Source organism: Apium graveolens, chromosome 9 (assembly GCF_009905375.1).
Source record: "Apium graveolens cultivar Ventura chromosome 9, ASM990537v1, whole genome shotgun sequence".
Classification (NCBI taxonomy): Eukaryota; Viridiplantae; Streptophyta; class Magnoliopsida; order Apiales; family Apiaceae; genus Apium; species Apium graveolens.
In genome coordinates, this window is record NC_133655.1 from 1,467,498 (window position 1) to 1,539,586 (window position 72,089).

Here is a 72,089-nt window from a genome sequence, read left to right on the forward strand (position 1 = left end):
ACACAACAGACCTTAAAAACTTTTCTGGTGGATTTGTTGTTCCACCAGAGATGGTATATTAGAAAATCTGTGTTCAACAATGTTGATCACAGCTGCATCCTAGTACAAACTAGATGAATTTTCTCTCAAGATATTTCTTAACAGCTCTGGAAAAATCTCTCTAATTACTAGCTTCTTCTTGGTTCATATATATTACCAAGTGTACAAGTGAAAAACAATATAAAATTACAATAGTAAAATAAGTTCTTCACTTGCTTCTTTTCCTGTTCACTCAAGTACTTTGTTGACTATTGCAACTTTGTACAAAAGAAGAACGGCTGCTTTTTCTGTTGATCCTGAAATTCGGCTACCACATCTCAGTTTTCTCTGTCAACCCACGTGCCTCTGCTTGTAGGTACAACTACCACTTATCAACGGCTGATTAGCAGAACATCCGTTGAAGCTTTCATCCGTTGATGACTTCATCCGTTGAAGGATGTTATCCGTTGAAGCTTTCATCCGTTGATGCTCTCATCCGTTGAAGGATGTTATCCGTTGAAGCTTTCATCCGTTGATGCTCTCATCCGTTGAAGGATGTTATCCGTTGAAGCTTTCATCCGTTGATGCTCTCATCCGTTGAAGGATGTTATCCGTTGAAGCTTTAGAGACATCCGTTGAAGCTTAGCTTCTCATCCGTTGAAGGTCTTTTAAGTCATCCGTTGATACCACTTCATTTATACAAAATTACAAGGCATGAAATATTTACAATTGGCCTTCCTATCTGCATATCATCTAGTAGTCAACATGACTCATAGTTTCTCTCAACTTCTAAGAATTACAATTTTAAATACAGAGACTGAAATATGCTACAATACTAGACTTATTTCTAAGTAAAGCTACACCATCAACGGATAGCCAAAGTGGTCTTATCCGTTGAGGCTACAGACACTAAATTTCTACTTAAGTGTTTTGTTAAACATATCATCAAACTAATGCACATATATTCCTAACAACATCTATTATGCTAGATTCTTTATGTTATTGGCTAACCATGTTGCTGAAGGTTTGGTCATAATCAATGAGAATAATAAACTCAAGTGCTGGGCACAAGAGAAAAGAGTTCTTGCAGATTTATTGAGAATGGATCTCAACAGCAGTGTGCCATTGGTATATTTACCAATCATGAATGCACCCCAGGTAGGTAAGGTAATTGCTTCTACAACTCCTACTTCTTCCAACCCCTCTATTTCTTTATCGTCTAGTGTGGCCATGAAATCTGTGACAATGCCCCAACAGATTTTTACCAAGGTCACCAAAACTAAACTTTCAAAATCAAAGACAAAGAAATCCACCTCTGTTGTTTCTCAAAAGACAACAGTTGTAACACCAACTATTAACCCTGAGGTGAGTGAACAGGGTGTGAGTGGTGAGGGGAGGGGTGAACATCAAAGAAACCCCCAGGATAAGGAAGAAAAGTTGAGTGCTTCCTAAGCTAGCCAAGCCACAGTTTCTCAAAAAGCTGTGGTGGTTGAAAAGGTATCTAGCACATCCCTAGTAGCATCCTCCCAAAAGGATGTTACTATTGAAAATAGTTCCCAACCAGGAACACAGAACAAACGAGGGAGGGACACTGAAGCCAAACACTCACCAACAAAAGCCTTTATTAGAAGAAAGAAGGCTAGAACCCAATCTTCTACACAGGGTGCACACACTGCACAGATACATCCATCTGTATCTATGCCTTCTCAAACTCAGTTTGATGTGACTCCAATAAATGTGGAGTCACAACCCCATTCTCTCACAATAATCACACATCAATCACCAAACACTTTATCACCATCTCTGGATGTGGATATGTTATTCCCATCAATTCCCGATTCTCCCTCTTTACAACTCAGGGAGAAGCCCCACTCAAATACAGGTGATCATCATCTCTTAGATGATTTGTTGGATCACCCGCAAATTCTTTCAGATATAATTGAAGGATCTGTGTCACCACATCTCAAATCAATCTACACAGATTCAACAGTTATATCACTTTCAATTTCAACTTCTTTTCCTTCTTCAACGGATATCACTCATCCGTTGACAAGTGGTTGTTCTTCAACGGATAAGCTTAACAACAGTTATCCGTTGATAACATCAGTTTCACCTTCAACGGATATTCCACATCCGTTGATAGTCTCTACACAAATAACTGAATCAATTCCAAGTGTAGAAGACATGAATACTGTGCAATCACTCTTAGGATTGAGGGAAGGGAGTGACAATTTGAGTGAGAGGCTGGGTTGCTCCCAGGCAAAAGGAGAGATTGAGAGCTCAAAAATGCATGCTATTTCTTCCAGCATGGCAAAAGTAAGTGAGTGGAGTACCACCTTAGTAGGTGAAGGTGAGGGAGTGAGTTGTGTGAGCCAGGGGGAGCCCCTGATGCAAGAAAATAGAGAAAAAGAGAGAAAATCAGGTACAGTAGATACAAAGGTGGAACCAGCCATTGCTAATGAGTCAATGATTGTGGATGATGCTGAAAAGGAAAGACAATTTCAGCAACATTACAAAGCTGTAATTGATAATATTTCCTTGGATGCTGACACTTTTACTCATCCTGTGACAGCCTATCAAATGTTGGCTGCTCAGGGCAATGAGGAGGCAGAAAGGACACTACATCTAGTGCACACAACAGAATCTCTTCAAAGGGATAAAGCTGCCATTAACAAAATGCCTTCTACAGCTGATGAGCCATCTGAGGAATTTGGAGTAAATTCTGATGATGATGACTCTGTTTCTTTTGATGGAAGCATGAACTTAGGGGGAGATGAAGGCCCTAGTTCAATTCCAAATCTACCTGAATGGGCCTTGACAAAGGAGTATAGATCAGGGGAATTCAATATCTCTTTAGTCAAACAAATCAACACTATTCAACAGGCCATTCAGAACACTTCACATGCAAGTATCAAGGCTATCCTTCAAGCTCACCTGGACTCACTGCATCTCATGAAGCTGCAACAAGTGAAGCAGAATCTGAGTATGGATGATCTCAGGAAGGATATTGCTGGCTTGAAAGCCTACAGTTCAGAAAAATTGGATTCAGTCATGCCCTATGGTACATTGCAGGACTTGGTTTTGAGATTGAAGAAGGAATCTGTTACTGAAAAACGGTTGGCCAAGTTAGAAGACAGAGTTCAAGTTATTGAAGATTCTGTGGCCACCATTCTTCACAATCAACAATCTCAAACCAGTCTCCTAATGCAGCTGGCAAAAGCACAAGGCTTGACCCCTCTCCTTGATGATAACAAAAAGGGGGAGAGTAAAAGGGAAGGGGAAGGAGAGCCATATACAAAAGTCAAAATATCTAAAGTGCTAGTTCCTGCCATCACTACTTCTCCAATCATTCAAATCAAAGGCAAGCCTGATGGAATTGATTTGATTCAGCTAGCAGCAGCTGAAATTCAAGTGAAAGAGCAAAGGAGGAGAATTGATGAAAGGTTGCAACTGTTGTTTGGTTCTACACAAGATAAATCAACATCTGTGAAATACAACACAAAGATTGAACCAATCAACATGGAGCTCAATCCAGTAGGGAGTCATAAGGATGGATAAGCTTCTTCCAAAGAACTACAAGCTATAATTCTCAAGCCCAATGAAAGATCCAATAAGGACTCAACAAAGAATCCTTTAAAAGAAGTGGACTTTCCTCCTCCAAAAGCTGATGAGAACAAGCTTTTAGGCAGGAGTATTGCTTATCTTAAAAAGACCATGGATGAGGCTGTAAGGAGAAATAGAGCTATTATCATTAGAGAGGGAAAGAGCATATGTGTGATGCAAGGACATCCCAAATTCTCAATAGCCAAGAAGGAAGAAGCCAAGCAATTAAAGGCTGACAAAATAGCACAAGCAAAGCTTGAACAACAGCTAAAGTCAAGTCTAGTTGAAAAAGAAAAAGGGATTGAAGTCAGGGGTGAAGACAAGATTGCAGACCTAGATGAGGTTTTAGGGAGTATATTTGGTGAGAGTATGGAAGAAAGAGAGGAATGGCAGAAGGGAAACAGAAGAAAGGCCAAGGCACATAGAAGGAGTGAAGATAACACTGAAGTAACCAAATCTATATCTAAACCACTACCTTCCATACCTGAACCCCTTGTTGCTGATCCCACAATAAACATCCATGGTGAACCAATCATTCCAAAAGAGGAACCTATTGATTGGGACACTATCAAATTGCCTACCTTTCTAACCACTCTTCCACTACCAAAGAAACAGAAAAGAAAACCAAAATCTACACCTCCCATAACCTCTAAGAAATTCACTCAAAAACAAAAACCTAAGCCTAAGTCACCCATTTCTAAAGATGATTATGTTCACATCTGTGACATAAAAGAAATTTCAGACATTGAACTCTATCTGGATGAGCTGGAGGATGTAAGGGGAATAGCTGCCTACAGACATCTACCAGAGAGATTAGTGTTCAGATATAAAGGAGCTGGGGAAAGAACATGGCCTCTCCACAGGATTCTGGATGAAGGCTACTCTACCTTGATTAGAGTCTTTTCAGCTATACAAAAGGATTCTGGCTTTACCAGAACTGCCAAGACTGAAATTCTCAACAAGATAGCCAATATAAGGAAAACTTGGAGGGAGCCCAATGCTTTACCCAGGACTTTACTCATTCAAGAAAGGGGAATGACAATTCACAAATCACCTCATTGGTTGATGGAATTTAGAGATGATAAAGGAGTCAGAAAATTTTTCAGACTTGAAGACCAACTCAAGATTGCCAGCAATGAAACTCTCAAAGAAATGCAATCTAAGTTGGATGTTAGTGTTGAAGATGAAGCTGAATTCTTCAGACAACTCCAACTCCAAATTGAGGAAAATGACAAAGGGCTAGGAAAGAAAACCAGGGAACAAAGAAGAAAAAGATGATTTGCTCAGACTAAAGGAGTATCCTTGGAAACACTGTAAATCTTCAATTACCTCCTAGTACATACACTTTTGCAGCATTTTTAAATTTCTACTTAGTTTCAATTCATATATCTGTTAAGTGTTTTGTTATCATCAAGTTAACCCTGAATTTATGCCTACAATTCTTATAGACATAAATAGGGGGAGATTGTTAGGAATGATGTGCATTAGTTTGATGATATGTTTAACAAAATACTTGAGTAGAAATTTAGTGTCTGTAGCCTCAACGGATAAGACCACTTTGGCTATCCGTTGATGGTGTAGCTTTACTTAGAAATAAGTCTAGTGTTGTAGCATATTTCAGTCTCTGTATTTAAAATGTAATTCTTAGAAGTTGAGAGAAACTATGAGTCATGTTGACTACTAGATGATATGCAGATAGGAAGGCCAATTGTAAATACTTCATGCCTTGTAATTTTGTATAAATGAAGTGGTATCAACGGATGACTTAAAGACCTTCAACGGATGAGAAGCTAAGCTTCAACGGATGTCTCTAAAGCTTCAACGGATAAAGTCATCAACGGATGAGTGCATCAACGGATGAAAGCTTCAACGGATGTTCTGATGATTAGCCGTTGATAAGTGGTAGTTGTACCTACAAACAGAGGCACATGGGTTGATAGAGACAACTGAGATGTGGAAGCCGAATTTCAGGAACAACAGAAAAAGCAGCCGTTCTTCTTTAGTACAAAGATGCAATAGTCAACAAAGTACTAGAGTGAACAGGAAAAGAAGCAAGTGAAGAACTTATTTTATTACTGTATTTTATATTGGTCCTCACTTGTACACTTGGTAATATATAAACCAAGCAGAAGCTAGTAATTAGAAGAGAGATTTTCCAGAGCTGTTTAGAAAAATATTGAGAGAAAATTCATCTAGTTTGTACTAGGATGCAGCTGTGATCAACATTGTTGAATCACTGATTTTCTAATATACCATCTCTGGTGGAACAACAAATCCACCAGAAAAGTTTTAAAGGTCTGTTGTGTTCTTTACATTTGTGCCTGAATATACATCTGTCTGCATTAGCTTAAAGCAATTCACACACTTGTTCATCTTGAACACACAGCTTTCATAAAACTGCTCAAAACTTGAAAATTTTTTGAGATTTACATTCAACCCCCCTTCTGTAAATCTCATTGTTAGTCCTCTAGGAATAACAAAAGTGGATACATATCATTAGGATGCTTAAATATCTCTCAAACTTCCCATTCTTAACAAATTCAAGATCAATTAAAAAATCAAAATCGATTCAATTATTTAAGATACATATGAGATTATAATATGATTAGTAGGAGTATGTATGTATGGTTGATACATAACGGAAACGAAGGAAAAATAAGCGTTATTCTTCACAAGGACTTTCAAACGATAAATCCCGAAAGTCCTTGAATCCACAAGCCTAACCTCGAATCCACGAGTAAAAAATCTTTAATCCTCCAGAAAAAAGACAAAACTATTAGGATTTTTATTTCAATTAAAGATCCTTATTTTTTACATCATAGTATTGTTTATATAAGGATATAAAATTCTAAAATAAAATAAAACCAAATTCTAACTGAATAAATTATTAAACATAAGTAGTATGATCATTCAGTTTTTTTAGCATGATAACGCGTCATAATCTCAAACCACTAGTATATTTTTACATTTTAGCATGATGCAGTCCGTCAGCATGATCGTATTGTATTTTTTACTTCTAGTACTTTTTCTATTTTGGTATGATCATGCAGACTGTTAGCATGGTCATATTGTTGTCATCTCTGACTTCCTCGCAAGTCTATTAATGTCAAGCCTCTCTTCAAAATCCCGAGCCTCTTGTCCTTCACCAGTCTCCTCCATTTCTGAAAAACTTGACCTCATGTTCTCATTTAAAATCAGAACATCGTGTGTCTCTTGTTTATCTTTATAAAGTGGTATCTCTTTAGACAAATTTCCAATCAGAATCTTGTGCTTGGATTTCTACTCCGAAATAAATTTTTAAAATGAAATCATCATAAGAATTAACCCAAACCATCCATGATTAACCATCACAAGAACAAATTTAGAGTCGACATCAGAAAACTCATGTGTTATATCAAGAGACACCATACATTCATATGACCGCTTCAAGACAACATTATCTTCCAAAGGATACAAAACATACTTCTCATTATTATTTATGAATTCAAATATTTTCTCTCTACTTCTATGACATAAGTTTAGATCAAACTGATATGGTCTACTCAATATAAATTGACATGCTTCAAATTAAAGTTATCAGAAATAGTAGCATCCTTATATTTCATACTAGCAATGTCAACCACATTACTTTTACTTGTGCTAACGTCAACCAATAGATTATCCCAACCTACATTAAACGGTGCTACATAACTTTGGGGAGGCAATTTACTTTCATGGACCATGTACATCATGTTCAAGTTTCATAATTTTAATAATTTACCACAACCTCAAAAGTTTCGGTACTCACCTTATACAATGATTGAGTTAAGCTCTTACCTCTTATGTTGCAAATCATCTGATGTATAAGTGTTCAAGGACAATATTTGCACACATTTAACAAGATGTTTAGTATCACCCTAATTCTCGTCTTCATGAACATTTTTAAGGCTTTCTTTAAAGTTTTCTTCTACATCTTCATTAATCACTGTAACATCTTCTCCAACTTAAGAAGACACAAAATTTTCACCACTTTATGTCTCACATCCTTCTTCATCCTCATATGTATTCAATATATTATCCTTTTTTGGTCGAGGACATCCATCAAACACTTTATCTTCAGGTACATAATGCTCTACCATATCATCCTCCTCTCCATAACCCAACAAGCTACCATATTTTGGTCGAGGATAAACATCAAACACATTGTCAACATCATCAAATTCATAACATTGAACCTTATCATCATCTTGCCTAAGTTCCATATACATCTTATATTAATAACCCTATGGCAAAAATCTCTTCAACATTAATCGCTTCATCCGCCTCCAAGACTGAATTGGTGCTTTGCATTTACAACTCATCTGTTTACAACTTATCCCACCATACAACAATGCCATTTTTTAGTTTACAATCCACCAGTTTTACCTGTTGTTATTCCCAAACAATCTAACAAAGAATTACAGAAAGGGGGGGGGGTGAATGTAATTCTGGTTTCTTTTTGATTTCAAGATTGACTCTATCTCATATATATATATATATATATATATATAACATTGTTTTATTAAGCAAAATACGAATGAAAATATTAATGTAATCAAACACAAAGTAATTAAATACAAGTATTTAAAAACTTTCTGGTGAATTGAATTTTTCCACCGGAGATATATATAAATTCGAGAACTCTGTGATGCAAAGTTTGCACACAGCTGCTTATAAGTAGAATTATAAGAACATAGAAATTATTCACAGATACAGCTTTATCTATTTCTCTAGTTGATTTCTTACTAACTTGATTATTTTCTACTTGCTACTCTTGGTTTATATATCACCGAGTTACATTATAAAAAGACAAACTAATAAGACAAAAATGTCTTGGTCTAATTACATGCTTCTTCATTTCACCATCCAGCATCTTTGAGTATCTTCAAGTTAGCATAGAAATGGAAATGCTTTTTTGTTCTCTAAAACCTGTAAATAGGCTGTCACATTCCATTTGCATCTAATCAACCCATGTGACTGTCAAGTCACTATCAACTGCAATTTGAATTAGAACATTCGTTGAAACTTCATTGGATCATCCGTTGAAACTGTGTTGAATCATCCGTCGAAACTTCATTAGAATCATCCGTTTAATGTGACTTGGGTCATTTGTTGAAACCTTGTAGAATCATCCGTTGAAAGTCTTCCATAGCAGTTAACTCCATTTCACTTATGCAAAATTACAAGGCATCTAATATTTACAATTAGCCAACCTATTTTGCATATCAATCTAGTAGTCAACATGACTTTGAATATCCTACAACTTCTAGATCTCTAAGGTATTGTAGTATGCAGAAATGTGTTACAAAACTTATTAATACATAAGGTACTCTCTCAACGAATGTTAAAGTGATCATCCGTTGAAAGTTACAAAAATACTAAACTAAATCTACTAAGGTGTTTTGGTGAACTTATCATCAAGCCTATGACATATTCCTAACACCTGTCTATATTCATAACCTCTGTAAACTCAATAAAACACTCAACCTCCAAAATTCATTCTAAAAAATCCTCAATTTCTGACCTCCCATGAAATAATAGAATATCTGCCTAAATCTTGTAATCGTTACGATGTTGATTGTTTTTATAAACAAAACCACTATACTTGTTGAGACAAAATCCTTCAACTTTGTTTTTGTTTGCTCTAGTGTACTACTGAAACATCGCTTTCAATTTTGTCATAGATTGCCTCAACTTCTCAATTGCCCTTGTATTAGAAGACTCAAAATCACCATATTTAGAACCTCCAGTTGTGCCTCTCTTCGTCATCGTAGAACGAGGTTAAATTCTTACTTTAATGTTATTTGACACAGAACGGGAGCGAAGAAAAAATAAGTGTTATTCCTCACAAGAACTCTCAAACGGGAAATCCTGAAAGACCTTGAATCCACAAGGCAAATCTCAAATCCACGAGGAAGAATTCTTGAATCCCCAAAAAAATTAGAGAAAACTCCTAGGGTATTTATTTCAATCAAAGATTCTTATTTGTTACATCATAGTATTGTTTATTTAGGGATATTTTTTTTAAAAAATGAACGATTCAGTGATTAACACATCATTATTTGAAAGCATTTTAGAAAAAAATTACTGAGAAGTCTGGCGTCTCTCTTGAATTTTATTTGTATATAATATATAAATGTTATTGGTTACACCCAAATTAGAAATCACCAATTTGGATATTATAATTGGATCTCAATAAAAATAATCTCCATAAGTTGGATCTTATAATTGCATCCCAAAAAATAAAATATGTCTAAATGTTTCGTGATACACTTGTCAACCTCAATTTATCAAGACTTATTTAGTAAGTTATATGATTATATAATATATAATAATCTCAAACATACTCAACTATCTACAATTTCATAATTATATTATTTGTGGAAATTGAGTTTTTTTCAACACAAAATATTATTTTTTATACAAATTATGACTACTAATTTAGAGAATAAAATCCAAATAATATACAAACATAATTGATAATTTCAATCAATTTATATTCCTAATTACATTCTGGAATTTAAAAAATGTTCATAGACACGAGTACAAGTTCATAATAATTAATAACGCATTCATAAAATTATAAAGTTTCCACATTCATGAATCATGATCTTGACATGGGACAATATTTCCGCTAAATTATAAACATTTAGTCACATAGATCGTCATGATTTTACATGATACATTCCTGTAAAAAAAATTAAACCAAAAAGTTAAATTTATCAAAGTATAAGTAATAGTGTACATTGTATATGATAAGTCATAATATGTATAATATAACCTATCAGTATATGACACATAGTCATGCCCCACTTGAAACCAGAACTTGTGAATATTTGTTTCATAAAATAGTTATATGTTTTTTTTTTGACAAATGCAGAAAGTTCTCATTAAATTCAATATAGTAGAGTCGGGACAAACCCCCAACTGTCGATACAACCAGGTGATAAAACAAATAACATACTAAAAACAATTAGATGATTTGTTTTCTGATCATTTAACACATAGAATTTAAAAATTCTTGAAATTAAAAACGAAATAAAAGATATCCCAAGCGATCCAAATTGCAGCAGCATCTCTGAAAATAGCAATATCGTAATTGACTATATCACATAAAAACTATGGTTAGCCCAATAGAATAAGTTTGTGTAATAAAAAGTGGTTTGTAAAGGAAAAATATTTTTAAAATAATTAGGCCATGTGTTTATATTTATTCTGGGACCAAATTATAATAAATAATTAATAAATTTTGAGTAAGTACTGACCGATCAACTAAAGCATTCTATTATGGGTCCAATTAAAATATTAATTAATATAACTATTAAATAGTTATATGTGTTTCTTTTCAAAAAATAGCTATATGTGTTTCGGTTAGATAAAATTGTAGGTAGGCCTCGTATGTTTTAACTAGAATATGTTTCTAAATAGTTAGGATTGTAACAATAAATTTTAAGTAATAATATCCTTAAAAAGATTTTTAAAAAAATTGGACCATACATATGTATTTTTACTCAATTTTGGACCCAAATAATAAAAAGTAAGTAATAAAGCCATAGTACCATGTCATAGTAAAATAGTTATATGTGTTTCGTTTAAACAAATATCATATCACGGTAAAATATACTAAAATATAAAAATAATAATAAAACACGACATTCTAGCAAAGAGTACCATGCTCTATAATTTATAATAGAAACTGTGTATTTTATAGTGGAATAAACTCATAATGTATGGAGCTGTATTAATTAATATAAGTTGTTAACTAAGTATAAATGTGGATGTTAATTCTAAGTTTTAAATTTGAACATACTTTTAATTATATACTTATGTATATGTCCATGTATGTATGTATATTTGCATGGATGTAATTACATGTGTGTGTATACGTACGTGTATATGTGTATATGTATGTAAGTATGTATATATGATTGGATGTAAGTACGCAGATATAAATGATAGCTTTATTAATATTAGTTTAATTATTTTTTAATGATTAGTAAAAAGTTAAAATGATTATAGTATAGAAAAGTAACAGTTTTACAATAATTGTAAACTATATTAAATATTTTATAATTTATAGATTGTAATTTTTTATATCGTATACGATAAGGTTACTTGGACATGTGTATATCCCAGTTTGATTATGATATTCTTTTGAATGAAATAAAAAATTAAAATATTTAAATTAAACACGACTACTATATCACTCAATTATAAAGATTTATATAATATCATAAATGCTTTCAAATTTTATGATTACTTTTTACAGTACGCAATAATGATAATATTGCTTCAAAAGAAAGAACCAAATAAAATATTAAAATAAAAGAATGCACTTTTGTATAGAGTGAAAGTTAACCTATATATGGTTTAAGGTTCCAGATTCCTTGCATTTTTTCTTGATTGATTCAAGCCTACTCTTAATTTCTCTGGCATGGGGGTCATCTTTGTCCACCTACATTAATAGTCAATCATTAACGAAATAGATATGTGCATTAAACTTAGTTTCTTCAACTTAATAAATAAACATATACAAATCAATATCTTTTGATTATTAAGTTTCAAGAGATTGATTAGTTAGAATTAGTGGAAGACACTGATTATGATAGCTCGCTACGAAGAAGCATGCTTAGCAAACTTAAACACATTAGTGTTACGTCCTTTTTAATTGTTATCATTTCTGGGAGAGTGTCCGACACACATTTTAAGATGAATATAAAATATAATTCTATAACAATTTTTAAAAATAAAAATAAAATGTTTAAACTTTTATTCAGATTTTTTTTAAAAGTTATAAAATTATATTTTTTATTCATCTTAAAATATGAGTCAGATACTCTCCCAGAAACGATAACAATTGAAAAGAACGAAGAGAGTACATTTTACAGAATATAAGAAGAAATAGCCTAGAAAAGTAAGGTGCCAACGGGCACCCTTGCAAGATTAATCAGGAGATCAGAAAGATTTGACAAAAGAATGAAATTTCATATTTAATGTGTAAATTGCGAGGATAATTTTTCAATGCATCATGAACAATTCAGAACACTGTTCCGAACCTTTCTATGAGTGCAGACTATTGTTCTCACGCTAAAAGTTATTTTTTAACCAGATCACATATAGTATATGGTTATGTATATTAAACCTGAAAATGTGCGTATATAATATTTCTACTGATAATCATATCTTGTATTACACAAATCACGACAAATATTTATCTCATTATTAAAGAATAGCATGCACGATAATTTTAAAGGAAAAACTCGAAAAGGTGTACCGAATTTCATGAAAACCATAATATACCTTGGATTGCATAGTGCAAGAAATATCATAGAAAATGTTATAAACATCCTCCATTGATCTTGTTTGTTCTAACAACTTTGCTCTAACATCTGCATATAGAATATAGTACTGTGAGTATTTATATATATATATATAATTAGGCGAGTGTATAATTTTTGGAATTTATCAAAAATAACATTTTTTTATAAAAATATTTGTAAAAATACGAACACTGGTTGCATATGAGATTGAAACGGTTGCATATATGGTTAGATACGAGGTTGTTCCGTATTTTTGCAAATATTTTTTGTAAATTGGGTATTTATGAAAAAATCCCTATAATTTTTCATATTACATAATGTATAATTTGTTTATTTTTTTTTATCATAAGTAACCCGCAGCCGCTACCCTTCGGGCAATAGCTTTCAAATCACGTGAACCAAGGTAAACTGCATTTAAGCGACAGACTCTGACTCAGGAGGTATAATCATAAATTCTCCTCCCGTGGGATTCGAACCTGTGACCAAGAGGACAATTTTCCTCTCTTTAACCAACTGAGTCAACCCTTGCGGACACATAATGTATAATTTACTTTTTAAGCGTAGAGTAATTAGAATTACCCGGATTTTCTCTCATATCCTTTCTAAATACTTGAATGTTGTTGTAACATGAAGCTGCACTTGTCATAGAAAGAACCTAGAAAAAGAGCAAATACATGTATGATAAGATACATTCAGTTGATTGTATACTGTGTGTTTATGTATATATACCGGGGTTACATAGTTACAATCTCTATTATAGAAATCGGCCGATTTTTTAAAAATCTTCGATATATTACTAAAAAATAGGTCAAAAATATTTGTCCGATTTGACTGATTTCCGATAAATCGCCGATAAATCATCCGATTTTTTAAAAATCGTCCGATAAATCGCAAATCGATACATCAACCGAATAATCCCGATTTCCGAAATCTATAATACTGCTTACAACTGACAATAGTTAGGTTAAATATTTAAATATTTCGCATATTTTTAATTATTTTATTGGACTCCAAAATTTGGATCTAATATTTGTTATTTTACCTATTCCAAGGAAACTCGCATGGTTAACTTTTAATGATCAAATTTACCAAATTTTAGTTGGCTATTAAAAATTACTAATTACATTTTTATAAATCAAGAAAATGTATATGATAAATTATATACATATATATATTTAGAATACCTTTTTAGTTGTATCAACCATATAATATCTAGAATTTAAAAAACGAAATGATCAGTTTAAATTTTTAAATAAAAAAATCAAATGAGTTAATTTTAGTAGAAAACTTAGGTTATACTTATACTACCCTATAGATAAAACTATATAGCATACGTATGCATGCTCGCACATACACACATACCCATCCAAACTATCTATATATTTGTGTAAGCTGATTACTATAATTATCTTTTTTGGTATTTTAATATTTAGTTTTTTTGTAATAATTTTGATATTATATAATTTTAACATGTCAAATGTTCTGTTATAGAAATCGAACGATTTTTCAAAAATCGCCGATAAATCGGTCAAAAATATTTGTCTGATTTGACCGATCTTCGATAAATCGCCGATAAATCATCCGATTTTTTAAAAATCGTCCGACAAAACGTAAATCGTATCTCAACCGAATAGTTCCGATTTCCGAAATCTGTAAATGTTGATAGTATATTAGGCTGAGGAGTATACCCGCGGGAGTGCGTGAAATCGAAAAACACTAGGATCTTTAATTTTAGAAGAAAACTCAAGGGAATCTTCAACATGACGCAATGCATCTGTGATCATTTCATTCACAAACTGCACAGCTTTTACTGAATTTTCCTCACACAAGAAGTCCTGTTCACAAATATTAACTGTTAATATATTGATCCTGAAATGAATATGTCAGATTAACATATGAAGCCTTTAATAAATACCTCAGGTTTATTGACATATTTACTCCAAATTTCTCTAGGGCAAAATATTTTTCTCTTCGGAATGTCTGTTAAGTCTTCGTAATAGCTGTGAATATTGTGACTCTTCTATAATTTGTATAATTGTTAGTAAAATATAGTGCTAAAAATCAGGACTAGATCACATAATAAAAGTCAGTAAAATTTAGTCGCTCCAATAATGTACTTTATTCAATTGTGAAAATATATTGATATTTTTGTATTAAAAAAAATAAGATTTAATTACACATGTACGCCCAACATTTGAGGAAAAATGTTCAAAATGTCAATTGGCGGTACTGTACGCCCAAAATACCTGCTGAATACGCATGTGAGAGATACGTATTCATTATTTCAATTTTTTATAAAGATTACGCATGTGGCACATGCGAATTCACTTTTTGTATTTTAGTAAATATGCACGTTGCACATGCGTGTCCACATGCGTACTCTTTATTAAAATTTGAAAGATTGAAGACGCATCTCTGAAATGCGTATTTCGTAGATATTTTTGGCGGTTCACGCGCATCTGGACATTTGGGCAGTTGAATGTGAAAAGTGGTGTATTTTGGGCATTCTTTCGTATACGAATACCTGTTGTAATAGAGCTGCTTGATAGAAGAGTGAATCTTCCGGCAAGTTTTCTCCAATTAAAATATGAAAGAGCCTCGAAGATCCAAATATCCACGGGGAATTTGTGAGTATGGTATATTCTTCAAAATCACCCATCGTTTCAATCTGCAAGATTAAATTCTGATATTATATGTAGGCAAATAAGTAAGTATAAATATAAATAGATTTGAGGTTACGAGACACTTTAAGCATTCATTATCGTATAATTATTATTTAAATATTTAATTATGTATTTATATTTTCTTTTATAGTAGAAATATCTTTATTTATAATTGTTATGTATATTTTAATTATATATTTTTTAAAAAAATATGCGCGTTAAGATATGTTTAAAAATAAGTGGTCTATAAAGATGTGTGTGAACTGGCAAAATTTTCATGGAGGAAACTAAGATTGAGTATTAATTGGAGTAATATATGTCCACACACGTTCTTATTTGAAATATTTCAAAACATATTGCAGAACATGTGCATGACATAAAGTATTTTAATTAATATTTCAATTAAGAGTACTTCACAAAGCAAAACCAATAATATTTGGGTCCCCTTCCCCAACCATGGCTGGTTGGAGTTTTTTCAGAGTCAACCCTTACGCAATGGTTCATTGCGGAAGGCTACCCTTCCGCAGTGGTTCATTGCGGAAGGCTACCCTTCCTTCCGCAATGGTTCATTGCGGAAGGGTATTAAATTACCTTTTTATCCTGACTTCTGCTATGATTCATTGCGGAATGACTGAAAATACCCTTTTGCCCTTAATACTTCCGCAATGATTCATTGCGGAAGTCGTGTACAGATATACCCTTAGCAGTTTTATCAATTAAAATTTGTTCTTGAGCGTTTTTTGGGCGATTCCATGCGATCCTAGGGCGATTTCGAGCTTTTCTAAGGCAATTGCAACTGATTATTTTGTGTTCTTCTTCCCTGATTCAAAGGTTCGTTATTTTTCTTCCATTTTTTTCTCTTGTATACGCACAAACACACACGAGATGTATGTATAGTACACACACAAGATGTTCTTGATTATACACACATGATAATCTTGATTATTTGTGTTGATTTTGTTCTTTTTTAGTCGAATTGTATAATGGTTTTATTCTTTTTTAGTTCGAATTGTAGCATGATTTGATACTTTTTAGATGAAATTATATGTTCTTGATTTTTTTTTGATTAATTAGTTTGAATCAGGGTTAGTATTAATTAGGAATTTTTAATTTTTTATTTCGAATTAATTAATTTTTATTTCAAATTTGATGGGTCATTGTTTAAGTGTTGAGATTGATGATTTTTTGCTTAAGTGTTTGTGTAAAGTTGAGATTAATCCTAATTTGTTCTTTAGGAAGAAAGGGTTTAAGTGTATTGATGTGAATTCTTTAGGAAGAAAGAATTTATGTTTATTGGGATTTTTCGATTGCGAAATTCGGGCAAGGGCCTGAGCCTATTGAGGGGTTTTATGTTGGAGTTGTGTGTAAGATTGGATAGTAAGCCGGTGATGAAGGTTAGGCATTTGAGATGGAAGTTTCGTGGTAATCAGACTATATTAGTTGATGGGCTTCCTGTGGAAATCTTTTGGGATGTTCGTAATTGGTTATTTGGTACAACTTTGGGAAATGCAGTTTTCATGTTTCAGACTTGTTTGTCAGCGGAGAAATTGTGGACGGGTGAGACCTTGTTAGATACCTCAGAATGACAGTGGTCTTGTTCGCATAGTTTTAAGGAGTCTGGCCGTGGAGCCAACCATGGCGGTGAAATTTTCCCCATAATATATATTTGATACATTTATTATATATGATCGAGATATGCGGTAAATCTGAAAAGATAGGAAAAAAGATCCTACCAACTACTCTCTCTTTCTCTCTCACCATTTGCAGCCTTGTATAAAAACTTTCTCCACTAGACAAAGATGTTAGTCATTCTTGTGTTTGACTAGACCTTTGTTTGAATCGTAATTTGTTATTTTATCCCGAAAGTGAACTCATATTATTTCAACATAACATAAGCTACATAATTTTTTTTCAAGAATAAATATTACACATTGTTTGTTACTGAATGGGTATATATTTACTTATTTACCTTTGTTATTTGTTTCATTCTATGAATTGTTATTTTATTCTTAAAATAATTCCCAATATAAAATGTTTAGATCTTAGGTAAAACATGTTGTATATAAATTTCTTTCATTAATAACAGTATTTAACTATAAATAAAAATAAAATAGATGTGCCGTTGATGCAGCAAATAAAATTAGATACTAAAGTTATTCAATGTGACACTTAAGTTGTGGCATAACATTTTTTTTAGTCTATTCCATCTTAGTATAACTTGTTGTTCATCCAATACAAAATTTATTAATTGAATTTAGGTATTAACTCTTAATTGAGTCAACATATTTTGAAATGTGTTGAACTGTAAAAACCAAAAAATAATCTTAATAAATTTATAAATCTAGTATAGGAAAGAAGATATATGATATAGATGATTGTGGTTTGTATGTGTGTGTATAATAGCTACACACACAACTCATGTCAATAGACCTTATGAAATACTCCTTATCCACCATTATATCAAATCTTGTAAAGTATATGAATGTCTTAAACATATAAATTTATTATGAAATACTCTTTATCCACCATTATATCAAATCTTGTAAAGTATATGAATGTCTTAAACATATAAATTTATTATGAAATACTCTTTATCCACCATTATATCAAATCTTGTAAAGTATATGAATGTCTTAAAACTACAAAATTATGACATTTTCAAGCAAAACTAGCATTATATGTGCACATACAATTTTGAGTAAAATAAATTAAATATTGTAGATATCATAATCGCAAGTTTGTCTACCTCAGTGGGAATAAATTTAGCCATTCCTTCTCCTGTTTTTAAGATGATATCTTCAATTATCTCCCGAGAACTACAAAGACATGGAATAAACAATTTTGTATATAGTCATTAATAAGCTTTTTAAGCACTTGTAATTCTTTTTGCATGTATTAACTTCAGTGAGAAACAAACTCTATATCATTAACGAAAAAGCGTGCTTGATTACATGGCGATAATTTTGTTAAGGAATGATATTAAGACAACTTGGATTTCAATTAATTATTGACAATGATAAAAAGTATTCGGTTATACACTTATACATAATAATCATGATATATGTTTCATATATCATAAATAAATATTTAATACGTGTGTACTCTAGTGTTTTGTTTTTCGAAGATCAGCTTAAATTGAAAACCCGTAAGAATATTATGTTAGATTTATGTTGTATTGTAATAAAAAATTTAAAATGTATATGGAATGTCATAAATAAAAAATTCCACAATTTAATTTTATCTTAAGGATTTTATGTACAAAACATTTATAAAAGAAATACAAACAATGATAAAATTAAATATGGATCATCTCTCAGTCTGGATTCATTGGAAGGTTTATAAACGAGTCGAGTTAAACATAACTAAGTGTCAATTTCGAAATCGACTGAAGCTTAAATTTCAAGCTCAAAACTCAGTTCGACAAAAGTTCGATATACTCTTCAAGCTCAAAGCTCGGTCTGAAAAAAGTTCGATATATTCGAGTTCAACTCGAAAGATCGATTTGATTTAATTAAATATCGAGAAAAACTCGAATACGATAAGTTCAGCCCGAGTTCAGTTTGATTAAATATGTATAAAATATATATTTTTTATTATTTATATAATAAGTTATAAATGATATATAAATAAATATATAAGTAAATATGCAAATAATAATAATAATAATAATAATAATATAAACTCTATTAGGCTTGTGAGCCCAACGAACCGATTAAATTGAATATCAAGCTCGACTCAGTAAAATATTCATATTCGAATTGTTCGAATTCGAGTTTGCCTCGATTTCTTCCGAGACAAATTCAAATATTGTACGAGTCAAGTTAGAGTAGCTCAAGAATGTTTGGCTTATTTACACCCCTATTCGCGGGTACAGCCCCAACCAACTTGCAAATACAGTTATGATATATAGAGAATTATAGTTCTCTTGTAAAGCTCATGTAATGAAAGGTCCATCAACAGTGATTTAAGTTAAATAATTCATACAACATTCATATAAATACTAGATACATAACATCGAATATGGTTAAATTTTGTCTAAATAATCATAATTTAATAAAATTTATTTGGTTATAGTTTGATAAAAGTAGCTCATAAGTTAATTTGCAAAAGAAAAAAGAATGATCTTCATTAATTTATTTTGACTAATAATTCAATACAAGTGGCACACATGCTTGTAAGTGAAATTAATCATTAGGACAACTAGTTAATTGTTGGGAGTTGTACCACATCGTTTTGTGGGAGCGGCATATTGCTAGTATATAAGCAGCTTAATAACTTCTTTAATATGAGGCATTTTGACATGTGTCCAAAAATAAATCCATGCGGGCTCAGTCCAGAGCGGACAATATAATACTAATGTGGAGTTAGACATGCTTAGCAAACTCAATAAGTGGTATCAGAGTTTCAGGTTATAAAGGTCTATGACAATCTCACGTGGGCACCACAATGGACCTATGAAGCGGCAGATGGGCTATCCCATGATGGGCTTAAGGGGGAGGCAGACGGGCCTTCCAATATGGGCCTATGGGGATCAGATAGATAGATGGACTTTCAGTATGGGTCAAGGGGGAGTCATATCACACAATCAGGAGGCAGATTCGACAGGTATCGAGCCCGATGTGTGAAGGGAGAGATTGTTAGTAGTTATCCCACATCATTTGTAGGAGGAACAGATTGCTAGTATATAAGCAGTTAGATAACTCCATTAGTATGAGGCCTTTTGGGATGTGTTCAAAAATAAATCTGTGTAGGTTCGGCCCAGAACGGACAATATCATACTAATATGGAGTTAGGCATGCTTAACGCCCATACTGGGTAGCCCATCTGCCTCCTCCTAGGTCCATTTTGGGAGTCCGTCTGAGATTTATTAGACCGTCATATCCTTAGCTCCAATAGTATTTGTTGGGCTTGCTAAGCAGACAAAACTCCATATAACTATGATATTGTCCGATTTAAGTTGAGCCCGTACGAATTTATTTTTGGGCGCATCACAAAATGCCTCATACGAATGAAGTTATCTAGTTGCTTATATTTTAGCAATCTGCCTCTCCCACAAACGATGTGGGAAACTCCTAACAATATCCCTCGTCACACATCGGGCTCGACACCTGTCGAATCTGCCACCTGATTATGTGATCTGCTCCCCCGGACCCATCCTGGAATCCTTCTGGCTTTCTGACTCCCCCTAAGCTCATACTGGAAGGCCCACCCGCCTTTTCTCTAAGCCCATACTAGATAGCCCATTTGGCTCCTCGGTCAATTTTGGGAGTTTGTCTGAGATTTATTGGACCGTTATAACCTTAGCTCTGATACCTTTTATTGGGCTTTCTAAGCAATCATAACTCCACATTAGTATGATATTGTCCGCTTTGGACCGAGCCCGCACGAATTTATTTTTGAACACATCCCAAAATGCCTCATATTAATGAAGTTATCTAACTGCTTATTGTTGGATTTTTAAACGCAGCGGGGCATTGCAAAACACTTTTACACATACAAAATCCAAATAAAAGCATATAAATCGTGAATAAAAATTCGAGGGATCGAATCTAACCTTTTAAAATAATTCGGAGACAACGATCAGAGATCCTTAGCAGTTGCTCCTCAAGTGTGAAGCACTCCACCGGTATCCACCAAGAAAATGACTTTTAGGAGGAGGAGGAGGTGGAGAGAATTTGGTTTTCTGAAACTTTAGGGTTTCTGGGGTTCGAATAAAATAGGGTCTATAATAGTGTATTTATAGGCAAAATTTTCAGCTGAAATTTTCCCATAAATATTATTATTATCATCCCATTTATTATTCTCATTAATGATTAAAACACCTTTTAATTATTAATCCTTTTTCTAAAAACTTTAGAAATAATTCTCTCTCTTGATTTAATTTCCAAAAATTAAATCCTTAATTAATAATATTAAGAACTTTTCTTAATTAATTTATAATCAATTAAATCTCATTTAATCAATTATTAAATTTGCCAATTAATTATTTATTTCACAAATAAATAATTATTAGTCATTATTAATTAATTCCTCCACCAAAAAATCATTCTCTTTTTATGGTGTGACCCTGTAGGTTCAATATTAAGCCGGTAGTAGAAATAAATAATAATAAAACTATTTTATCATTATTTATATAAATTCTCTAATTTATTAAATATGATTAATTAATTAATCACATTTATTCTACATCGTGAGTGATGCTTCTCAACATATCGCGACTATCCGGATAATATGAATTCACTGCTTAGAATACCAAGAACCTGTCAGTGAATAGTTACCGTACAATAAACTCCTTCTACCTTACAATGTCCCGATTAAATACAAGGCACGGATCTCGTGTCAAGCCTATCTAATTCAATTACTTGCTTACCATTTACTATGCGTAGTTTTATGCAAATTAGAAACTCCTTTCTAATTTCATTCACTATGGCCAGAGATTCCTGAACTAGCATAAGTGGATCAGCCTTGAACATTCGCTTCCTTCACTGGAAGGGGTAGATCCTTTATTGATCATACACTATCTTCGTGTACAAATTCCTACACCCAGAAGAGCCCTAATAATTGTCTCTGGAGACTAAGAACTAAACCAAAGTATAGTTCAGTGTACACAAGATGACTATGATGACCTCAAGTCTAAGGATACTTGTACAACTATCATTAAGCGAACAACTGCTGACACGTGAGTGAACTCCATCAGTTGTTCAGCTGGGCGAGTCATGTTCAGTGAACTTATTCCATAATAAGCACCTACATACTAGCTATAGTGTCACCACACAAATGTCTATGAGAACAGACATCCTTCATAATGAAGCAAGCATAGTATGTACCGATCTTTGCGGATTATTAATTACCAGTTAGTAATCCTATGACCAGGAACTATTTAAGTTTAGAGTTATCATCTTTTTAGGTCTCACTATTATGATCTCATCATAATCCATAAAAAGCTTTACTCTAAACTATGATATATCTTATTTAAACACTTAAATAGATAAAGCCCGTAATAAAAACAAAACAAGTCTTTATTAATATCAATGAAATCAAAATAGATTACATAAAGAGTTATTCCTAAATCCTAATACCTGATTGGACTTAGGACATATTCCTTTCACTTATATACTATCAGTCTGCCCCTCCAAATAATGTGGCATAACTCCCAACATTAAGTTCATAAAGTGAGTTAGATTTATAATTAGAATGACTTGATTAGTTTGAAATATAAAGAAGATGAAGAAAAAAATTACCCGCTCTCAAGATCCATAAAAGCTGTATGAAGATGATGATGCCCTTCTAATATTTCTCTGTCTCCATCCGCACCACCTATACCAAATATTTATATTTACTACACTGGATTAACAAGAACATTCACATTTACGTTCTTCTTTTACCTTCGATCTCCCTAAGGAGAGCGAGATAAATATTGTCAGATTAAGAGAGCAGTTAATTTTTCACGTCTCTTCTATACATAACTAAACATGTAAACTAGGTAATCGAAATGAACACGATGTTGTTATATGCTTGATATTTGCATTATTTCTCTATTGTAGCATGATTTAAGAGATCAAATTTGAGATAATTCAAACTCAATCAATTAATTATGTATATATTTCCGCTTCCTCAAAATAAGTCAAAGAGATAACTGATGTATGACCGAATACATGTGCAAATATTTAGGCCATGTTTGGCAATTAATGGATTAGTTGTAACAGATTGAATTAGATCTTTTGACTAGCTGATTACGTAAGATATTTTGACTAGCGGATTGAATTTTATTTTTTTGAACGAAACAGTTTGATAAAAAGATGTTTTAATTAACTTTTTATATACATGAGTTGAAAAAACTTCTCCAGGTAACTTTTTCAAAACTAGTATGTTGGGATCAAACCACTATTTCAAAAAGTTACCTAGCAAACACTAATATCAGAAGTTTTATTTGGTCAGACCTCTAATCTGTTTCAAAAATATAATTTTTTTGCAAAAGTATAACTTCCAAATGAGGACTTAAATTTATGCACAAGAAAGTAAAGTCAAAACAGTGACAAAAAAATACACTTACATATAAATTTCCAGTTTTTATCGTAAATATGACGATGAAAATTCCTTAAAATAGGTATTTTAACTTCCGCCGGTACCTCACAATCATCCTCTGCCAAAAATGTGAAAGCACATATATATATATGAAAAACAATCATTATAATTTTTACAACAAAGTGCAAAAGTAAACGAGTAACGCATTTACAAATTACGTACCAAATGTATCGACAGCCCGAAGTGCCAAGTATAAAACGCAGACCTGCACGTGGTGATATAAATTAGTTGTTTGATTGACAGCTTCGTAATACTCCCTCCGTCCCAATTTATCTGTCATGTTTGACTTTTTGTGGTCAAATTGATTCAACTTTGACCGTAAATTAAACATCAATCTTTCATTATTTTGAAAAACCAAAAAATATGTATTAAAGTAAATTACGTGTTCTTACTAATGATATAATTTTTATATTTTTTTTATTATATATAAAAAGTCAAACATGACAGATAAATTGGTACGGAGGTAGCGTATGTATGCGATTTATACATACCGCATCACGAAGTTGTGGCTGTGAGAGTTGCAAAGTAATACCACTGAAGGTTTTAGACACTTTTTGTAGTGTCTTATAACAGAAATTCCAATGCTCATTATTACCAGTACTGTTTGAAATTATTGAATTTCTTTTCCACGTTCTTGCTGTTTTTATCTCTGGTTTTCGCAACAAATGCAACTTTGGCGATGGATAATTGATAAGCATCATATTCAAGCTCGTTCCCATTTTTATTTGTTCCCTGCAATGATATTGATAAAATATAGTAAGAGATTCAGTTGCGACATTTCTATAATATGTTAGGGGTCGTTTGGTTCGAGTAATTCTAAAATCATGTATGAGTTTCGTTAATTACAATCTCGTACATGCTGTTTAGTTGAAAGAAACAATTTGAAGCCTCTTTCTTAAACATGTCAGGTATGAGTTCTTCGTACAAATGGGAAGGTAAGTATGAGGAAGGGATGCGAGGAATGAACTTTGTTTTCACTATTTTTTATTTCTATTTGAGTGATTTCATGTAAAATTTAATTCAAATATAAATCAAGTAACCAAAAGTATATTAAAATAATAATTAAATTGATATTTTTAAATAATTAAAATTAATTAAGAATGCAAAAATATTTTAAATTAGACATATTTATTTCAGCACTCAACCAAATATATGATATGAGAAATGATAACTTATCTCTATGTTATTTTAACCCGATTCCTAATTTCAACGTCATATCACTATTTGAGCCAAACGACCACTTAAAATTTTAGAAGGACCGGTAGTCAACATGGTATTAAAGCAAGAGTCAGGTTTTGAATATCGTAAGTCATGGACAAAGATAACTTCAACGGAAGCCAATTTAAATTAAAAATAGAATATCTATATATGTACTATAATATAATAAACGAAATATGGTAGAATTGTTCGTAATTTGGTTCAACCACCAAAAAAAAAATATCAGCCATCAAAATTTCGTTAAATGAATGAAAGCCGTTAAATTCATAGTAAAGAATATTCTCTGTATTTAGTATGTTCAATCAACAACCTGAGATTCAAATTCTCTGAACAATAATATTAAAAATAGTTTTATTTATGCTATCTACCAAAAGTTCAATTTTCGAATCCTTACAACAAGATTAAAATTCAGAATATATTTATATTTTTTCTTAATTCTAAATAATACATGCAATCAATTAAATGAAGATTGTAATTGTTATTAATGACATTATATTATTAAGATTACAATCTCTAATAAATTTTTATCGATATAAATTACTAATATCAATCTCTTTACACTATTATATTAAAACTGAAACATTAAAATTTTGATTGGTGGTCCTTCTGTCACTCAATCTAGAGCCGTTAGATATTTAAGATTCAATTTATAAAAACCGTCAAATATAATTCTAAAAGTTTTTGTATAAGGGGATGCAAGGTTCGAATCTCACCAACAACATATTAAATTTATATATTCCCAAAAAATTGTATAGTGAATGGTTCAAATCCCATAAAAAATATATTAAAATTAAAAGTTATAGTATATAATAATAAATATAACCGTGTATCGCACAAATTATATACCAGTTATTATAAAAACTAAACAACATAATTAAAACATAATCAAATTTGCTATAAAAATCATTGTTTTCCATATTTACAACATTTTAATTTACTCACCTTAGCTTTGATGAGAGTCGTGGCAGCTGAGCTTGACACTAGGAAGAATGTGTATTGCTATTGCTCCTAACCACTATATTTATGTTCGCTAATCTATTGACTTTACACCATGACGTCACATTAATATTCAAGCAGAAACAATAATTTAATTCATAATTAAACTTATAAAATCGTACTTAATTCATTAATTATCTGCGGCCTTACTTCAAAATTCTTGAAGGTATATTCTTTCTACTATTTGAATCTTGATGCCGATGCACTCGTGTCCAAAACAACCGACTAGTTTCTCATTAAAATTATAGAAAAAAAGAAGGAAATATATGAATTAATATCAGAGGGCGTTGTTCTGAAAAGCGGAAATCGATATTGTTCGGTAGATCAATCTTTTAATGATTGATCGGATAATCGATAATTAATCGGATTGATTAATCAGAGTACTAATTGGATGTGTTTAATAAAATTTAAAAATAATTAATTTATTAAACTAAATATATTAATATAAGAAAAAAGTGCAGTGATTAATCGAATTATAAAATTGAATCGGCAGAAAATATTAAAATAATTAATCGGGTGATTAATCGATAAAATCTATAATTTTAGAAACGGAGCAAAGAGGGGGGTTTTTAAATTGGTCTAACTAACTTATAAGTTGGAACAAATTAATTTGTTGTAGCTTTAAAATATTTGACTCGTAGGGAAAATGAGCAATCAAATTGATAAAAGTTTTCAAGAGTTGGTTTGAGTACTTATATTCAAAAAAAGTTACACGGCTTTATTCCTTAATATTTTAGTAACAAAACTTTGAAATTTGCAATATATTGAATAGCCATTATTTTTATCATGATTTTAAATTATTTAGCGATTTTGAATTTGAACCTTAATGATTTTTTTTGATAAATATGGCTTATAATAATTTTAAATTATTTAGCGATTTTGAATTTGAACCTTAATGATTTTATTTTTTTTGACAAATATGGCTTATAGCCTTACAAATGAGTATCTGTTCACATAAATCTTGGGATGAGCGAGCATCGAACCCAGATAAACTCTTAACTACTTGAGCAATCCAACCGTGCTCAACCTTAATGATTTTATATTATTCTTATATTTGAATAATGTAAAGTCATCTTAAGTGTCGATAAACTCTCCAGTAATTTATCATGAATGATATATTTCTAACAATTTTTTTATTTAATAATGTAAAGTTCTCCTAGTGGGTAATTTAATAGAATTTTTTACTCACTCTGTCCCATAAAATATTTATTGGCTTATTCGATTTTTTATGATGAAATTGGTCAAACTTTGACTTCGAAACCTATATTATTATCTTAAAATATTAAAAATCTAAAATAGATCTCATTAAATTGGTCAAATATAATTTCTAACAGTATAATTTTACCATTATTCTGGTAATTTTGTAGGCAACTGCACTTGTAATATTTTTGTCACAAGAAGTTTTACAAGCAACAACATGGCAAAGACTAGCTATGATGTGAAAGAAGTTCATCTGAAACTGCTTGATGATCTCGTCAATGTGAATTCTCTGTTGACGATAGCTGTATTCGTGGGCTTATCGATGACTACACCAGGTACTCGCAGTCTTGATACCAGAGAAGAGTGTCACTCTGGACCAGAAATGGCGAAAATGCTGATTGTGTATGAAGTCATAGCGTTTTCCTGCTTCCTGTTATCGAGCATTGTTGCCAAGGTACTTAAACTTCATCTTTACCTCGACGGGGTACGTTATAAGATCATAAGTCGAGATTTTGACTTGAAAGATTTCATGTTAGTATTATCTGCTAGCGCATCAGTTGCTGGCATTGTTTCATTATCTCTTTCTATTGTGAACATTATCCAAATCCGAATCGGATTGTTGTCGTGTGGAGTTAAAGAATCTAGGGTTGCTGTGTTGTGTCTTGGTGTGATTGTTGGCTTTGCTTTGGCTATTTATGTCGTGTCAATGGCTATAGCTATTTTCGCTTCCTTCAAAAGTGATGCTATGTCTGAAACTACTGATGAGAAGAAAAATGCTGAGGGCTCTGCTGGGAATGATTTATCCGTCTGCGTTCCGCCTCAACTTGCACCCGGAGGTTCTGTTGGAAACATCCCACAATAGCCCCGCAGCATTAGCGAAAGAAGGTGCACCGGAGCAGTTTGGTTGATGAAAGGCGAAGAAGCTTTTGTTTTCTGAATAAGATTTTCAGCAATTTCTTAGTTGTATCAAAAGTGTTATTTGTGAATAAATGATCGAGAATGAGCCAAATTACACGTGCAATATTTGTTAAGTAACCGTCATTCTAAAACCTTAAGGTGTTTGAGAAAAATGCTGACGAAATCTTATGTTATTGAATCTTAAAGGCCGGTCTGGTATTGCCATTGCAGACAACAGTATTTTGCGGAACTTTGGTTGATTTCGAATGAATCTACCTTGCTTAGACGTTGACCTGCTACTTTCACATGACCCAACAACCGTGAAAGAACAGATGAATATTGCTCCTGTGAAGTATATATAATCTATAAAATATTACTACAATGTTTCATGTGCACATACAAGTTGTAACTAAACAAGCTCAGTGTTTAAATGGCAACTGAATAAAAAAATGCGTAACAACCCTTCTCTTGGAGGGTAGTAGGAAGACGAGAAGGTGTATTACTTGGCAGTAAACAATGGCATTTGACATAGTTGCCCCCCGGTAGACTGTAAATTTAGGAATTTATCACGTCAAAATTCTAGATTCGATTTAAAGTATAAGCTTAAATTTACGTAGGATGTCACATGTGTTATCTTCCAACAACATTAGTGGAATGAAGGCGGAGCAAAAAATGGAAATAAAACTCGAACAAAATTAAAACCGGAAAAAATCGGATAAACTGATCCGAATAAAACCGATCCGAAACCGAAACTGGAAAACAAAAAACCGAACGGATTTAAATGGCTCGGTTTCGGTTATATATTACAACCGAACCAATAAAAATCGAACCGAACCGGTTACTACTACTACTACTAATAATAATAATAATAAATATATATTATATTTTGCATATATAATTTATATGTTAATATGTTATTTATGATTTTTTTAATGCAAATCCTAGTATTGTGATTAGCATTCCTTGGTCTATGACATGTCGTAGATAGAAGTATCTATAATCAATTTTTGCAAAAAAGATTGAAAATAAAAAGCAAAAAAAGGCGCCACCCTCAAACGACTCAACTAGCAAAATCAATACAATCAAATTTTTCTAGCCATTTAGAGTTACAAATGCGAGCTCTAACATCAACACAAATAGCTGTTAATGATTCCAAGATACACGATTATCTTGCAATTTATTTTATGGCCCGTTTGGGAAACTGGATTTAATTTGAAATTCTGGATATGATCAAATAAGTTATTTGAGAATCGGATTTCATTTGAAATTCAGGACATTCAAATATTAGTATAAACATGAGAATTTGAAATGACAACTCAAATCATTTCATTTGAAATCCCTCATTTGAAATGAAATGCAAGTTTTCAAATGACCTCTTAGTCAATTTGAAATTCCAGCAGCTTGTTTGTGAAATATTAAAATTTGCACCAAGTCCTCGTTTGGAACATTTTAAAATAAGTAACTTATAAATTAAAATGCATAAGTGACTTATAAGTGATAAGTGAATGAAAACTTATAAGTTATATAAATATTTGGATAATTTCCTTATAAGTCATATTTTTTTTACTTAAATGAACGAAAATAAATAATTTTTAAATACAATTTTTTTAATTCACGAATTTTAAATTATAAAACATATATTTTAATATTATACTTAATAAAAAAAGTAAAAATCAAAATAAGTTAAGAAAAAGTACGTCGTTACTAACATTCAGCTTATCAGCTTATAAGTTGTAAATTCGACTTATAAGTTGGGTCGACAAACAGTCTTTACAGACTTATAAGTCATAAGCCGACTTATAAGTCGTCATCCAAACAGGCCTATAGATATCATTACCCTTTCATTTTTATATTTGTTGGTTTTGTAACCGAAATCAAATCAATTATAACCGAACCATGATTTTTTAAACCGAAATCGAATCTGAACCTGCTGTTGCGGTTCCGGTTTTATCCAGAAACCGAACCGAATCGGCCCATACTCTCCCCTAAGTGAAATGAGTATAAATTGATCCGAACACGTATTGATATATATATCATTTTCCGGAGACTACAATTATAATGAAAGTTATAAATCTCGAAAATTATATATGTTCTATTGTGAAAATCTAAAATTCAAGTAATTAATTGATTTTTCGTCTATTTATTTTCAAAATCCAAAATATTACAAACCGATCTATAATTTTCGAGAAATTGATCGAATCAACCAATGTTTACAATGTTTGTTAAAACACTTAGCTTGAATAAATAAATTTTGTAACAAAAAATGTAAACATTACAAAAAATAAATTTCAAAAATAAAAAAAAATAAAAACATAAAAAAATCCGAGCATCGCACGGACCGAGCATGAATTCGGGCACGGCCCCGAAATAGGGGACCCGACCCGAAATGAGTAGGATAAAATTAGAGCAATTTGAAAGAGGATAATATATATAAGGTGGTAATATAAAAACACTCCCCAGTTCTCCTCCCGCCATGACTAGTTTCTTAGCTTCATCCCCTGCTCTCAAAACTCCCCCTCTTTCTCATTCCTATCAAGTATCTTATTCTTTTTAAATGTTTTTTTTATTAATATTTGAATTTATTAAATGGTTTTTAATATTTTATATTTCTTCTGCTTTTTTTGTTAATTGCAGTTATCATCAGTATTGCTTCAAAGATGGAATGCTGGGTTTGTTTCCACTGCCAAGTTTTCGATAAATATTCGTTTTATCAGGAGGTGCGTGTAATACAAATGCGTTAGTTTCACTTCATTCATTTTTGTTAGATTAATCAATATTTGTTGTTGTTGTTTCAATTTATTAATTGTACACTATAATTTTATGTTTGCAATTAGGATTCTGTTATACATTATTTAAGACCTTGGTTTGATACCGTAAAATTGTGCTCAAGGGCGGATTCATGTAGGGGCCAACGGGACACGTGCCCCCACAGAACAAAAAAATTATGGTTTTTTATTAAAATTTTAAGGTATAAATATGTATATTTTATAAAGTGACCCCACTAAAAAAGATTTTGTGCTCTATAAAACTAGTAAATCTTTCATTATTTGAGGCATTTTTTTTTTTGCTAATTGATAATACACGCACAGGCCAGAGATCAAACTCCTGACCTCCCGCAAGGGTACAAGAGCTCAACCACTGCACCAACACTTTGTTGGCAATTTAAGGCATTTTTAGTTTTATTTATAGTGATATGATCATAAATTGGAAATCAAATGATTAAAATACTAATTTTTAGCACTTACATATAAAAAAATTCAAAATATCTACTGAAAATGACCAATTTTTTTTTTGAATTTGGACCACTGAGGCGTAACATAATCACTTAAGTACATGGTGCGCCACAGAGGTCGGGCTCTGGCGGCCTCTGGATCCGCCTCTGATTGTGCTGATTACTTAAAATATGATATCAAATTGTCAATGATAGCCCGGCTTTGAGAGGGGTCTCGGGTTCGAGTGCTCCACTCCCTCTATTTTTTTTGACAAACACTCAGTCTATTTAATATTGTTTGTTTGTTTAGTTCAGTCTGCTGTATTTCATAGAATGCATCAAGAAACTTCACAAGTAGATTTATGGAATATAAATTACAAAGAATTCTTGGTTTTCGGTTATTGCTTAGAGATATTTACTTTGTAGGTATGTAACAGAATGCACTAAACACTTAAACTATAGTTTCTTTGAGTTTGAGACTTGGGACTAATACAACTATATGATGATTTTGTTTTCCTTACCCTGTCGTATAGGAATTATAATAGAGAACTGGGCACTTATATGCTAACCTCTGCAAACAAAATTACAATTTATATTTTACTTTTACGAGTGATAGGTTGAGTGATGATAACTATATCACTTGTTCCTTATCATAAACAGGAAAACTTTACTGTGTGCAGTCAGCAAAGATGCTGAAGAGTCATTTAAGAAGACAGTTGAAGTGGATTACCTTATAGATCTGCTACGGGATGCGGATGAAAAAGAAGTAGGTTTGTGGAGAGTTGCAGTTTTTATTGTTGCTATACCACTAGTAGTAATCTAAATTAATGTTGTCCAATGACTCCACAAAGTTTATTTTTTTATCGTATTCTATGGGCAGGTTTAGCCAACATACCTTTTGACAAACTAGCATAAAACTTGTTTTTGACATTACAGCTTCAAATGTTATTTCCTAATAGAAAATTCTTGTATCTATATAGTTTGGAAAACACATGCACAATGACAAATATTTTGCAAGCTCGATTAGTCATTTCCAGACTGAAATTTTGACAGCATTGGTTAATAAGATGATTCATGGACCAGGGTTACATGTTCCTTATGCTAGTTGTCTCTAGATATTTCCGTGTTCTAATTCTTTGTAAAGATATCTTAATGTTATCTGATTCTTATCCCTTTATAATATTCAGTACTGTCAGTTCCTTGTGATGTTTATACATGCCTGTGGTAATCCTATTGAGCTTGTGATATACTCAAAAGCCTTATAAAATTTAGAATTCCTTCAGTATCAAAATCCATTCTATAATTATATTGGTACAAAAATTGTATCAGTGGGATATTTATTTCATTTTGAGTAAATATTGTTCTATTACTTCAAGTTGCATAGTTTTCTCTGGACTTGAACAAGTAACTAGTCACAATAGCTGCTCCGTATTGTAATTTTTTTTGCCAACAGCTTAAGAAGCTTGTTGTGGAAAATATCCTTGCTTTTAACGAGGGCTTTTGGATAAGACTTGCAGCTAGAAGTGATACATGCAAATCTGAGGATGATAAGGCATTGCTTCTGACCAACTATTTTGTTCATTTATATAACTTTGAGTGTTACTTGTGCTTTTACTAGAGTAACTTTCTTGGTCTTCTTGCATTTGCAGAAGGATTACGAGGAATTGGCTTCGTCAGTAATGAGCATTGTTGAACTCATTGTTCACAAGACGAAGGTATTTATTTCCGTTCTTTCTGTAAAAGGACATCTTCCTGCACAATATTAAATTATTTTACTAGATTCCTTCCTTAAAAGGGAAAGAATATTTTACTAGATTTGACTCCATATTGTTTTGTAATCATCGTGATCTTGTTTCCTTGCAGGAAAAAATTGAATCAGCAACAGATATTCTCAAAGATATCTTAAGACCTGTAGTTGATGAAGAGGGAGAGATTTGTTGGCCTCCTAGGGACCCTGACGCTCTCAGTCGAATGGAAAAAGTATATTAATATGTTTTACCTTGTTAATGTAATTTGATATGTGAAAACATTTTGATGCAGTCCGGGGTGATAATTGTTGCCTTATTCTTGAATTATAGTTTGCAGCCTATTTTCTGCAGTGATTTTAACACCGAAAAAATTGTTGACATGTGATTTACTTTATCTTTATAATAAAAATATGGATTCAATTAAAGTTATGGATCTTGGTCAGTTCAGGTAGTGTATTGCATTTTTTTAAAACTCATAAATGGAGTTACACATTTTCTGCAATTTGTTCTCACTTGTGCAATTTTAAATTAGGAAATAAACCGGAGGGAATTAGAAGGCCAACTTGATGAAGGATTCTTGGCAGAAGTTAGTGCACAACTGCGGCAGGTTAAAATGGCAATCTTCTCCCAAAATATCCTGAATGTGTACTGTTTGTGACACTTGTTGTGAAAGGAGTTCAGATTTAGGTCATGTTGCTTATTTTTTATTCTAATTCAGTCATATAAGGTTGAGACACTGAAAATATTCACAACTGTTTGTACCTAACTATTGTGTCAATCAGTCTTTAGATTGACAGAACGATAAGAACTGGACATGGATAAAAGTTCTTTTCTGATCCTCGTCTTCAGACTGGAGATTGTTGCAATATATTTAAATACTTATATCTTTATCTGATGCAGGCAAAAGAAGATGGAGACAAGCCAGGGTTTGAAGCCATGTTACAAAAAGTATTGCAACTATATGCTTCCAGGGTCCTCTCAAAACGTAGTTATGCCAAGAAAGGTGTTTCAGCAGTTCATGTTATACCTCTAAGCTTTCATAGAACACACAATTGTCCAACTAATTGAACTATTTGTTAAGCTCAGTAGTCAAGATGAAAATGATATATATAACCTGGTAGTGGGCGGAACTGAATAACATGAACCATAAAAGTACTTGCATTATCACCCTTATATATAAGCTTCACGGAATAACCTTTAAGTCTGAAGTATTTACATTATAGAATTCTAATGACTATGAGTTATGCAATAATGGATATCCATGTCGAGATGGAGATGTTTCCTGTTTATATTATTAATAACCATTAGTACATTAATTGCTGATTGAAGAACATTAGTATTATGTACAATATCTCTTATTAAAGCCGGTTCTGGATTGGCAATAGCATGTTGATCTCATCCCTATTCATGTAAAGTAATGTTAATAGTTAGAAAAATAACTGTGATTTATTGCTTTATCAAACGAGAAATTTAATTTAAGTTGTGTTACTTAAGATATATGTGTATAGAAATCTTTTATTATCAAAGAAATAGATTTTAAAAGAGACATAGATAAATTCTAGTAGATATTTATATTTTATGGTGCACAGTGCCCCGGGAAATTTTGGTCCCTGGCTCTGCCACTTATGCTGCCACCATTTGTTTGCCTGAAAAATAGTTCATATTTGCCTTTGAAAAGCTGAAAGATGTCAACATCATTTTAGCCTCTATTAGTGTTTCCAAACTTCAAAGCGTATCTAACTTTTATTGTACAAAAATCACATAGATGTCAATTATATAATTTTTCGTTTCGGTGCAGGGACTGAAGTTCTTTTACCTGAGCAATTTCTTGAGACTATAATCGGAGGTACTTGTGGCTTTAACCTACCAAGATCTAGAGTTAAAATCATTTTGTCTTTATGCTATCTTTTTACAAGATGGATTTGTTCCTCTTCAATATGCACAAAAGTTTCTCGCTAGTTTAGAGAAGTAGGAGACCATTTCTAGATTACTAAAAACCTCAGAGGCTCTACAGCTCAGACATATAATTACTGTCACTGCCTAGAAAATATTATCAAACACTGATGCAAACTTGGTTTAGACTGATTCTATGAACTCTGGTTCCTTGTGCGAATTCATAATCCGGTGAGACGACGGTACCTTTTATCTTACTATGATGGTGTGTGGAGCATGTTGGCCTTTAATTGTTGAATTTGCGTAAAAGACAAATGCAACATACTGAGATTAAATTGAATAAGTAATAGCCTCGAGCTGCCTGACCCACTTTGAGTATCTAAATAAAATGAAAGTGGTATAGAAGCCAGATATGCTGGATAGCTATGAAGTTTTGAGATTGACCACCTACTCAATTTCCGTTCCTTTTTATTTGTAGAATTTATATTATAGACTATATATTTTGAGGATGTCTGACCTGTGAATTTTGTGGCAATTTTTCAGAAGCTTCATGTGTTTGTTTTGTAACAGAACATGGATTCTTCTATTGCATGCCTTATAATAAGTATAAAGTAATGTTGTTCTGGTAAATTTTGAGAGAAGGAAACAGAGAAAAGACTTTAAGTGCAAATATTTTCTCCAGAATACATTTTTCTTGGTTGTTTATAATGACAGGCTTAAACCCTATGCAGCTCCTGAACAAGAATGGAATAAGCTGTTGCTTGATGGATTAAGTATCGGTAAAGGGAAAGTTACACCTGAAGAATTGTCTGCTGTAATTAACAAACGTATGGAGCGGACCTTAATTAGAACGGTAAGAACATTACTAGATCCAAGAACCCTTCAAAGTTCCTAATAGTTCAATGTTCGCTTTTTCCCTTTTTTTAATTATCATATTCAAACATTCATTCTGTCCCAATCCAACTGAATCAGGAGGGAGGTTCCTATGCACAGCGTATTCTTAGCGAGTATTTAAAAGGCATTCAGTCAAGATCAGAGGAGATTATTCAAGTACTTGAAGGTAAGACATAGTTTTAGCAGAGGCGCATTTTTTGAAACCAACTTGGGATCGAGGAACAAAGGCATGGTGGAAATATTTTCATCGTATTAAAATTATAAGATAAGCGAGCTAAATCTTCTGACGGAAAGAAAATTTCGATCTTTGTATTTACTCATACATTTATACCGTGGCCGAACCTTCGATTCCTGAGGTGTGACATGAATTTCATATGTATGTTACTTTTTTGTATAAATCAATCAAGCTCATGTAAGCTTCAGATGTTCTTGAATTTTTTCATTTGCATTTACAAGCAACATATTTGAAGTAGGATATCGCATTTTTGTAAATATTTAGAGCAAGGAGGATATTGAGCTGGAATGATTAAGCTTGATGTCTGCATAATAAAATTAATTAAGACCCAGCTGTTAACTGCCCTGTAAGCAACACCAAGTAGCCTAAGATAATACTGTACTTATCGTAAGTAATTAAAGATAGTTATTGTTAGAATAATAATATAAGATACCGGAAAGAGTCTTCATCAATAATTTGAGGTTTTAGAGCGAGTGGTATGACTCCTTAACAATTATAGATGAATCACACGGGCCATTGTTTGGATCGGGGGATTCCAACCCAGTTAACGGGAATTAGAACCTTCTTCCCGTTCTTATTAACCAGGCCATCATAATGTAGAACACCCCAATAACTAATTCCATATAAACATGCAATATTAAGCTCTTAAACATGAATGTGAATGTGATTGACTATTCCCAAAATATAATACACAAAGATGATGAATTCAAGAAACTATAAAAGAAGGTATCAGTAACAAATCGGCTAATTATTTCGGGCACATTGAACAACATATATTTGTTCTTATCATAACAAATAGAAAAACAACAATTTTAAATTGGTTGATCTGTAACATCCAAGCCCACAACCGAGTGCATACTTGACCGAACAACTCTTCAGTTTGGTACATATTAGTTGTTCACTTGTATCTATAAAGGTCTAAAACACTACGTGGGATGTTACAATCCTAGGTTACGTATAGGCCACCTTCAGGGTATAAACTGTCCATTTCAATCTTCAAAGTCGATATCCATGTTTATTCATTGAAATGCATAAAGAACTGCATCGTGTTCGCAGAAAATCGAATCAAAACAAGCATATTAGGCCGATGAATTGTTCCCATTTGTACATTATAGTATAATACAAGAATTATTCGAAAGATTGTATATAGAGAAGTAGGTAATGTTAGTGATCGTTAATATCATTGAGGAGCACTTTATCCTTAACGACTAAAATTATGCTATAAATACACTTAAGAGTAAGACACCTGTAAACTAAGCCAACCGCCTCCAATATTCTCTCAAGTACTCTTAACATTCTTGGATTTTATCAGGCATGTCAACAGCATTGAGTTACAAGGTGAAGAGGAGGTCTCCGGAGTTGATAACTCCGGAAAAGCCTACTCCTCGCGAGTACAAGCTTCTGTCAGATATCGATGATCAACAGAGTCTGCGATTCCAGCTCCCCATGATACAATTTTATACGAGAAACGAGTTGATGATGAGGAAGAATGTTGATCCGGTGAATGTGATAAGGGTGGCATTAGCTAAAACACTCGTGTTTTATTATCCGTTTGCTGGTAGACTACGAGAAGGAGCTGGTAGAAAACTTATGGTTGAGTGTACTGGCGAAGGAGTTATGTTTGTTGAGGCTGATGCGGATGTTGCAGTTGAGCATTTTGGCGATCCGGTTATGCCTCCGTTTCCTTGCTCTGATGAGCTGCTTTTTGATGTTCCAGGCTCTAGTGGGATTCTTGATTGTCCTCTGATACTCGTGCAGGTAAACGTAGTTAATGTGGTTCGTTCGTCAGAGATAAATTAGTAATCATTTCACAGTTTAGCTAGTAGATTTAAGCTATGAATGCTTGTTTAGTAAATTTGAGCAGCTAAGGAGTCTCTGAGTTCACTCTCTAGAAGTGAAGAGAACGCTCTTTATAAATAAAGAGCGGTGGGAGACTGGGAGGCTCTTGACGATTCAAGAAGGTATTAACAAACTGTTGTAACTAACTGACAGTTTTTGTCCGTGCTCTTCAAAATTTAACTTAAGAGCCAAAATAAGGAGTCTCGAGGAGATACTCTAAGCTTTATGAACAGTTGAAGAGGAAATAAGTCAGTACTTTGTTAAAAATAAATTCCTCGCTACTTTTCTACTGCGGTAAATAAGAATAAGGTAAAAAAGTGTATGCTATATCTTCAATTTAATCAACAATTTGTGTTGATTTAAACAGGTGACGCGTTTCAAATGTGGAGGATTCGCTCTTGCTTTGCGGATAAACCACACAATGTGTGATGTGGCAGGAATTGTACAATTCATGACTGCTTTAAGCGAGATAGCTAGAGGTGCAGATGCCCCGTCTCTGCCACCGGTCTGGCAAAGAGAGCTACTCGATGCCAGAGATTCACTTCGAGTCACGTATGCACATCGCGAATATGATGAAGTGATTGTTAACTGAGGAGACAATGATTCCCCCTGAACTGCTTGAACATCGTTACTTTTTCTTTGGACCTTCTGAAATCTGTGCACTACGACGTTTTCTTCCATATAATCTTACCAAGTGTTCAACATTCGAAGTTCTCACTGCTAGTCTTTGGCGATGTAGCATTATTGCTCTCCAAGTTGATCCAGAGGAGGAAGTGCGCGTGATTTGTCTTGTCAATGCCCGCGCATCATTCAATCCTCCTCTGCCAAACGGCTACTATGGAAACACAATCGCGTTCCCAGTAGCCATCACAAAAGCTAAAAACATGACATCTCATCACTCAATTGAACTTGCAGTAAAACTTATTAAAAAAGCCAAGGCAGATGTTACTGAAGAGTACATGAGATCAGTAGCAGACCTAATGGTTATGAAAAATCGACCTCATTTCACGCCCCGTAACACATTTCTAGTGTCGAATGTGACACGAACTGGATTCGGAGACGTGGATTTAGGCTGGGGTACAGCTGTTTACACCGGCCTTCTCCCTGGAAAGGCGAGTTTTTACGTGCCTTTCAAGAACAAGAAGGGTGAGAATGGGATCCTGGTGCCTGTTTGCTTGCCTAGTTTTGTTATGAAAAGATTTGTGAGAGAAGTTGATAGCATGTTACAGGATGATGTTGAATTAGTTGCAGAAGAAAGTTCACCTCATATTAAGTCCGCTCTATAAATAATCTAGCATTTATGTTTTGATCACCACTGTATTAACTTATTGGTTAGTTCCAGGGACGGATCCAGAAATATATTTTCAGGGGGACACCGAGCAAATTTTGTAAAGACACTCTTATAATTTTGAATTTTATGGGGGCAATTTCATATATTTTCATAAATTTTAATGGTGAAAAAACGTAAAATTTGATTTTAGGGGGGACACGTGTCCCCCGGTGCCCCTAGATCCGCCCCTGGTTAGTTCTTAACACTCATTTACCATCAATCTTTGATAAGTACTAAAGCTATTATAATTAACCACTAATTTGTCTGCGACTAAGTATCTACCTGTCTATCCTATGACTAAACTAGAGAAGCACGGAATGTTAGGTAAGTGATAGTTAGGTAAAATACTTTATCGTTTTCTTGAAGTGAAAGTTTTGAAACGAAAAAATGTCAAATTTGCATTTATCGCCTCTTACTTTTGTTTTTTTTTTTCTAATTGATAACACACATCGAACTCCTGACCTCCCGCAAGGGGTACAAGAGCTCAACCACTGCACCAACACTTACTTTTGTTCTTTTTAAAAACTCGGAAGCACAAATATGAATGAAAGTGAAAACTGCTTTACTTATCCACCACCGCTTGCTTTCCTCCCATTTTAGAACTCGGTAGTAAGGTGTTAAAAACCCGTTTTTTAGAAATGAAACGGATTAGACTATTTATTTTGAGGATGCTGACCTGTGAATTATGTGGCAATTTGTCAAAAGCTTCATGTGTATGTCCTGTAACAGCACAAGGATTCTTCTACTGTATGCCTTGTAAGTTGTAATCAGGGGAGGATCTAGTAACGGGTACCGGGGACACGTGACCTAAATTCTAGGCAGCTGAGCTTCTGAACAAGAATGGAATGAGCTGTTGCTTGATGGATTAACTATCGGTAAAGGGAAAATTACACCTGAAGAATTCTCTGCTGTAATTAACAAACGTATGGAGCGGACTTTAATTCAAACCGTAAGAACATTACTATTCAACTGAGATATTGCGCCACAATTTGTTGCTCGTTACCCAGTACACTTGTATGGACTTTTTCTATAATTTAATTAGACATACATTCCATGAAGTATCAAAATAATGGAATAGTCGGAGGACCGTATGTGTTCAAGTTCAAGCCAAACATATTTGCGAAATAATACGTTTTGTAATATATTCGATTACTCGAAGGATTACATATGTTGAAGCTGAACATCAGAGGGGGAGTGCCCGCGTGAGCCATCGCATGGGGCCTAAAATAGAGGGTCCCAAATTTACGACCTTATATATATTAATATATATATATTTAAGAAAAATAATATGATATATATTAATATATATATTTAAGAACAATAATATGATAATAAATGTAAAATGGACTTGTTTTGATGATAACCGAAAGTGTATTTTTGGATAAATTGTTATAAAAAATGTGAGATAACCCTCTTAATGTGCGAGAAGAATTTCTCATTTTAACTAAATTGTCGGAATATATTTCTTGTTTACATATTTTGATTGTTGCCAAAATTTATCTCTTTTAAATTTATATTAAAATAAATTACGGGCTCAATTTTGTAATTTCGCACAGACCCCGATTTTTTTGCCCAGGCCCTGCTGAACATTTTTTGCAAAAACAATAAAGTCTACAATGTCTTGCTATGCTCAGTAGAACATATCATACTGTTATAAATACAGATCATATCTTACTTAATCCAGTTGTTAATTGTCCTGTAAGCACCGAACCAATTAATAATGCACTTCTCTTCTCTAAGTACTGCACTGATCCAAACACACCACCGAATATATCTCGGACCCAACAACCCATCAAATGTGAATTCAAAAGCGATAGTGAATTGATATATAATATTCAGAGAAATCGTCTTTATAAAGATCTCAAACTACTCTTACTCAAACGATCTGATATATTACAGTATCGCAATATAGCAGAGAAATCGTCTTTATAGAGATGACAACTACTCTTATTCAAACGATCTGAGATATTACACTATCACAATATAGCAGAGAAATCGTCTTTATAAAAGATCACAACTACTCTCATTCAAACGATCTGAGATATTACAGTATCGCAATTAAGTGAAGATAATTACATCAGAAATCACACACAATGTTATCCATAAACGTGCTCTAAGCATAATAAAATACACAAAGATGATAAATTCAAGAAACTAGAATACAAGGCATGCTGTCACAAATCGGCTAATTTCGGTCGTATCGACAATATCCAGCCTCTTGTTTTCATATCTGTGTTCTCAGCTTCTCATCTTGCCAAACAGAAAAACAATAATATAAAATTGGTTATAAAAGCGTCTGTTTCAATCTTCATACTCGAAATTCATGTTAATTCTTCGAAATGCAAAAAAAAAAATGCAGAAAAAAATGAATGAAAACAAACATATGAGGCCAATGAAAATGATCCTGTTTGTACATAACAGTATAATCCAAGAATTAGCCGAAAGATTAGATATCGATAATTATGAATCGTTAATATCATTGGGGAGCACCTGCATTATCCGTAATCACTGAAACATGCTATATATACCTTGCACATTCACTAAGAGCAAGACAATTGAGCCTTTAAATTATCTTAGAATTTATCAGGCATGTCGAAAGCTTTGAGTTACAAGGTGAGAAGGAGGTCTCCAGAGTTGATAACTCCGGAGAAGCCTACTCCTCGCGAGTACAAGCTTCTGTCGGATATTGATGATCAACAAAGTCTTCGATTCCAGATCCCCATGATACAGTTTAATGCGAGAAACGAGTTGATGATGAGAAAGAATGTTGATCCGGTGAATGTGATTAGGGTGGCATTAGCTAAAACACTCGTGTTTTATTATCCGTTTGCTGGTAGACTACGAGAGGGAGCTGGTGGAAAACTTATAGTTGAGTGTACTGGTGAAGGAGTTCTGTTTGTTGAGGCTGATGCGGATGTTGCAGTTGAGCGTTTTGGCGATCCGGTTATGCCTCCGTTTCCTTGCTCCGATGAGCTGCTTTTTGATGTTCCGGGCTCTAGTGGCATTCTTGATTGTCCTTTAATACTCATGCAGGTAAGAGTATGATAACTTATGCGTATGTTATAGCATATCATAATATATGGGGGAGAAAATAGGTTAGTACTAGATTACTCTGGTATCATGCTAAGTAACCAGTCCGTCTGAAACCTTAAAATGGTAGATGAAGGCCCGAACAAGATCTTATACTCTTTAACAGATTAAAAAATAAATTCCTCACTAGTTTTCTTCAGCGCCAAATTTAAAGTAAGATAAAATAGGTGCATATTGTATCTTCAATTTAATCAACAATTAGCGTCGATGTAAACAGGTGACTCGTTTCAAATGTGGAGGATTCGCTCTTGCTTTGCGAGTAAACCACACAATGTGCGATGTGGCAGGAGTTGTACAATTCTTGACTGCTTTAAGCGAGATAGCTAGAGGTGCAGATGCCCCATCTTTGCCACCAGTATGGCAAAGAGAGCTACTCAATGCCAGGGACTCGCTTCGAGTCACGTATGCACATCGCGAATATGATGAGGAGATTAGTATCGACAGCACAAAGATTCCGCCTGAAATTGAACATCGTTACTTTTTCTTTGGACCTTCTGAAATCCGTGCACTGCGACGTTTTCTTCCATATAATCCTACCAAGTGTTCAACATTCGAAGTTCTTACTGCTAGTCTTTGGCGATGTCGCACTATCGCTCTCCAAGTTGATCCAGAGGAGGATGTGCGCGTTATTTGTCTTGTCAATGCACGCGCATCATTCAATCCTCCTCTGCCAGACGGTTACTATGGAAACACCTTCGCGTTTCCAGTAGCCATCACAAAAGCTAAAAACCTGACATCTCATCATGACTCAATTGAACTTGCAGTAAAACTTATTAAAAAGGCCAAGGCAGAAGTTACCGAAGAGTACATGAGGTCAGTAGCAGACCTAATGGTTATGAAAAATCGACCTCATTTTACGATGCATAATACGTATGTAGTGTCGAATCTGACACGAGCTGGAGTCGGAGATTTGGATTTTGGCTGGGGGAAAGCTGTTTACGCCGGCCTTCTTCCGGTAATGGCGAGTTTTTACATGCCTTTTAAGAACAAAAAGGGCGAGAATGGAATCCTGGTGCCTATTTGTTTGCCAAGTTTTATCATGAAAAGATTTGTGCGAGAACTTGATAGCATGTTACAGAATGATGTTAAATTGGTTGCAGAAGAAAGTTTATCCTATATTAAGTCCGCTCTGTAAGCTAGTAAATGGTCACGTTAACCGATTGTTAGCAGCAGATATATAAAGATGGCTCTCATGTATTCACATCAAAAAATTAAAAGTTCTATTATAAACGCTTTTTGCTATATAACAAGTAACACCCTAATAACCAAACAGAGTATAATTTGTAGTTGATTAATTCGTGTTTTGATTATCCCTTTCAATAACAATCGTTTCTTTAAAATCAAATGATCCAAATCGTTGAATCTAAATACTTCTAATGTTGACAACCAAAGTTAACCAAAGTTAAAGATGAACAAGATTGTATTACACATTTATGATAAAATTAATTGAGTACCCAGGCTTAGTGCATGACAAAAATAGTTTGTGATAAAATTAATTGATAGCGAAAGTGATAAATAATAATATAATAATAAAAGTAATAAACAAACATGAGCGATTGAGCGTATGATTGTATTCACACGGGACATAATTACAAGGATAAATCTTAGATATTTAGATGTTCCTTATACTTTTGACCCTAAATGGAGGAAAAACATCCTCCATTTATCACCCACAATCAGATGGTCAGAGTGAGCGGTTGAACCAATGTATCGAGATGTATCTCCGTTACCTCTCCAATCAAAAACCATCAGACTGGGTAAATTGGCTACCTCTGGCCGAACTTTTGTATAACACAACCTATCAGTCTGCCATCAAAATGACTCGATACAAAGCTCTCTACGGCAGAGACCCACCCAGCTTCAATTACCACCAAGCTCAGAAAACTAACATTGCCTCAGTTGATCAGTTCATGTCCCAACGAACTGAAATCCAGCAACTTCTCAAAATTAACCTCTCTCTTGCTCAAGAACGAATGGTTCTGTATGCTAATAACAAACGCTCGGAGCGTCACTTCAAAGAAGGGGACTATGTCCTTCTTAAAGTTCAAGCCTTTCGACAGCTCTCTCTCAAGAATACCAAAGATAACAAGTTTTCGGCTCGTTACTATGGTCCTTACAAGGTTCTTAAAAAAAAACAAGCCTGAAGTTGCTTTATTGATCAAATGGAAGGGTCGAGTCCCGGAGGATGCGACTTGGGAGGATTATGATGAAATCAAATCAAAATTTCCTACCTTTATCGGCGAGGTCGCCGCTTTTCAAGAAGAGGGTATTGTTTTTTTTTTTTTGACAAACAAAGAAATTTTATTGATTATAAATTATTTGCCAGTACACTTGAAACCTCAAGTCCTATCGAAAACTCGATCTGGAAATGAATAAGACAAGCGTGCTAACTCGTGCGCCGCCTTATTAGCAGATCGTTTTACAAAAAACAGCGAAACTGTGTTGAGCTCCTTTAGCAAACTTCGACAATCAGTAATAACCTGCCCAAACGGAGAATGAAGCGGAGTATCACTGCGAATGGCTTGGACGACCGATAAACAGTCAGACTCCACTATAACCTTACTCCAGCTTGCATCCTTGATCCAGCTTAAAGCTTCTTTGACAGCCATAGCCTCTGCCATATTAGCTGAAATTAACCCCAAGTTGTACCGTGTCCTAGCTTGTAACACCTGGCCTGTGCTATATCGATTCACCAAGTGAGTGGGATAAAAGGGAAATGTATTCAAGTATGAGAATGTATCCTCCATGTCCCAGAAAAAACAAGTCTGGTGAACAGTAAGTTGGGTTTCTCTTGCGAAAATAAGGCTGGTGTCCACTGTAACTCCACCTCTCTTCATGGCTCTCGGATACACTACTTCCAAACTAAATCTTGGGATGAAACTAATATTAACATGGCTAGCCATTATGGTGCAAACTTTTTTCATATAATATAGAAAATTGGAGTACTTGATGGGCAGAGCCAGAAACCTGAGTTTGGGGTGGCGAAATTTTTTTGGGAGTCACTGATATATTTTTTAATTTCTTATGTATTAAATTAATTTATAAAAAATTATCTTCAACAATTTCAATGTATAAATATACTTGAATTCGTGTATTAAATTCATAATTATTGTAAATATCAATAATATTAGTATTAGATTCATAAAATTCATATATTTTGAGGGGGCGAAAATTAAAAATATGAAGATTTTTATACTAAATATATGAATGTGAAATTTGTTCCGGTAAATTTCAATACTAATTTCATGAGTATACCGGAGTTTGGGATGGCGACCGCACCCGCCTGCCACCCCTTGCCTCCGCCCCCGCTGATGGGACTGTTTATGTTCGGGCCGAACATGTTTGCGGAACAATTTGTTTTGCTACTGAAAAATGCTACAGTTTTCGAAAGCGTCCCAAAACCGTTCCGGAATGATAATGTATCATTATATTATTGATCATTCTCCCATAATTGAATGGACTGTCGTGCATACATGTGAGTCCTGATGAATCAATATACGTCATGTGTTATTTGAGAACATTTTTGGGATCCATTTGAAGATACGTAGCACTCCTCTTTGCAGTATATTAGATTTACTTAAGGCACTCTATGTTTTGCAATGTTCACCGGAACAAATCATATCTGAGACTTACAAATACTTTTCAGTATAATTTATAATGATCTGACACGTATATAATTCATAGACTCAACACTTCAAAAAACTTATTTGAATCATTCTTATAATTATAGTTATTTCCGAAATCTGTAACCAGACATAAGTCGTAGAGAAACAATTAGTTTATTTAAACATGCACTAACCATAATGAGGACACCTACTATACTAGTGAATCAAAAATATAATACACAAAGATGATGAATTCAAGAAACTAGTAAAACAAGGTTTTTCATTGTAACAGATGGAAAAACATTAATATTAAATTGGTTAGATATAAAAGTGTCTATTTCAATCTCAAAATCCATGTTTATTCTTCGAAATGCATGAAAACTGTACTGAATCGCAGAGAAATCGAATCAAAGCAGGCGTATTAGGCCGATAAATTGTTCCAGGTTAAAACATTGAGGAGCATGCTATCCTTAATTACTGAATTATGCTATAAAAACCTTTAGAAATGCAGTTAGAGTACCGCATTATAAACTAAGCCAGCTGACTCCACAATTCTCTCAATTCTCAAGTACTCTTTAACATTCTTCGATTTTATCAGGCATGTCCACACCTTTGAGTTACGAGGTGAAGAGGAGGTCTCCGGAGTTGATAACTCCGGAGAAGCCTACTCCTCGTGAGTACAAGCTTCTGTCAGATATCGATGATCAACAGAGTCTGCGATTCCAGCTCCCGATCATACAATTTTATACGAGAAACGAGTTGATGATGAGAAAGAATGTTGATCCGGTGAATGTGATAAGGGTGGCATTAGCTAAGACACTTGTGTTTTATTATCCGTTTGCTGGTAGACTACGAGAAGGAGCTGGTCGAAAACTTATGGTTGAGTGTACTGGTGAAGGAGTTATGTTTGTTGAAGCTGATGCAGATGTTACAGTTGAGCATTTTGGTGATCCGGTTATGCCTCCATTTCCTTGTTCTGATGAGCTGCTTTTTGATGTTCCAGGCTCTAGTGGGATTGTTGATTGTCCTCTAATATTCATGCAGGTAACCGTATGATTAACTTATATAGTTAATGTGATTTGGTCGTTAGAGATAAACTAATTATTTAAGAAGCATGAGTGTTCTAAAAATTCCCGAATTTAGCGATTAATAGCCGACTAATCTTCTATAAGGTGGCCTACCGATTCGATTTTTGAAATCCATTAATCCTTATGAGTTTTTATTTATCGGGATATATATAATAATTTATTAATATTAAAACACTATATTTATTTAAATATAAATAATTATAGAACTTATGATATAATAAATATATATTTGTTAATAAATAACTAATATAATCAAATTAATATTTTAATATTAAAATACATCCAATTTTTGCTTCGATTAATTTTTCTGATTAACCCCCGATTTCCAATTAATACTAAATCGGTAATTGAACCGATTAGATCCTATTATTGACTTTTACAACACTGTTCAGAAGTAGTATTATTAAGTGAAGGCAAGTTTAACATTGACTTAACATTACCGTTAAAAGGAATTTAATGTGATTTGGTTGTCAACAATCCATGTATTGCACGTGTTAATAGCTAGTAACTTTGAGTAACTAGTAACTTATTTTATGATAGGTAAACAGCTATGAATGTTGTTTAGTACTCCCTCAATCGCCATAGGTAGTATACACTGAGGGATGGGTTTGACACATATTTTAAGTCTTCTTTAAAGTATAGTTATGTAAATAGTGTATTTTTAAAAAAATTGAATACAAATTTGTTGTCTAAAGGTTAATACAAAAAACAAAAATTCAAAAATAAATTATGGAAGTATACTTTATATTCACCTTAAAATGTGTGTCGAGTATTGAAAAAAACTGTACACAATTGGATGGGACAGAGGGAGTAACAATTTTGGTCGTACTCCTCAAATTTAAACTTAAGAGCCGGACTACTAGTGCAGATACTCTAAGCTTTATGAACAGGTGAAGAGAAAAGAGGTCCGTACTTGGTTAAAAATAAATTCCTCGCTAGTTTTCTACCGCGGCAAATTAATAATAAGGTAAAAAAAAGTGCATGCAACATCTTCAATTAAACCAACAATTTGTGTCGATGTAAAACAGGTGACGCGTTTCAAATGTGGAGGATTCGCTTTGTCTTTGCGAATAAACCACACAATGTGTGATGCGACAGGAATTCTACAATTCGTAACAGCTTTAAGTGAGATAGCTAGAGGTGCAGATGCCCCGTCATTGCTACCAGTATGGCAAAGAGAGCTACTCAATGCCAGGGATTCTCTTCGAGTCACTTATGCACATCGCGAATATGATGAGGAGATTAATATTGACAGTACAATGATTCCGCTTGATCTTGAACATCGCTACTTTTTCTTTGGCCCTAAGGAAATCCGTGCACTGCGACGATTTCTTCCATATAATCTTACGAAGTGTTCAACATTCGAAGTTCTTACTGCTAGTCTTTGGCGATGTCGCACTATTGCTCTGCAAGTTGATCCAGAGGAGGATGTGCGTGTTATTTGTCTTGTCAATGCACGCACATCATTCAATCCTCCTTTGCCAAACGGTTACTATGGAAACACCTTAGCGTTTCCGGTAGCCATCACAAAAGCTAAAAACATGATATCTCATTACTCAATTGAACTTGCAGTAAAACTTATTAAAAAAGCCAAGGACGGATGTTACTGAAGAGTACATGAGGTCAGTAGCAGACCTAATGGTTATGAAATATCGACCACATTTTACAATGCATAATTCATTTGTTGTGTCGAATCTGACACGAGATGGAGTCGGACAAGTAGATTTAGGCTGGGGAAAAGCTGTTTATTCCGGCCTTCTTCCAGGAATGGCGAGTTTTTAAGTGCCGTTTATGAATAAAAAGGGTGAGAATGGAATCCTGGTGCCTATTTGCTTGCCGAATTTTATCATGAAAAGATTTGTGATAGAAGTTGATAACATGTTACAGAATGATGTTAAATTGGTTGCAGAAGAAAGTTTATCCTATATTAAGTCCGCTCTGTAAGCTAGCATTATGCATAGTAAATCGTTAGGTCGCCAATTGTTAGCAGTAGACGTATAAAGATGGCTCTCATGTATTCGCATCAAAAAATTAGAAATTTTATTGTAAACGCTTTTCGTCATATAACAACCGATTATGGAAGAGCAACATCCTTCGTCATTGCAATCAGTTAATGGAGAAAATGTATCTTGTGTCTAGCAGCATTTTCTTCTGCAGGCTACAAATGGTGTGAGTGTGAGCTTCACAATTCTACTCATATGTCTTTATTAAACACCTTCTTTTTTAGACTAACTTGGCGCTTAATTTTAAACACTCATTTGCCATCTATTTTTGATAATTAGGTACCAAAGCTATTAATAACTCCTGGGCGCGGGGCTGTTCCTTATACGCCGCGCCTGAATTTTTCGTCGCGGTGGCGGTGTAGCTGTCGTGGGGTTTCTGTAAAATAACACTGGAAGGGGGGTTTGAGTCTCGCGGCGCCTCTGGTGTGAGAGTAAGAACTTGCTTTGGGGAAGATGAAGATAGATAGAAATACAAGGTGGTTGTGTGTATATATGAGTGTATGGGAGTGATTAACCCCAAAACCTTTGAATTGTGCAAAACCTGTGTATGTATTTGAAGATAGATATAGAGTTTAGAGGTTGGTACCTTTGAATCGTAGTTGTTGGTTCTGGGAGCGGAGGACACCTGCCTGGGGTGGATGCCCTACACGTGTCAGGACGGGAATGACTGATGAATGTTCTAAGGATCTCCTGACACGTGCCCTGATTAGTCTCATGATTGATCAATGACAGATGTCTCTATCAAGCGTTTGAGCATGTGTCTCAAGTGCTGGGGCTTCCAAGGATTGGGCTGCTAGGAATCACTAGTCTAGACTAGTGGTATGTGGGAATAGATAGAGCCAGAAGTCCAGACCCAGTCCTTCTAGGAGCTATATGTGCTATCATGTGCCCCCCACTCCCTTATGCATATTTTCTGTATGGGGGAGTAAGGTTGATAGTATTTGGGTTAGGCTATTTGTGTGACAAATTTGAGCTTTGCTTGCTCCCAAGTCCGGGTTGTATTGATGTTATGGATGACAATTTGTACCGAACCGATGGATACCCGATCCGATCGGGTTTTACCGAACCCGAATATTTCAGGTTTGGATTCGGGTTCAGGGTTTGATTTTTAAACCCGAATCATTTTCGGGTCGGGTTTGGGTTTAAGGCATACCGTTCCGAACCCGACCCGAGAACCCGAAACCCGTTCCTTTCCGACTCGAACCCGATCCGAAACCCGTGTTAATATATAAATAATATTTTATAAGTAGTAATATAATATATAATATAATATATTACTAATATTAGTACTAAAAAATATACTTTTTACAAACTATTGCATTAAAGTCGTTGAAATATGTTTTTAGCAAGCATGTTCAATACAAGTATACTAAAGGTCAAGATTGTTACATTATTTCACTAACAATTTTATTCACAGAGGTATGATCCATTGTCATATCTGAACCCTCTAATTCAACCCCAAAAATTTCAATATCATCATATTTATGAACAGTTTGCTCAAATCAGATCCTAGTAATTTTTCACCAGAGTTTATGCAAATTAAGGTGCAATCTGATAGTGATTTAAAAACCCGAACCGAACCCGATGGGTTCGGGTTCGGGTTTAGTTGTAACGACCGAGAATTTTGCGTCGTAATTAAGAAAGTAAAGTATGTGTTATGTGATGAGATTATGTGATTAAGTGGTGATTATTTGTCTTATCTGTATACTAGAGTTAAGGAGCGTGGATAAAAACGTTCCAATTTAAAGAGTCAGCTTAGAAGTCAAGCTGTGGTTTCGGGCCGTCAGGTAGAACGAACCCGTCCTAATATGGAAATTAAATAATATAAAATGTGAATTATATGTGAAGTGAATGAATGAAGTATTTCGTCTTAAGAGACGTGCTGATTGACAAAGGTAATGAGAAGCGTATTCGAAACGCTGAGCGTCGGGCCGTCAGGCTGAACGTGACCCGGTACGCGTAAAAAGGGAATAAAGATTAAGAGGGATAGATTCTATGATCAGACCTGAGTCGTTATGTGACTATATGCGTGTGATTGCTTGACTGTGTGTATGATTATATGTTCTGTGTTAATTTCTGTGAATTTTAAAGAAATTATGTGATTTACATAAGGGTTTATTTAACCTTCGTGCATTTTTATAAAATCATCTGAGATGGATAAAAACATGGGATTTGTTCTGTTATCTTCGTAGAGGTCTTAGAGACTTTTTAAAAATGATGAGTGAATTTAATTGTGGGTCTTTGCATTTTTAAATTGATTTTATGTGGAAAAGGTATTTATTAAAGCGAGTTTGCGAAATTCATATAAAATCAACCGCTCGCTCAAATTCTTATTATGAATAATGGATGAAAAGCTAATTTCGAGACCTACGCGTTAAAAATGTCATTTTCAATAATTCTCGACTTTCCGAGAGAGATATATTTTGTATTTGAATTTTATCGCATTTAAGTAAAAAGAAAAAGGGATGAGTGAGTAAAAGGAAGTTGGTAAATTACTAGATTGCCCTTGTTTCTAGGTGCTATATATAACCCACTTTCTTTTCTTTTCTTTCTTTTGTGCACTCATTCTCTCTTTTCTCTCTTCTCTCTTTCTTTTCTCTCGTCTCTCTCCCGAACACTCTCTCTCTCTTTCACTCCCTCTCGGCCCTCTCATCTCTCATCTCTCTCACTTGCATGCAACCCCCAAATCTTACTCAAACTCAAAGATATTGCTACCTTTAGCCTTTATTTTCGGTATACTTCTTGATTCCTATTTGCATGTAAGTATTTGCAAGGTTTTGTTGAAGTGATTACTATGGTTGTGTTTAAGAAAAACAATTTCTTGAAGCATAACTATAAGAGTGATTTTAAGAGGTTATGGAGGTCATAAACTCGAGAGGAGATCCGTCATGGACTCTCTCAAGTTTGACCACCACCGACCATGATCCAAAGGAGAGCCGATGGGTTTTTCATGATGTGATTGTTGGATTTTAATGTTGCATGTTATGATTTCTTGAAAACTTGAAAAAGGGTTTTGCTTCTTTTGTTGAAAATTGAGTATGTGATTGGTAAAATGATTTCCTTGGTTGTAAAATGAATGTGTGCAAGTGATTGTTGCTTAGAAAATCAAATTTTATGATTTGCATGTGAGTTTTGCTTCGGCTATATGCTAATAAAAAGGGAAATTGAATTTTGTGACTTGATCTTGGTATGAACTAAGCTTAATTAGTAGGAAATAGAGTTGCATATTGATTTAAAAGAGGAGTTAGTGATGCATGTCAATGTTTGGTTCTTGGATTGTGAGTTTTTGAATTTTTGCCGAATAGAAAATGGGTTTAGAAGAGATTGATTTGTGATTAAGTGAATGCATGCATGTTGATTGAATAATTTGATTAAGGTTTGAGTCATTAGGTAATGTTTGGCTTTGTGCTTCGAAAATCTTGATGAAAATGAGTTAAATGACTAAGTTAAGGCTTAAAACAAGTTAAAAATGTGATATAGGACTTTGCATGTCAAGATTGATCTTTGTATGTGTGTTTTCTTGATAAACCCGAATGGGTTGAATCTTTAAAGTGGTTTGTTGTGAGTAGACTTGATTAAAGTAATGATGGATGGTGATTAGACTAATAAGGAATGAATTATTGTTGCATGCTAAGTTTAGGTTCGAATTTTTGAGTTAATAAGAAAGGAAATTGAATTTGGTGAGATAATATTGGTAAACACTAAGTTTGTATGATTTAAAAGCAATTGCATGATAGTTTTAAAGGAGATCAATGAGTGCATGCTATTAATTAGTCTTTGAGTTTAAAATTATGTTCTTGCCGAATGAAAACAAGATAAAAAGGGGATAACTTGGTGATTAAGTGTATGCATGTTGATTTGATGGATTGATTAAGTTGAAATCACTAAGTAGTGCATGGTTTGGTGACTTAATGAATGGAATGATTTAATAAGGGATTAAAACAAGAAAGAAATGTGGTATATAACCTTGCATGTCAAGATCTATTTTTGCATGTTTGATTCTTGATTGTGATAAGTGTTAAGGCCGAATAGGCCATAAGAAATAAAGGTCAAAACTTGATTTTGGTAATTGAAAGAATGATTGAGTGTTATATGTGAAAATCTTTGATTTTGCTTGATTGGATTGTTGTTTTGATTCGAATTAAGGAATAAAAGAAAAAGGGAATTAAGTCGATTGATATAAGTGATAGTATGCACGTAAATGTTTGGTTGTAAAAGGGTCTAGTACTCGTAAAAGAGTAGTGTTAGTGTGATTAGAGAAATAGCCTAGGTCAAGCGAGTACGCTTTGATTGCTAGGTATATAAGGATATGAAAACTATGAGAAAGAATTGTGCTATGTGCTATGTGATGTGTGCTTATTTGTATAAGCTATACTCGTATAGTTCGAGTCAAGAATATAATCGAGTTATCATATAGAGTGATCGTTCTGGGAACGAGAGTTGGGAATCTAATTAAGATTTCTGGTTTTATTGTAGATTCGGAGCGTGAGGGCATTCGGGCTAGGAAAGGGAAAAGTATACTAGGTGGAAGTAGTTCAACCCTCAGGAAAGCAATTTCAGGCAAGTAACTCTGATTACTTGTATAAATGATTGTAAAGGAAATGTTGTTCATACCATGTAGAGTATTGAACTGTTAAAGTATGAAACCCTTGCTTTATGAAACCCTGATATTGATTTGAAGTACCCTTTGTTCTTGATAACCTGTTATTGATAATCCTATTGATTTCACCCGTTGATAATCTGCCTTTCTGTTTAAGTTTCCTATAATGCCATGATCATATTGAACCTTAAAATTATCTTGGATAACTCTGTTAATGATACCCTGTTTCTTTTGATCGCCCTAATGATCCCTAAGTTATTACTGATCCTTCAAATTTAGTACCTTATTATCTTTAATGCAGAATCCTTGAGAATTGTTCCTTGCGTATCTTTGATTCACTCCCTGAACTTTGTTTCTTTAAAATCTGAATTAAGAATGAGTTTCGACTTGAAAGAGTCCGAATGATTTCAAAGGCTTGGTAATGAAAAAATAATTTTAGAAAACCTATTGTTTTCCAACTCAAGGTTTTCCAAATGAATTCCTGATGGATTGGATTGAGACGTAAGAGGCTAGTGGGACTAGTCCAGTCATGGTAAGAGGCTAGTGGGACTAGTCCAATTTAAGGCTGAAATTATGCCAAATGGTACCTTAAAGACCGGAATGGAGGTCGATACGGGCTGATCACCTATATATAATGAAATGGAAAGATAAGTGATCCAATCAAGGGTTCTAAATGATTATTTAAGAAAAGGAACTGAAACTTTTATTCAGTAAATTGATTTTTTTTTTGGAAATGAGAATGGTTTATACTGTTTTAAAAAGAGTTGATTATGTTATTGTGGAGCTTAAAGCTCAGAACCCTGATTCCTAAAATTGTTGATCATACGAATGATTATATATCTTGAAATACTGTTGCTTTCCTTTATCGAAAGATCTATTTTGATCCTATAATGATTTGTGTTGAATGTCGGCTTTCATCCTGTTTCGAGCCTTGTTTCTTGAAAGCCCAGCTATTCTTCGGATACCCTTTCCTTATCTCAAAGAAAACAAGAATGAAAATACGGAAATCTGCCACCTAGTTTAGCTAAAATAGAATGCCCTAGTTTGTTCAAAGCATATTGAGAATTGTTATTGTAGAACTGCTATTTAGTTACTTGCTGAGTTTTATACTCATTGTTTTGTCTTAATCTAACCATGGCAGTTAAGCAAGAAGATGGCCTGGCTTAGGCGCACTGCTCGTAAGAGCGTACCTGGTGGTCCCTACCGTGTTGAGGGCTTCCAGTTGCCAGAGCAGGTAGTACAGGTTATGAGTGAGCTCGCGCCTAGTAAGAGGTGTTTAAAGATACAATGGGTTATCTATCGGTTCCCAGCCGGAATCGATATTGATTATTTAATAATATTTTGGGTTTGTAAGTTATATTCTGTGATTGGTAGTTGTAATCTTGTCTCATACTTTATCCTGTTGATCCTGTTAGTAGTTAATCGGGGTTTATGCATATTTAATTAGTAGATTAGAGGTGTGTGAGTCCTCATTTCCCAACCCCGAGATTGAGGTCGTCACAAGTTGGTATCAGAGCTACAGGATCTAGTCCCTGAAACAAGTTATGTTTTAAAAAGGGGTATTTTGGGAATATATCTATATCGCGAGAGAGTTCGACTCATGTAGAGTTGAGTTAGACTATTAGGTATAGTCTAAGGAAAGTGTTTGATTGGTAAAGCAGAAACTAGAGTTAGGGTGTGAGTTAGCTGGAAGCTTTATTTGACCCTAACATTGTTTCTTGGTTGCTGTTTTATGTTTTCTCTCAGGATCCTAGTAGTGGTAGTGATTCAGACTCAGAGATTAGCTTGACTGGTACCCCTGTGGACCCTATTCCACCCTCTCCAGAGGAGCCTGTATATGTTAGTTCAGACCCAGAGGAGGACCCTTCTGAGAGTAGTGAGATCCCCATGCAGATTTCACCCTTGAGGCTTGATTCAGAGACCCCTGCCCCTGAGCCAGAGTCGGAGATGCCTAAGACTGTTCCTGTCAGTATTGGTGGCAAGTTAGCCCAGGACCGAGACTTTGTGTACTCCCGCATTCCTGAGTTGGGAGCTTTGGTAGATAGGTTGATTCGAGACTCTAGGCAGAGGACTTCAGCGGTGGTGGAGGAATGGAGAGCTAGGATTCAGTTGGTGGAGCAGGTTGCCAGGAGAAGATTGGATGAGGGACCATCCACTAGTGATGCTGATGCTGAGGCCCGGAGGCTGCATAAGATCATTTGCTGGATGTTGGTTGTGTTGAGAGAGATCCTAGATGATTAGACGGGACTGTTGGTTGAGCCCGTAGATTGTTGTTGTTGTTTTCAGCACCGGTAGGCTTTGGGATACTTGGTCAGATGCCGGGATCCCTTTTTCATTTATCTTGTTGTATTTCAGACCAGTGTAGTAGTAGTAGTGGTTGGAAGTTAGGGGTAGATAGGGGGATGTTTTCCAGTTTTTCCTCTGTTTAACCCTGCTATTTATTGTACCTTGTTTCAGAACCTTAAAATCCAGAATATTTCCTATGTAACCCTTGATTTAAATAAATCTATTATCTTGTTTTCCTTGGTGCACCTTGGTTATTTCATAAACTGTCCTCAATGCCATATTTTAAATACAACCATGTTTTCGTACAACCATGTCTAAACATCGTAAAACCCTATTCCGTGCCATGATAAAACAACACTGATATGAGAATTATGTAGTAATAGGATTGCATGTGCAAATTGGGTAAAACTTAAAACCCACAAAAGAGATTTCATAAAAATTGTTGTTATATATGCCATGCTATCGTATTGCTAAATAATTGCTCAATCAGGTTTGTAAGAAATGGCCAACTCACCAGATCACCAAGAAGAAGAAATTCCCACCCAAGACCCAGAAATAAACCCAGAAACCACTTTGATGAGCAGACTTGCTCAGCTTTTGCAACAACCTGTGGCCCCAAAAGTTGGAAATTTCAAGCACTTTCAATCTGTTCACCCTCCAGAGTTCTTAGGTTTGCCAGATCCGATTAAAGCACAGTCGTGGTTGAGAGAGATGGAAAAAGCCTTTGAGCTAGCCGAAGTTAAGGACGATAAGAAAGCCCAGTACGCAAGTTATTATTTGAGGGATGAAGCAAGTTTCTGGTGGGAGTCTTCTAAGGCGTTGTTGGAAGGCAAAGACTTATCTTGGGAGAAGTTTACTGAGATGTTTCTGGAAAAATATTTGCCAAGTTATATGCAAGATCAGTTGGAGATGAAATTTTTGGATCTTAGACAGGAGGAAATGTCGGTAGCAGAATATGAGGTGAAGTTTTCGGAGTTGGCAAGGTTCGTGCCAGAGTACGTGAATACTGAAGCAAAGAAGGCTAAGAGGTTCCAGCAGGGACTTAAGCCGTGGATTAGGAGTCAAATAGCAATGTTGGAGATCAAGAACTATGCTGCCTTGGTTCAAAAGGCAATGATAGTGGAAGGTGAGCGGGAAGCTGCTCGAAGAGAAAATGAAGGAAGAAAGAGGAAGTTTGAAAGCTCTGAGCAAGAGCAAGGAAGTTTCAAGTTCAGAGGAAAGTTTGGAAAGAATGGTGGAGGTCAGAACAAAAAGTTTCAGAAGTTTAGACCCGGGAATGGAGCTCAGAAGAACCGTTTCCAGAAAGCTGGACAACCGGGAAAGGATAGCAGGCCCCAGATGCAAGAATGCAGGAACTGTGGAAAGAGACACCCGGGGAGGTGTAATAAGCTGGATATAACATGTTTTAAGTGCAACCAGAAGGGGCATTATTCTTCAGAATGTTCAAATGAAATAAGGAAGCCTGATTTGGCTTGTTTCAAGTGTGGCAAGGCAGGCCATATGGCTAGAAATTGCAAGGAGCCTGTGCAGAAGGCTAATGTTCTCAGAATTGCTGGACCGCCGTCTCTCCCAGCACCATCAGCTCAACCCAGAGCTAGGACCTTTAACATGTCAATGAAAGATGCGGTGCAAGATGTGGACGTGGTAGCAGGTATGCTTATTATAAACTCAGTAGAAGTAAAAGTTTTGATGGATTCTGGAGCAACCAGATCTTTTATTTCTGAAAGCATTCTTGATAAGTTAAATTGTGTTGCGTACCCTCTAGAGCCTAATTTGATTATAGAGGTAGCAAATCAAGAGAAAGTTGTTGTTAATAAGATTTGTCCCGATTGTGATGTGTCTATAGAAGGTCGGCACTTTTCTGCTGACTTAATTCCTTTTAAGTTAGGAGAATTTGAGGTTATTCTAGGAATGGATTGGTTGTCAAATCATGAGGCGCATATAGAGTGTAAAAGTAAGAAAGTGAAGTTAAAAACCAAGGATGGTGAGGAAGTGATATTTAAAGGAAAAAGGCAAGAAAAGAAATTTCTAACGGTTATTAAGGCGAGAAGATTAATGCGTCAAGGATGCGAAGTTTATTTGGCTCATGTCGTGGACGTGGAGAAAGAATCTGTAAGGATCGATGATATTCCGGTAGTAAGAGATTTTCCGGACATGTTTCCTGATGAATTGCCTGGACTACCTCCAGACAGAGAGATCGAGTTTACGATTGAATTGGCTCCTGGTACGGAACCAGTGTCGAAAGCTCCCTATCGCATGGCGCCGGTTGAAATGAAGGAATTGGCAGCTCAGTTGCAAGAATTGTTGGACAAAGGAGTAAACCGACCGAGTGTATCCCCGTGGGGCGCACCGGTGTTGTTTGTAAAGAAGAAGGATGGAAGTATGCGATTGTGTATCGATTACCGTGAACTGAATAAGTTGACGATCAAGAATAAGTACCCTCTACCGCGGATCGATGACTTGTTTGACCAATTAAAAGGAGCTTCGTGCTTTTCAAAGATTGATTTAAGATCTGGGTATCATCAACTAAAGATCAAAGCGGAAGATATACCCAAGACAGCGTTTCGAACAAGATACGGACATTATGAGTTTTTGGTGATGGCATTTGGCTTGACGAATGTGCCAGCTGCATTTATGGATCTTATGAACAGAGTGTTCAAGCAGTATTTGGACAAGTTCGTGATTGTGTTTATTGACGATATACTGATTTATTCCGAAACGGAGGAAGATCATAAGGAGCATTTGAGGATTTTCTTGGAAATTCTGCGAAAAGAGAAGCTGTATGCAAAGTTTTCAAAGTGTGAATTTTGGCTAAAAGAAGTGCAATTTCTTGGTCATGTAGTTAATAAAGAAGGAATTAAAGTGGATCCAGCCAAGATAGAAGCTGTAATGAATTGGGAAAGACCCAAGACTCCGACGGAAGTCAGAAGTTTTCTGGGATTAGCCGGATACTATAGAAGATTTGTGCAAGATTTCTCAAAGATCGTAGTTCCATTGACAAAATTGACGAGGAAGAATGAGAAGTTTGTTTGGACAGAAAAGTGTGAGGAAAGTTTCCAAGAGTTAAAGAAGAGATTGGTAACCGCCCCTGTGTTGGTATTACCAGATGATAAAGGTGAATTTGTGATATTCAGTGATGCTTCCTATAAAGGACTTGGATGCGTGTTAATGCAACACGGGAAGGTAATAGCATACGCGTCAAGGTAACTCAAACCGCACGAGCAAAAGTATCCAACGCACGATTTGGAATTGGCAGCAATTGTGTTTGCCCTTAAGATTTGGAGGCATTATTTGTACAGGGAAAAGTGCGAGATTTATACGGACCATAAGAGCTTAAAGTATATCTTTACTCAGAAAGAACTGAATATGCGACAAAGAAGGTGGTTGGAATTGATCAAAGATTATGATTGTGCGATAAACTATCATCCTGGAAAGGCAAATGTGGTAGCTGATGCTTTAAGTCGAAAGGAAAAGTTGAATATGTTAACGTCATCAGAAGAATTAATCAAGGACTTTGAAAAGATGGAAATAGTGGTGCAGACTCTAGAATGTGGAGGTGAAGCCATTTATGCAATACTGTTTCAACCTGAAATTTTGGAAAAGATTAGATGCTGTCAAGAGCAAGTGATGAATCGCGAAAGGAATAAGTTGACGGGAGAAGAAATTAAAGCTCAAAAGGATGGAAAAGGGATATACCGTGTTAACTCACGTATTTGGATACCTGATGTTGTGGAACTAAAGCACGAGATTTTGCAAGAAGCGCATAACTCGAGATTTTCAATTCACCCTGGAAGTACGAAGATGTGCCGGGATTTGAAAGAAAATTTTTGGTGGACAAACATGAAAAAGGAAATTGCGGAATGGATAAGCAAATGTTACACGTGCCAAAGAGTTAAAGCGGAACATCAAAGGCCAAGTGGATTGCTTCAGCCACTGGACATACCTGAATGGAAATGGGAACATATCGCAATGGATTTCGTGGTAGGATTACCTAAAACCAAGTCTAAGCATGATGCGATTTGGGTGGTAATTGATCGACTGATAAAGTCAGCACATTTCTTGCCGATAAACGAAAGGTTTTCATTAGAGAAGCTGGTCAAAATGTATCTGGATGAAATCGTGATGCGTCACGGAGTTCCTGTATCTATCGTATCTGATAGAGATCCAAGGTTTAATTCGAGATTTTGGCGACTAATTCCACAATCATTTGGGAACGAAATTGAAAATGAGTACAGCATATATTCCGCAGACAGAAGGACAAAGTGAAAGGACAATTCAGACTAATTGAGGATCTGTTGCGAACCTGCACAATAGATTTCAAAGGAAATTGGGACGATCATTTGCCCTTAGTTGAGTTTTCCTACAACAACAGTTATCACGCAAGTATTGGCATGCCGCCTTATGAAGCGTTGTATGGAAGAAAGTGTAGATCCCCTACTTATTGGGACGAAGTTGGTGAGCGCAAGTTAATTGGCCCCGAGCTAGTGCAGCAAACGAAGGAAAAAGCTGAAATGATACAAAAGAGATTAATTGCAGCTCAAGACCGACAGGCAAAGTACGCGAATCAAGAGCGGAAAGATGTGCAATTCGAAACTGGAGACAAGGTCTTGTTGAAGATATCTCCTTGGAAAGGTTTAACTCGATTTGGAAAGAAAGGAAAGCTAAGTCCAAGGTACATTGGACCATTTGAAGTATTGCGACAAGTTGGGAAAGTGGCGTATGAATTAGCGCTACCGCCGCAAATGCAACATCTGCACAATGTATTTCATGCATCTCTCCTGAAGAAGTATAATGCTGATGCGAGCCATATGATCGAGTTGGAACCAGTAGAAATCCAACCAGATTTGTCCTATGTGGAACAACCAGTGCGAATTTTGGATCGAAAAGAAAGGATGCTTAGAAATAAAGTTGTACCTCTAGTTAGAGTGTTGTGGAAAAATCCACTAGTCGAGGAATCGACTTGGGAATTAGAAAGCGAAATGAAAGAAAAGTATCCCCATCTATTTGCTTAGATTAGATTCTGGGGACAGAATCCTTTTAAGGAGGGTAGATTGTAACGACCGAGAATTTTGCGTCGTAATTAAGAAAGTAAAGTATGTGTTATGTGATGAGATTATGTGATTAAGTGGTGATTATTTGTCTTATCTGTATACTAGAGTTAAGGAGCGTGGATAAAAACGTTCCAATTTAAAGAGTCAGCTTAGAAGTCAAGCTGTGGTTTCGGGCCGTCAGGTAGAACGGAACCCGTCCTAATATGGAAATTAAATAATATAAAATGTGAATTATATGTGAAGTGAATGAATGAAGTATTTCATCTTAAGAGACGTGTTGATTGGCAAAGGTAATGAGAAGCGTATTCGAAACGCTGAGTGTCGGGCCGTCAGGCTGAACGTGACCCGGTACGCGTAAAAAGGGAATAAAGATTAAGAGGGATAGATTCTATGATCAGACCTGAGTCATTATGTGACTATATGCGTGTGATTGCTTGACTGTGTGCATGATTATATGTTCTGTGTTAATTTCTGTGAATTTTAAAGGAATTATGTGATTTACATAAGGGTTTATTTAACCTTCGTGCATTTTTATAAAATCATCTGAGATGGATAAAAACATGGGATTTGTTCTGTTATCTTCGTAGAGGTCTTAGAGACTTTTTAAAAATGATGAGTGAATTTAATTGTGGGTCTTTGCATTTTTAAATTGATTTTATGTGGAAAAGGTATTTATTAAAGTGAGTTTGCGAAATTCATATAAAATCAACCGCTCGCTCAAATTCTTATTATGAGTAATGGATGAAAAGCTAATTTCGAGACCTACGCGTTAAAAAATTCATTTTCAATAATTCTCGACTTTCCGAGAGAGATATATTTTGTATTTGAATTTTATCGCATTTAAGTAAAAAGAAAAAGGGATGAGTGAGTAAAAGGAAGTTGGTAAATTACTAGATTGCCCTTGTTTCTAGGTGCTATATATAACCCACTTTCTTTTCTTTTCTTTCTTTTGTGCACTCATTCTCTCTTTTCTCTCTTCTCTCTTTCTTTTCTCTCGTCTCTCTCCCGAACACTCTCTCTCTCTTTCACTCCCTCTCGGCCCTCTCATCTCTCATCTCTCTCACTTGCATGCAACCCCCAAATCTTACTCAAACTCAAAGATATTGCTACCTTTAGCCTTTATTTTCGGTATACTTCTTGATTCCTATTTGCATGTAAGTATTTGCAAGGTTTTGTTGAAGTGATCACTATGGTTGTGTTTAAGAAAGACAATTTCTTGAAGCATAACTATAAGAGTGATTTTAAGAGGTTGTGGAGGTTATAAACTCGAGAGGAGATCCGTCATGGACTCTCTCAAGTTCGACCACCACCGGCCATGATCCAAAGGAGAGCCGGTGGGTTTTCCAGATGTGATTGTTGGATTTTAATGTTGCATGTTATGATTTCTTGAAAACTTGAAAAAAAGGGTTTTGCTTCTTTTATTGAAAATTGAGTATGTGATTGGTAAAATGATTTCCTTGGTTGTAAAATGAATGTGTGCAAGTGATTGTTGCTTAGAAAATCAAATTTTATGATTTGCATGTGAGTTTTGCTTCGGCTTTATGCTAATAAAAAGGGAAATTGAATTTTGTGACTTGATCTTGGTATGAACTAAGCTTAATTAGTAGGAAATAGAGTTGCATGTTGATTTAAAAGAGGAGTTAGTGATGCATGTCAATGTTTGGTTCTTGGATTGTGAGTTTTTGAACTTTTTGCCGAATAGAAAATGGGTTTAGAAGAGATTGATTTGTGATTAAGTGAATGCATGCATGTTGATTGAATAATTTGATTAAGGTTTGAGTCATTAGGTGATGTTTGGCTTTGTGCTTCGAAAATCTTGATGAAAATGAGAGCAATGACTAAGTTAAGGACTTAAAACAAGTTGAAAATGTGATATAGACTTTGCATGTCAAGATTGATCTTTGTATGTGTGTTTTCTTGATAAACCCGAATGGATTGAATCTTTAAAGTGGTTTATTGTGAGTAGACTTGATTAAAGTAATGATGGATGGTGATTAGACTAATAAGGAATGAATTATTGTTGCATGCTAAGTTTAGGTTCGAATTTTTGAGTTAATAAGAAAGGAAATTGAATTTGGTGAGATAATCTTGGTAAACACTAAGTTTGTATGATTTAAAAGCAATTGCATGATAGTTTTAAAGGAGATCAATGAGTGCATGCTAGTAATTAGTCTTTGAGTTGAAAATTATGTTCTTGCCGAATGAAAACAAGATAAAAAGGGGATAACTTGGTGATTAAGTGTATGCATGTTGATTTGATGGATTGATTGAGTTGAAATCACTAAGTAGTGCATGGTTTGGTGACTTAATGAATGGAATGATTTAATAGGGGATTAAAACGAGAAAGAAATGTAGTATATAACCTTGCATGTCAAAATCTATTTTTGCATGCTTGATTCTTGATTGTGATAAGTGTTAAGGCCGAATAGGCCATAAGAAATAAAGGTCAAAACTTGATTTTGGTAATTGAAAGAATGATTGAGTGTTATATGTAAAAATCTTTGATTTTGCTTGATTGGATTGTTGTTTTGATTCGAATTAAGGAATAAAGAAAAGGGAATTAAGTCGATTGATATAAGTGATAGTATGCACGTAAATGTTTGGTTGTGAATGTGTCTAGTACTCGTAAAAGAGTCGTGTTAGTTTGATTTGAGAAATAGCCTAGGTCAAGCGAAGTACGCTTTGATTGCTAGGTATATAAGGATATGAAAACTATGAGAAAGAATTGTGCTATGTGCTATGTGCTGTGTGTTTATTTGTATAAGATATACTCGTATAGTTCGAGTCAAGAATATAATCGAGTTATCGTATAGAGTGATCGTTCCGGGAACGAGAGTTGGGAATCTAATTAAGATTTCTGGTTTTATTGTAGATTCGGAGCGTGAGGGCATTCGGGCTAGGAAAGGGAAAAGTATACTAGGTGGCAGTAGTTCAACCCTCAGGAAAGCATTTTCAGGCAAGTAACTCTGATTACTTGTATAAATGATTGTAAAGGAAATGTTGTTCATACCATGTAGAGTATTGAACTGTTAAAGTATGAAACCCTTGCTTTATGAAACCCTGATATTGATTTGAAGTACCCTTTGTTCTTAAAACCTGTTATTGATAATCCTATTGATTTCACCCATTGATAATCGGCCTTTCTGTTTAAGTTTCGTATAATGCCATGATCATATTGAACCTTAAAATTATCTTGGATAACTCTGTTAATGATACCCTGTTTCTCTTGATCGCCCTAATGATCGCTAAGTTATTACTGATCCTTCAAATTTAGTACCTTATTATCTTTGATGCAGAATCCTTGAGAATTGTTCCTTGCATATCTTTGATTCACTCCCTGAACTTTGTTTCTTTAAAATCTAAATTAAGAATGAGTTTCGACTTGAAAGAGTCCGAATGATTTCAAAGGCTTGGTAATGATAAAATGAATTTTAGAAAACCTATTGTTTTCCAACTCAAGGTTTTCCAAATGAATTCCTGATGGATTGGATTGAGACGTAAGAGGCTAGTGGGACTAGTCCAGTCATGGTAAGAGGCTAGTGGGACTAGTCCAATTTAAGGCTGAAATTATGCCGAATGGTACCTTAAAGACCGGAATGGAGGTCGATACGGGCTGATCACCCGTATATAATGAAATGGAAAGATAAGTGATCCAATCAAGGGTTCTAAATGATTATTTAAGAAAAGGAACTGAAACTTTTATTCAGTAAATTGATTTTTGGAAATGAAAATGGTTTATACTGTTTTGAAAAGAGTTGATTATGTTATTGTGGAGCTTAAAGCTCAGAACCCTGATTCCTGAAATTGTTGATCATATGAATGATTCTATATCTTGAAATACTGTTGCTTTCCCCTTACCGAAAGATCTATTTTGATCCTATAATGATTTGTGTTGAATGTCAGCTTTCATCCTGTTTCGAGCCTTGTTTCTTGAAAGCCCAACTATTCTTCGGATACCTTTCCTTATCTCAAAGAAAACAAAAATGAATATACGGAAATCTGCCACCTAGTTTAGCTAAAATAGAATTCCCTAGTTTGTTCAAAGCATATTGAGAATTGTTATTGTAGAACTGCTATTTAGTTACTTGCTGAGTTTTATACTCATTGTTTTGTCTTAATCTAACCATGGCAGTTAAGCAAGAAGATGGCCAGGCTTAGGCGCACTGCTCGTAAGAGCGTACCTGGTGGTCCCTACCGTGTTGAGGGCTTCCAGTTGCCAGAGCAGGTAGTACAGGTTATGAGTGAACTCGCGCCTAGTAAGAGGTGTTTAAAGATACAATGGGTTATCTGTCGGTTCCCAGCCGGAATCGATACTGATTATTTAATAATATTTTGGGTTTGTAAGTTATATTCGGTGATTGGTAGTTGTAATCTTGTCTCATACTTTATCCTGTTGATCCTGTTAGTAGTTTATCGGGGTTTATGCATATTTAATTAGTAGATTAGAGGTGTGTGAGTCCTCATTTCCTAACCCCGAGATTGAGGTCGTCACATACAATATATCGCAAGAACTTGCTAATAACAAATATACATTTATCGCAAGATCATGCATATACACATATACATCACAACAACAGTATAACGGGTAGAAAACTTGCCTGAGCGACTAGGGGTTACAATGGCTCGGGACGAGTCGGGTAACCTATAAACAACAAGTAAGTTGGAATTAAACCAAAGTCACTTGTAAATCTATACTTTAACCGAATTAGACTCTAACGCTCGTTTTGCGCTTACTGATTCTCTTAAGTCGCTCGAGTACCCTCGGCTCCACCATTTTTAATAAATTAACCATTATGAGTTTTAAGGCAATTCTTTCGCGAGTGTCTTACCAACTACCTAATCCACTTATCATAAATGTTTCATACTCCAATTAGTCATTTAAGTTCCTTTACCAAGGTTTCAAAGTAAGGCGAGGGGTAATGATTCGTTCGCGAAACATCGTTACTTAAAACGGCCGTTTCTCCTAAACCGTACATCGGAATCAAACGAACCACATATCATAACGAAGCTCGTAACATTAACTATCTAAACATTGCAATGGTAAAAACCTAACAGTGAGTTCAAGGGTCCTGATGTTAAGAACAAAAACAGTCTACGGTAAATTGGGCATTACGACGGCTATGTTTACGCGATTACCCAATTTTAAACCACTCCAAATCATCTCACAATCAACCCACAATCACAACCCAACCAAAACTCCATCCATACTTTATCATAACAGCCCCAACAACTCAACATTAACAATTTATACTATTCTTTATCATGAATTTAAACTACACTTAAGTTCATTAATCAACAACCAAGATTTACAACTCCAAAAACATCCCAAAACCAACTAATCTCTACATACACAACCATCAAGCCTCTCATGAACTAGAATACTCATATTATGCTCTTTAAATTCAATAACAAAGCTTGGTTAAGAGATTATACCTTCCTTGAAGCTTCTTAACACAACACAAGAGCTTTGAATGCCTAAAGAACCTTGATCCTTGCTTGTATAACCTTAATCTTTCATAAAAATTCAAGAAAACTAAAGTTATTTCTTGAAGGTTACTATTCACCATCTTCTTCCTTGATTTATTGGAAGAGATTGTGAAGGAATTAGGATCTTAAACTTATAGCATATCCATATCTATGTACAAAGAACCTTAGATAATTACCTTGTGATTTAACAATGCTTGGAACTTGATTTTTGGAAATTTCTTCTTTGAAAAAGAAGAAAAGCCGAGAGCAAGCTTGGAGAAAGAGATATTTTTTTGTGTTTTTGCTTTGATTTGATTCTTTGGTTGGTTGTTTTTGATTTGTTTTTGGTTAATTACCTTATTAACCTTGAAAATTGTGTGGTTAAAAACCAACCACACCTTCTTCCCCTTATGTCATGCTTATGTCACATTGCTATGTCATCATCCCTTTCTTGCCCTCTTCTCATTGGTTGGATGACATCATCCCCTCTAATCGCTTTGATTAGCTTCTAATTGTTTGCCTCATGACCGCTGATCTGTTATACTATTCGCTTAACTTTCGTTTTCGTTTATCGTTTGAGGGATCATACCCGGGATCTTATTACTTAGGTTCCCTTAACCTTTCTCAATATATTGTATTCCTTTTATGATCCTCTCTTATAATCCTTTAATTTAAATCCTTTTTATCCTGTTACCTTATACTCAATTCTTTCCGTATCTCGTGGATTTCCGGGAAAAATCAAAGTGTTCGGAAATTGGATTCTGACGATCTTTACATACACTTATATACCACATAGAGTACTAATAATATCCCAGAAGATCAATAACAGAACCCCTACATAGTGTGGCATGAAAAGTTTTCTCATTCAGCATAATCTGCAAAATCACTATTCATAAGGGTTTCAAAAAATTTCAAAAATTGGGGTTATTACAGCTGACCAGACCAGGAAAGATAGAGAGTATAAAGTGGGGAGATTTAGTGTTGAAGGTTTCTCCGTGGAAATGAGTAATGAGATTCAGAAAGAATGGGAAACTAAGTCCCAGATTCATTGGACCCTTTGAGATCTTGAGGAGAATAGGACCTCTAGCTTACGAGCTCGCCTTGCCTCCTAATCTGCAATAAGTGCACAATTTGTTACATGTGTCAATGCTAAGGAAATACCATGACGATGCATGGCACGTGATAGAGTATGAACAGGTTTACTTACAACCATACCTGACCTACATTAAGCAACCAGTAAGAGTGATGAATCAAAAGGAACAAGTGTTGAGAAAGAAGACTGTCAAGCTGGTCAAAATCTTATGGAGAAACCAGAATGTTGAAGAGTCAACTTAGGAACTAGAGGACGCGATGAAGGAAAGATATCCCCACATGTTTTCTATTTGATTCCGGGACGGAATCCTTTTTAAAGGGGACGACTGTAATAACCCATATTTTTGAGAATTTGTAAAATATTAGATGAATAATAACCCTGACAATCGGGGAAAACTTGTTAGCCCACGCTATGTTATGCATGGAAAATTTAGTTTCCGAGTCAATATCATGATAATACGTACCAAATGAGTGTATATAAAGCCATTAGTTTTCGAAAAAGAACTTTATAAAATGACTTTATCTTACGAACTATCGAGGAACACGAGAATCACATTACGAATCTAGAATTCTATAAATTAAAATTCAAGCACAAAGTTTCAAAGCATAAAGGACTTATAAAAAATGGATTTACCCTGCGAATCGCTTACGAAGATTTATTACAAAAATGAATAAGCGACCAAGCGAATATGTAAGCGAACAAATAAAATGTATCAAGCCATGAAACATCCCATGAAAACCATGAAAACTAACTAGTAAGAATGTAACCAAGGATTGGCAACCACATAGTAACCAATCTAAGAACATGGTAACCTAGCTAGGCAAATAGTAGCATGAATAGTAATTGTGGTACTTGGCTAGCAAGCTAGCTTTGAAAATAACCAAGCTAGAAAGGTATGATCAAGATTTGCATATCTAAAGACTATATACACAAATAACATATCACTTATACAAGAAGCAACAAGCAACACAAAATTTCTCTCTCTTCCAAGCTCCATTCGGCCCCTTTGAAGAAAATAAGGAAATCAAAATTCAAACTCCAACTTCTAGCCATGGATAAATGATACCATTAATTCCTAAGCTTCCTACATAGAAAACTAAGGTAAGATAAATTTTTCAAAACATTTCATTAAGGTTTGGACGGTTAAATAAATCCATAAAAGTGATGATGAATAGTGCCAAATAGTAACAGTTCTTGAGTTCTTGATTTTCATGGAAAGATTTAGGAACCTTAAGCACACCCAAGCCTCGCCAAGCTTTATCTATCAATAAGAACACATTCCAAGCTATAAATAAAGGTATAAATATTTACCAAAACTTTGTTTAAGGTTTAAGTTCCAGGAAAATTATGGATCTTAGTTATAAAACTAGTTTTGATTGTTGACGTTGTTTTCTTGATGATTAGTTAGTTTTTTATTAAGGTTGATGTTGTGGCCTGAAGAACTTGATGTTCTTGAGAGGAGTAAGTGTTAAGATGATGGTATGATGATGGTTAGTTATTGATTAGTAGTTTAGGGAGCAAACAAAACTTGAATCATGAGCGTAATGTCGATAATGTTGGGACAACGGATCTCGGCCCTGCATTTTACGATATGAATTTCTATATGGAGTTCAAACAGAACATTAACCTTAATGACTATGGTGCAAAAGATTCAAATCCACGTCTTCTACTGTATTCCTTGATTCTTCTTGGACAAAGTGTGGGCTTCGATCTCCCAAGATTTACCTCTCCTTAAAGCTAGCTCGCTCCTTGAGAAAAATGTTTGCATCTCTCAAACCCTAGGATGTTATTTTCTTTTCTATGTTCTCGTGTTCTTATGTGCACACACTTATTATCGGCTTTAGGAGAATCAGAATATTTATAAGCTACAGTAGGGATCATGGATAATTAGGCCGAGCCTCCCAATGACATTTTTGGCCAAGCCCAAGGTCATTAAATATTAATTCAATCCATTAAAGAATTAATATTTGCACTACCTTTCCTAATTCCGTAAATTAATTATTTAATTCGGCTCCCTTATTATTTGCTTATTAAATTCCCCATGTTTAAGATATCGCATGTCCATTAGTTAAATTATTTCTGACAATTATTTTCATCAACATCTCCTTAATCATCCACTCAACCTTATAATTGTGCAAGAACAAATCTTCCTATAGGACTAAAGCACAATTATTTTTATGAGCTTTCAAGAGGACATCATCACTCGAATATATTCTTCGGACACAGTTTCCTTTATAGTCAATATCCCACTCTATTTATAATGTCATTGGCCAATACATAATTCACAATTTAAAATAAATTACTTATTATATGAATCAATGCATGTGCATTAAATACGAGTGTCAATCACTATATCCGGATCAAGAACCTAAGCAATAATAATATCATAGAATCTTAGTTCTTCTTTATTGTTAGAATATAAGAAAGAATTATTCTATTATTTCGATCATGTTCAATATACACAAGTATTATTCAATAGTCAAGATAAACTATTTCTAAATAATACTTCAGTCGTTCCAGTGGTTTTTCTGTTCCAGTGGTTTGTCTAACACCACTTAGACTGTGAACCTTTTATATATTATGTAAGGAGTTTGACAATCTAATCTTTTGCTATCCCATTTGATACTAGAGTTTCTATAATATATAATATATAGACATTGTGAAAACTTGCATTCAAGAATCTTAAAAGATTATTATATACTTTCAAACGAATAGTTCAGTATATACCCTAACAATCTCCCACTTATACTTATGTTATTCTTTGAGTATATCAGTGTTTATTACAATCAATCCACTACCAACTATATAACTATGTGATTAAGTGTCGGACTCCTATCGCTTCCATGTCCTCCTGAAAAGCCTTAGTTGGTAGGCTCTTCATGAAAGGATCTTTTCGGTTATTCTTTGACGCTATATCATCCACAATAATATCTCCTCGCTTAACGAACTGTCGTATGAGGTGATGCTTACGCTCTATATGTTTCGCTGCCTTATGGGCCCGTGACTCCTTGGTATTCACCACAACATCAGTATCATCATAATAAATCGTGATTTACTGTGGCAAATTAGGAACTACATCCATATCTAGCAGGAGGTTTCAGAACCATATAGCCTCTTTGGCTGCCCTAGAGGCTGCCACGTACTCGACTTCCATGGTTGAGTCTGTAATGTATTTCTGCTTCACACTCCTCCATATTACGGCTCCACCTACCAAAGTAAAAACACATCCCAAGATGGACTTTCTCTTATCCTTATCTGTCTGGAAATCTGAATCGGTACATCCCAGAGGCAACAAATCTGAGGAATTGTAAACTAACATATACTCCTTAGTCCTACACAAGTACTTGAGTATTGTTTTTACTGCACTCCAATATTCCTGTGCCGGGTTAGATTGATATCTGCTAACCATGCCTACGGAAAAACAGATATCAGGCCTCGTACATAACATGGCATACACTAGGCTTCCACATGCCGAAGCATAAGAAACTTCCTTCATATTCTCTATCTCCTTAGGTGTCGAAGGACACTGACTCTTTAATAGAGAAACTACATCTCTGAAAGGTAAATTATCCTTCTTAGAGTCCCGCATGTTAAAACGAGCTAATACCTCATCTATGTAGGGGCTCCTGAGATGAAGCTAACATCCTTTTCTTGCGATCCCTTATAACTTTGATCCCAAGGATGTATGCCGCTTCACCTAAGTCCTTCATTTCAAATTTTTTGAACAACCATGACTTTATTGAAGACAACATCTTAACATTGTTTCCAATGAGTAAAATGTCATCGACATATAGTAATAGAAAAGCAACTACATTTCCATCACATCTCTTATACACGCATGCTTCGCCTAAACTTTGATCAAACCCATACGACTGGGCTGCCTAATCAAAATGAAGGTTCCAATGCCTAAAAGCTTGTTTCAGTCCATAAATAGACTTCTTAAGCTTACATACAAGATGCTCTTGGTCTTCCTTATTGAATCCCTCTGGTTGCTGCATATAAATAGTTTCTTCAAGACTTCCATTAAGGAAAGCTGTCTTGACATCCATTTGCCAAATCTCATAACAGAGATAAGCTGTTATAGATAAAAGAATACGGGTTGACTTAAGCATGACCATTGGCGAAAAGGTTTCCTCATAATCGATACCTTCTTTCTGAGTATACCCTTTCGCAACAAGTCTTGCTTTCCAGGATTTCACCTTTATATCTGATCCCCTCTTTTTCTTGTTGATCCACTTACATCCGATGGATTTTACACCTTTGGGTGGTTCCACGAGCTCCAAGACCTGATTAGAATACATTGATTCCATCTCAGATTTTAATTCTTTTTGCCAAAGATCTGCATCTTTTCCTTGCAGTGCATCTCCGTATGTCCAGGGATCATCATAATGTTCACCAGAGACCAAGTCCGAAGAATCTCCCAAAAATATGAATCTATCAGGCTGACGAACAACCCTCCCATTATGATGAGGCACTGGTGCGGTATTAGTGACAGGTTGTGCATTTGTTGTGGAAGTTCTACTTGTACTATCGGTTTCTGGGTATTATTAGTCCCATCACACTAGTTCCTCTAAAATAACATTACTCATAGGTTTGTGATTTATTATATAGTCTTGCTCTAAAAATCTAGCATTGGTGC

The 72,089-nt window shown here is 34.6% G+C and overlaps 4 protein-coding genes and 2 pseudogenes across 4 annotated transcripts; 5 read left to right on the forward strand and 1 right to left on the reverse strand.

The window, feature by feature from the left end:
* Positions 1-11,998: 11,998 nt before the first annotated feature.
* LOC141683603 (squalene synthase 8-like) lies at positions 11,999-15,618 on the reverse strand. Its single transcript, XM_074488341.1, has 6 exons — positions 15,484-15,618; positions 14,875-14,979; positions 14,648-14,794; positions 13,539-13,614; positions 12,940-13,028; positions 11,999-12,094 (listed from the first exon to the last, which is right to left on the reverse strand). The coding sequence occupies exons 1-6, from the start codon at positions 15,616-15,618 to the stop codon at positions 11,999-12,001; spliced, it is 648 nt and encodes a 215-aa protein (XP_074344442.1).
* A 14,841-nt stretch (positions 15,619-30,459) lies between these two features.
* Positions 30,460-36,198, forward strand: LOC141687450 (uncharacterized). The gene is made up of 11 exons (XM_074492740.1): positions 30,460-30,554; positions 30,653-30,735; positions 31,890-31,995; positions 32,683-32,781; positions 32,879-32,944; positions 33,093-33,209; positions 33,510-33,584; positions 33,878-33,980; positions 34,776-34,823; positions 35,602-35,723; positions 35,843-36,198. Exons 1-11 carry the CDS (start codon positions 30,492-30,494, stop codon positions 35,939-35,941), a joined length of 981 nt encoding a protein of 326 aa, XP_074348841.1. The 5' UTR covers positions 30,460-30,491; the 3' UTR covers positions 35,942-36,198.
* A 1,109-nt stretch (positions 36,199-37,307) lies between these two features.
* LOC141687005 (benzyl alcohol O-benzoyltransferase-like) lies at positions 37,308-39,151 on the forward strand (annotated as a pseudogene).
* Positions 39,152-41,521: 2,370 nt separating this feature from the next.
* On the forward strand, positions 41,522-43,393 carry LOC141683604 (benzyl alcohol O-benzoyltransferase-like). The gene is made up of 3 exons (XM_074488343.1): positions 41,522-41,578; positions 41,746-42,201; positions 42,476-43,393. The coding sequence occupies exons 1-3, from the start codon at positions 41,522-41,524 to the stop codon at positions 43,391-43,393; spliced, it is 1,431 nt and encodes a 476-aa protein (XP_074344444.1).
* A 580-nt stretch (positions 43,394-43,973) lies between these two features.
* Positions 43,974-44,402, forward strand: LOC141683605 (uncharacterized). The gene has a single exon (XM_074488344.1). The coding sequence runs from the start codon at positions 43,974-43,976 to the stop codon at positions 44,400-44,402; it is 429 nt and encodes a 142-aa protein (XP_074344445.1).
* Positions 44,403-46,463: 2,061 nt separating this feature from the next.
* Positions 46,464-48,895, forward strand: LOC141683606 (benzyl alcohol O-benzoyltransferase-like; annotated as a pseudogene).
* The last annotated feature ends 23,194 nt before the right edge of the window (positions 48,896-72,089 follow it).

Bases quoted from the DNA above. Each gene is read 5' to 3' on its own strand.
- LOC141683603 (XM_074488341.1), bottom strand. From the start codon at position 15,618: ATGGGTGATTTTGAAGAATATACCATACTCACAAATTCCCCGTGGATA. The intron at 14,980-15,483 runs GTATTCGTATAC...TACAAATTATAG, and splicing joins AAGCAGCTCTATTACAACAG to AAGAGTCACAATATTCACAG. The intron at 12,095-12,939 runs GTATATTATGGT...CTATTAATGTAG, and splicing joins CTTGCACTATGCAATCCAAG to GTGGACAAAGATGACCCCCA.
- LOC141687450 (XM_074492740.1), top strand. From the start codon at position 30,492: ATGACTAGTTTCTTAGCTTCATCCCCTGCTCTCAAAACTCCCCCTCTT. The intron at 32,945-33,092 runs GTATTTATTTCC...GTTTCCTTGCAG, and splicing joins TCATTGTTCACAAGACGAAG to GAAAAAATTGAATCAGCAAC. The intron at 35,724-35,842 runs GTAAGAACATTA...CAACTGAATCAG, and splicing joins AGCGGACCTTAATTAGAACG to GAGGGAGGTTCCTATGCACA.
- LOC141683604 (XM_074488343.1), top strand. From the start codon at position 41,522: ATGCAGAAAAAAATGAATGAAAACAAACATATGAGGCCAATGAAAATG. The intron at 41,579-41,745 runs GTACATAACAGT...AAATTATCTTAG, and splicing joins CAATGAAAATGATCCTGTTT to AATTTATCAGGCATGTCGAA. The intron at 42,202-42,475 runs GTAAGAGTATGA...CGATGTAAACAG, and splicing joins GTCCTTTAATACTCATGCAG to GTGACTCGTTTCAAATGTGG.
- LOC141683605 (XM_074488344.1), top strand. From the start codon at position 43,974: ATGTATCTCCGTTACCTCTCCAATCAAAAACCATCAGACTGGGTAAAT.